We start from the raw sequence: 72,089 nt of genomic DNA, 5'->3' as shown, positions 1-72,089 counted from the left end.
AAAGTGTGTAGAGTTGTCATTCAAAAGACGGCCGACTAGATTCTCCGTTCCTGAGACTAAGTGTTGACACCGGGGCAGAATTTATGGAGTTCCACGACAGCCAAACTGCCGCCATAACTGGACCAATTCATCGACCATGGAGGGGCTAGGACCGAAGCCACATGGAGGACAATCGACTCCAATGAGAAACAGTGCTGGATTCGCCAGGTCCGTGATTGACACACAGGAGGCTGGCAAGCTGCAGCCGTATATACACACTGCACTCCCCACACATACCATCCCAGCCAACAAGATGGCACTGGTTGCGCTGGAGCACGTCCATCCCGTTGATAGATCAGCTGGGACCAGAGGGTACCGAGGGGGGTGCCCTAGGGAGACACCCATACGACCCATGGCGCTGGCCCCTAGGTGGCATGGTGGCACAGTGGTTAGCACTGTTGCTTCACGGCGCCAGGGCCCCAGTCTCGATTCCCGGCTTGGGTCATTGCCTGTGCAGAGTCTGCACATTCTCCCCATGTCTGCGTGGGTTTCCTCCGGGCGCTTAGGTTTCCTCCCACAGTCCAAAGACGTGCGGGTTAGGTGGATTGGCCACTCTAAATTCCCTTTAGTGTCCAAAAATGGTCAGGTTTGGGATACTGGGTTACGGGAATAGGGTGGAGATATGGGCTTGAGTAGGTGCTCTTTCCAAGGGCCAGTGCAGACTCAATGGACCGAATGGCCTCCTTCTGCACAGTAATTCTATGAATAGGTCCACAGCGGGCAGTCAGTGGAATGCACAGCTGCATAGCTGCCTTGCAGGCCATGGCAATGGTGCACCATGCCCGTCTAGCAGCCAACGGCGTGACTGAGAGCAAACTATGGCAATGTTGGACACTTTCAGTCCCCCCTCTCTCCCTCAGCAGCAATGACGCCTGTTTCATGAGTTTTAAAAGCACAAGTGAACTGGGAACTCGCCCCGGTGGAGGTGGGAAATCTCAGAGGCCCCGGAGAATAGGCCCCAGGCTCACTCATGACATGCCAATGGCGTTTACTGTAGTTGAGTTGTGGAACGCATTGGCGTTTCTGTCGAGGCACCAGAGAATTGCCATTTGCCATGAAACCAGCACCCGCCCCGATTTGGGTGTGTAAACCAATTCTCCATCCAATCACGTTTCCTGATTCCAGTATCAGCTGTCGGAGAAACACACTTGACATCTTTGACAATGCAGCACTCCCTCAAGGCCGCACGGAAATATTGATTTAAGTCACGTGGTAAAGTCTGGACTTGGGCTTGAACCCAAAGCTTTCTGACTGAGTCTATTCAATCAAACTGACACTCACTTAATTTCATTATGGTAAATCCAATTTGCCATTGGACACACAGTAAGTTGGATGACTGGTACAGTAAAGAATATTCCGTCCTCACTCTGCAACGTGTGAGTATCTTCCAACCCGGGGCATATTCTCTTATGGTTACATCTATAAATATTAGTCAATACATTCAATGCGACTAACTGTGGATTCAGATTCAGCTCATTAAGTTGTCGATCAATAAACAAGGATATGACCAGCAGAGATGGCTTTGTGATTTTGGTACTCAATTGTGCATTTGTTAATGAAATGATAAGAAGAAAAGACCATAAGATGTAGGAGCAGAATGAGGCCAGAATGTGTGAGCATTTTTTGATCATTCCAATTGTTTTGCTCCCTTGGTGCCTGAATATTATTTGTACAGTAAATATCTTCATGTGAAATATATTTACTTGTATGGTGTGAGGGAGTTTCTATTAAGATAATGTATGTCTATGGCTTAAAAGGTTTTGACAGTCGTATATGTGTTAAGTCAGCAATATTTACTCTACACCACTGACCTATAAGATTCTCAGTGAGGTCATATTACATTGTTGGAATTGAACAATAGAATAATTTTGGGAAGTGCAGGGAAGTTTTAGTGGCTGACGGGTCCCAGAGTGGAAGCCCTAACTGGCTGTCGGTGTCTCCCCTTCTCCAATTTCTTACAGATATAACAACATGACTGGCTATGTCGATCCCGCAGAAGTTTCCATGTGGTGCTGCTGCACAGGAGAAGTTAGCAGCAAGGTCGATGCAGGCTGGAGATAATACCCCGTGTGCAGGGGGCTGCCACACATCCTGAAGACCTGGTCGCCTGGCAGGCCGAGAAAGAATCCAGAGGGGGACGCCAGTCACAGCCCAGAGTGTGCAGGCATGATTGATCTTTCGAAGTGATGACGGACAGCATGTTCCGCAGGAGACTCAACAAAGAGACAGTGGGGCATATGTGCCACCTCCTCGCGGACGTGGCACCCCTCGGAGGAGGAGGACACCCACTCACGGTGGCCATGAAGATCACCCCAGCACTTCCGGGGACGTTGGGCGGGAGGCAGCCGCACATTGGAGGGCTCCCGTTCGGGAGGGGCAACGAAGGTGGCAAAAGCAGGGAGAAGGCACAGTGAAGGGAAATGTCGAAAATAAGTAAAAAAAAACAGCCATGAGAAAAGCGGCTGAAAGTCCGTCGGGAAGTGGAAAAGTCACCATGGGGATGGCAAGAAAAGTGGACGCTGGGGCACCAGGGGAGGCCGCATTGCCCACGGCTGAAGAAATGACTAAGGTGATGGCCGTGGAACCCGAAAGGCACTTTCACAAAACACATGGAGGCTATAAGGAAGGAGATGGGGGCGGTATTGAAAGTGCTGGTGGAGGAGGCGATTACCCCGGTGAGGGCGACGGTATTGAGCGCAGTGGCGGAGGTGTGGGAGCAAGATGAGGCGCTGAAAGAAGTGGAAGAGACATTACTGCAGCACAGTAATCAACTTACCTCAACGGGGAAGGAGCTGCGGAAGGTGATAGAGATCAACAAGGGTCTGCGAGCCAAAATGAACGACTTGGAAAAGAGATCCAGGCGACAGAATCTGAGGATTGTGGGTCTGCCCGAAGGAGTGGAAGGCCCGAGGCCGACTGAGTATTTTACCACAATGTTGGCAAAGCTATTGGGGGAGGGGGATGATCCATCCCGATATGAACTGGATCGGGCTCATCGGTCGTGGAGGCCTGTACCAAAGGAGAGTGAGTCGCCAAGAGTAGTGACTCTGTGTTTTCTTAGGTACAGTGTGAAGGAGAAGGTCCTGTGCTGGGCAAAGCAGAAGTGGGTGGTGCAGTGGGCTGGAGCTGGTATATGCATATATCAGGACTTTGCGGTGGAGCTGGTGAGGAGGCGGGCTGCCTTCAGCCGGGTGAGAAGGCACTGTACATCAGCAAGGTGCAGTGCGGCATAGTATATCCGGCTAAGTTGAGGGTGACTTACAAATCCAAGGACTTTTATTTTGGGACGGTGGAAGCAGCAGAGGAGTTTGCGAAGGCAGAAGGACTGTGGCTGAATTGAAAAATGGTCATGTATCGATGTAGCCTCATGCAACTGTATTTTTCCACTGCGTGCTGGTGTACGTGCTAATTGAGACAACATTGTATATATTTGGACAAGGGAAAGAGATGGGACTTTCACTTGCAATGATGGTTCTTTGGGGCTTGGGTGTGTATGCGGGGTTTGTGTGCTAAAGGGGATTTCTTAGTTTTCCTGGGACCGGGCAAGGGGGAAAGAGACCCGGGCTGGGGCCTCCAGGCTGGCTGGTTTAAGCCGGCCAGTGAACGGGGGTGAGGTTGGGGGATTGGCTGTGGCAGAACAGGGTCCGATGAGTCTAGCCGGGGTGGAAAGTTGGGGGGAAGGAACAGAGATTAGGGGGAGGAGTTTTATAAGAGGAAGTGGAGGGGAGGAGTTGGGGAGCGGGGTTTATAATTCATGGGTGTCATTTACAGTACTCTTTCGGGGATTGGATGGCATTGAATGTTAGGGGGGGGGGGGGGGGGGGGAGGGGGTGAACTGTATAGGTCAATGGTGACCATAGGCAATTCCTGATTCCTTTTTCTTTTTTCTTTTCCTTTGCTTTTTGCACCGTGGGAGGGTTTGTTTTATTTGATGCTTTATTGTCAGGTGTGCCGTTGTATGGGGTGGTGGGAGGATGGGATCGTTGTTGATGAGGGGATTGACTTTGTGTTTGTTACCGTTTGCTGCTTGTTGATGGGGTGTAAATCCTGAAGGAAATGTGAAAATGGAGAATAAAAGTATTTTACAAAAATAAGATCACCGCAGCCCTGAACCTCCATGCAGCTGCTGCAATCCAAGGCTTGAGTGGGGACTTGGCGGCATTTTCAAAGCTACAGCCCACAATTGCATCTGTGACGTCACAGATCAACTTTGAGCTGGACCAGGCCTACCAAGATTCCCAGGCTGCAGGATTTTCCACCACCGCCCGGATGCCCGAGGTCCAGAAGACAATGGACGGCACGCATGTTGCCTTGTGCGCACCAGGGTATCAGAGAGTGCCCTTCATTATCAGGAAGGAGTTCCACTCCCTGAATGTTTCACTCATGGGCAACCACCGCCTAAAGATCATGCAAGTGTGTGCATTTTTCCGAGGGAGTGTGCATGACAGCAACTTCCTGGACACTTGGAGATCCCCGGCACCTACGAGGACCACCCCAGGGAGACGAGATGGCTCATTGGGGTACCCTTTGAGATCCTGGCTGATCCTGGCTGAGGCAGAAACCCGATAGAATGAGGCCCATGTTCCACCCGGACTTTTATTGAGCGGTGCATCAGACTGTTCAAAATGCAGTTCCGATGCCTGGACCACTCCATTGTACTACACCAGCCAGAGGGCCTCCCGCTTTGTGGTAGTCTGCTGTGCCCTCCACAACCTGGAACAACAGCAGGGCGATGTGCTGGAGGAGGAGGAGTCACATGCAGCCTTCTCGGAGTAGGAGTAGGAGCTGGACCAGGAGGGGCTGGAGGACAAGACGGGGGAGGAGACGGAGGATGGAGGACAAGCGGCGGCAAGGGTCCGGCATGCCCTGAGGACCACGGAGGCCCTCATCCTCACACTTTGCTCATAGGACAAGACTTTGGCTTCAGGTCACTCCCCCCCTCCAACCACCCCTCCGTCAATCCCTCCAGTCCCCTCTCCAACCCTTATTCCTCCAATCCCCGCCTACCCTGGTCCACCTTCCAACAGTCTTTGCAACATCGCCCCAGGGTGATGGGCCTGTGTCGGCATAGTCGGCAGGTCAATACACAGCCCAGAGTTTTACACCAACCCCTTTAGGATTTCTCTGTCTTGACTGTTGTGAAAACTGCTCTCAGTTGTTTTAACTCGCGATCCCCAGACTGTATTGAAATTACATCAGACGTTTGATCGACCGCTGTAGTCTGCTGTTCAACTTTAAATCTAGTTACTTCAATTATCTCTTTAACTCAGAACTCTGGGCGAAATTCTCCGACCCCCACGACGGGTGGGAGAATAGCGGGAGGGCCTTCCCGACATTTTTGCCGCCCTCCCGCCATTCTCCCCCCCCCCCCCCGCCGAAGTCCCGACCCGAATCGCTGCCGCCGTTTTTTTACGGCCGGCAGCGATTCTCAGCTGTTAGATGGGCCGAAGTCCCAGCCCTTTCCGCCGTTTTTACGAACGGCAAACACACCTGGTCTTGCCGTTCGTAAACACGGCGTCACAAACTCGCTTTTTATAACCATGGCACCGATTGGCACGGCAGTACCACGGCCGTGCCAAGGGTGCCATGGGCCTGCGATCGGTGGGCACCGATCGCGGGCAGCGGGCCCGCTGCCCGCGCACTACTTGTCCTTCCGCCGCCCCGCAGTATCCATTCGCGGGGCGGCTGAGGGGCAACCCGGCCCGCGCATGCGCGGGTTTCGCGCAAAAACGCGATGACGTCACCCGCGCATGCGCGGGTTGGAGTATTCCAAACTGCGCATGCGCGGCTGACATCATATGACGCGTCAGCCGGCGCTAACTCCGGCAAGCGGGCTTAACGATTTTCGTTAAGCCCGTCTTGCCGGAGCCTACGGCGTCGGGCTGCTAGCCCCGACCGGGGACCAGAATCGGTCCCCGGTCGGGAAGGGGCGCGCTGCCATAAAACCCGCCCGGGTTTTACGGCAGATTTACGATTTCTCCCGTTTTGGGAGAATCTCGCCCTCTTTGTTTCCTCTTCCATGAGTTATTTTGAATCATACCTTAGTCTCTATTCACTTAACTCCAGAGTTATTGGACAATTCTCTCAATTTCTCTCATTTTCTTAATTAGCTGGACTTCAGATTTCCAGCAGATGTTTTCTTAACCATCACTCCAGAGTATGGTCTTTCTTCTAGCAAGGCTGAGAGCGATGTTCCCTTTTTACCCTTCTAAAACCAGTTTCTTCTCGCTGGGCTGTGAGAGCTGCCTTCTCTTTCACTACCTATCTTCAATTGCAATCAAATTAGCTAAACTAAAACTCAATCATTCTCTGCCTTACAAGGCCACAGTTGCTAAGCAACGACTGCTGGTTTATTTATTCTTTATGCCTTAACTCTCTCTGAGTACAATAGAAACACAGCTGGAACTGAACCAACCCCAAACTTTCAGATGCGTTTGTCCAACATGAATCTAACTATTCCAGGCACAGAAAAATTAAATTAAACTCATTTTAAACTATATCTTATTTATAATGCGTCCCAATACAAATATAAATCCCTTAAAACTACTTTTCTTTTCCCAACAGTGTGCTCAGCTCAGAACCTGAGCTCCAGTTCATTGACAACTACATTTCCAAAGCACATGAGAAAATGCGCCTTTCACTAAACATCTGGAAAACTGAAGTCTTCCTCCAACCGGCTGCCACAGCAAAACACCTCCCTTCCATCAGTCATGATGAACAGCAAGATCCTGTGAATCATTTTCCAGATTTTGGGAGCCTCATTTCGAGTGAGACAGTCATCGGTGACAAAACCCACCTCCGATGTGCCAGGTCAGCCTTCAGCTAACTGAGGAAAAGAGGATCAGGTGATATTCCAGGACCAAGATATCAAACTTGAGACAAGGTCATAGTTTACCAGGCAGTGGTCATCCCTATGCTCTTATATACTTCAGAGACTTGATAGATCTACAGTGGATACCCCGAAGATTTGGAGAAGTACCACCAATGGTGCTTTTATAAGTGTCTTCAAATCCAGTGGTGGAAAAGGTGGTCCAACGGGAATGTCCTCTCCCAAACCAACAAGCCTGGTGTTGAGGTGGTAATTACTCAAAACCAGCTCTGCTAGACAGGACATGTTACTCGTATGCCTGACACCAGACTTTGGAAGCAGCAGCTGTACTTGGAATACATTCACAGCATGGCAATCCCAGGAGGGTAACAGAAGCCATAGGGATGACCTCAAACTTACCCGTCGGCTGTTTGGAGACCCTGCTTGTGACAAACCAAACTGGAGATGATTTATTCAGGAAGGCATCAAACATGTCGAAGGACTTTGTGGGAAATATGCAAAGACGGGGCATCTGAGGGAGTGCACACACCTCCAAACAACCTATTTACCCAACCCTTCAACACCACCTGCCTGCATGTCACCACGTCTGCATTCACACATTGGACCGAGCAGTCATCTCAGAATCCATTGAACCACAACAAATGCAAATCATTCTCAACCTTGAGAGATTGCTTAAAAGGAAGTGAATGTGCTCGCTTCCACATACATGTCTCCAACGCTTTAACAGTCAACAGCGTGAGGATAGGTCCTTGTGTCTCTCTCTCTTCTTCTTGCTGCTTTTGTGACACCAAAAGTGTTGAACATCCAAAAGACAACGATGACAGCTCTTTGACAATGTAAAGTGAAAGACATTTTAATACAGACAATTCAAAAATGATTCACGCAATGGAGTAGTACATTCCTAGACCTGACAATTGCCTTTGTCATGAGGAATCGGTCTGTGTGGGCGGATAATAGCTGTATATCCCATTGGACACATGTTTCCGCCTTTTGGCCCAATCCAATGTGGACAAAGCCTTAAAATTCATGGCTTTATCCGAATCTATGCATGTATAATTAACTTACTTTTCTCATCACCTCAGGACTGGTATGATGCCAGATTTCTGTATTTGCCACAAAGCGAGGAACGTTGTAGGTAATATTTATTTCTTAGATTAACAGCTTCCATATAAAGAGGGGAAGGCAGTCATTTCTATAAAGCATATGTAACAGCTTATGTAAGGGCCTGGGGGAGGCTTACAGGAAACGGACGATCAAAACAGTAGTGTAGCAAAGTGTGAATATAATTAATATTTGTAAATATTATCAATTCTTTCATTAACTTTTGGAATTATGCTATACATTAAGTTATTTAACTGTATGAGTATCTGGGTTGTGGGGGAGAGGTGCTGCAGTGTGAGGGTAGTGTTATGAGGATGGTCCTGTCTGTGACAGATACTGGTTCAACATGCGTCACTCTCTGACACTGAAGACTGTAATAGTTGTGGGCTATGTAACAGTAAGGTATTATCAACTAAATAACAGCAAATTTTCTACTTGTGTACTTTCTCATTGGGAAACCAATGGCATGAACCTTGCAATTTTCCAATACATACACCCCACGTCCAAGGCCAAAAGTGGAGAATATATTACAGCTCAAACAAGCTGCTGAACTAAAATGTTCAAACACTGCAAATCAGACTTGGACTGAATGTCAGGCCTGGATTTTCACAGCGATGGTGAGCTTCCCCATCATTGCAAAATTGGCAGAAGCAGCCAAAATAAGGAGCCCCACTCTCCAACACATCACCGACCATTCTTGCAGGGATGAGAATGGAGACAGGTCCTGTGTCATAAACATATGTTTCATGAAGGCAGCTGGCCACATAAATCTACAGCTACCTCCACCATATCCAATTCTGATGAGCCAGGTGTGCTAAACGCAACATGCGTCAGTTAAACCTGGTAGGAGCTCATCTGCACTTTGTGGAGTGCAACAAGATATCATCAACCTGTTAACTGAAATACATTCCCGTTTATTTCACACTTCCTCAGGAATTTACAGATAATAGTTTCCTTATCATAGAATTGATTATCATAGAATTTACAGTGCAGAAGGAGGCCATTCGGCCCATCGAGTCTGCACTGGCTCTTGGAAAGAGCACCCTACCCAAGGTCAACACCTCCACCCTATCCCCATAACCCAGTAACCCCACCCAACACTAAGGGCAATTTAGGACACTAAGGGCAATTTATCATGGCCACTCCACCTAACCTGCACATCTTTGGACTGTGGGAGTAAACCGGAGCACCCGGAGGAAACCCACGCACACACGGGGAGGATGTGCAGACTCCGCACAGACAGTGACCCAAGCCGGAATCGAACCTGGGACCCTGGAGCTGTGAAGCAATTGTGCTAACCACTATGCTACCGTGCTGCCCTGATTTATGTTCTACAATGTGAAAACTAACATGTGACCAGACACTGGACATCCTGATATAACTTAATGGTTGTCCTGTCATGCTGCCAGAAGCAACAAGACAGTTTCCATTGATGGCAGATAATCCAGATAAGTGAATGAAAATTAATTGAATTGATGAGTGATTCTAATTCTGTTTGTATATTTTATAAGATTAACTGTCTCTTGCACGATTAAAATCCACTTTACTTTGTTTGTCTAAAATTAGATATGCAACATTCCAGCTCGCACATTTGCAGCTAAATCTCCAGGTGCTTTCCGCCATTTTTTAAATTCATATTCAAAGTCATTTTGGTTTTACAATGCAGAGAAATCCAGGGGCTGATTTAGCACACAGGAACCTGGGACCCTGGAGTTGTGACGCAACTGAGGAAAAAAATGTATGAAGCATTTCCATGATATGGAGATACAGTCCGGCGCCTGTTCGGGTACACTGAGGGAGAATTCAGAATGTCCAATTCACCAAACAAGCACGTCTTTCAGGACCGGTGGGTAGAAACCGGAGCACCCGGAGGAAACCCACACACACGCAGGGAGAACATGCAGACGCCGCACAGACAGTGAACCAAGCCGGGTATCGAATCTGGGACCCTGGTGCTGTGAGGCACTGTGCTACCATGCCTCCCATCCTGTGAGGTTCCCACCTGGAAATTTAAATTGAAACTGCTCCTTTTGAATATGGTGGCTTCTGTTGACAAGCACATGTCATGTGCTGAAAGTCAGAGCTGAATTTTTGCAATGTGCGAATGGATAGATATTCTGAAGGTCTGTTTGAGATTTGAAGATTGCAGAACTCATCCTCCGGAAACTAAACAAATGAAGTAGATTCTGCGATAAAGCATATTTGACCTTATATGTGGAGGTAGCAGGCCTGTGAAACGTAATCATTTTAAATTAATTATGCTTCTGTTTCTTTTCATGCTTCTCTGTCTTCATCCAAAGCCATTGCCAGCTGATGGGGTCAGGTTCCATTGGGTGCAATAGTCTTCTCTTGTCTAGCAAAGTGGTCATATGTATGAATCTTGAGAGTCTGCATTGGCAAACTATTTGACCTGGGGGAGGGGGGGGGGGGGGGGAGGGTGTAGGGGGGCACTGTACCTTTAGCTTGCCATCAATCCCATATGCACTTTCCATAAAGAATAACTGTTGTGCAAAGAGTGCAGAATTAGGCACCCTACCCATTATTGCCCACTGCCTATCAGACGAGAATGGTTCAGCTTGATAGACTTAGGTTTCAATAAGCCACTAAAAATAAATCCAGGATGTGCCTCTTTTGAGCTGTAAGCACAATATTTCATGCTGTTTCCAACAATCATCGCATTGAAACACTGCTGGGATTAATCTGGAGTTTAATTAAGTGTGCCTCTATTACACAGCTTTGTAATCACTTTAATTATGACCACTATTGCAAAGCCCTAAAGACCAACTTAACTGTCTCAAATAAAAATAATCTTAACCAGAATATGATCATACTAGAGTTGAAAGTAACTAAAAATTAAGACAGTATAACATTGGGCTGTTGAAAAACTAGTCTTGATATAAGAAAATTATTCTAAAGAGGTACAACAATAATTAATTTTTGTGCAATTTTTTGATTGACATCATCTCTTTACCAAAGTTGTAAGTGTCGATTCACTAAAATAATCTTTTTAAGCATGTAATACTCAGGTTCGAGGTATTCATGCCAGGTGATGTATTGCCATCAGCATAACTTACTTCTGTAGTAACAAGGATTGAATAGGTTGTTTTTAAATTAAACTATTTAAGGAATGTGCCAAGAATTAATGACAAAACTGCCTGCTGATTGCCATCCCATCCTCCTCAAATATTCACTCCCTCCACCACTGACGCACAGCAGCAGCCACGCGTACCATCTACAAGAAACACTGCAGGAATCCACTAAGGCTCTCGTTCAGCAGCACCTCCTAAACCCAAGACCGCGACCATCTAGAAGAACAAGGGCAGCAGACACATCGGAACCCACCACCTGGAGGTTCCCCTTCAGGTCACCCACCATCCTAACTTGGAAATATATCGTCGTCCCTTCACTGTCGCTGGGTCAAAATTATGAAACCTCCCTCCCTAACAGCACAGTGGGTGTACCTACATCATGTGGACTGCAGCCATTCAAGAGAGCAACTCATAACCATCTTCTTGAAGGCAATTAGGGTTGGGCGATGAACGCTGCCCTTCAATAAATAAATTAAGAATATCCAAATGAATACATCGATGATTTTGCTCCAGAAGGTGGGAAGAACTTTGGAAAGTTGTCACACAAAGTGACCAGAAGCGTTCTGAAAATTAAGTCTAATCATTGTGCTTTGTGGAAAGTAAGTCATGGGAGAAAATCAGCCAAGTCTTCACTTTTGCATTTACTTGGAAGATCAGCTCCAATAATCCTTTTCAAAAATCTTATTTAGATTTAAATTTATGTAGTCAGATTCAATTTTGGATCTCCATGTTCTCTGACTTATTTTTGGCAGAGCTGACAGGGAGCAGATTGTTGAAAAACAAGTTAAGTGCCTTCTTAATGACTCTAGATTGAAGTAAAATAATTAAAACAGATTCTGTGGCAATCAAGCTCTTCGGCAATCATTTTAAGCTTGACATTCAAAGTTAAGTCTTATTTTACTTGGTAAGATATTATAGTACATATTTAACATGCAGATAATGAGCTCTCCCCTGTTGGTTGCTATTAAGTTATTTTCTCTTCTGATGTTTTTCACAGTTTTCTCAGGATTCGCACCATACCAAACTGAGAATATAAGTCAGTGAACATACAGTTATCACTGATTGTTACGAAGTGCTTATGGCTGATCCAGCCAGTTGCTGATAGTCCAGTGTAGGGGATGCATTGTCGGTGAGAGTATTTCAGTTTAAAGCTTAATTGATGGGGTTAGTCTGTGGAAGTCTGGCAAAAAACAACCTATTCAATCCTTGTTACTACAGAAGTAAGTTATTCTGATGGCAATACGTCACCTGGCATGGATACCTCGAACCTGAGTGGGTGGCCAGCAGGAAAGGGTCATCATATGGCCGGGATTCTCCCCTACCCGGCGGGGCAGGGAGTCCCGGCGTAGCAGAGTGGCGCCAATCACTCCGGCCACGGGCCTCCCCAAAGGTGCGGAATTCTCCGCACCTTTAGGGGCTAGGCCCGCGCCGGAATGGCTCCCACTCCGCCGACTGGCGCCAGAAACGGCACCAATGGCCTTTGGCGCTACACCGCCCAGCGTCGGGGCTGGTCAAAAGGCCTTCGCCGGTTCGCGCAGGATGGTGGAGGCCGTGGCGGTGGTGGAAGAAAAAGAATGCCCCCACGGCACTGGCCTGCCCACCGATCGCGGGCCTGGCCACCGTGGGGAAACCCCCCTGGGGTCCGATCGCCCCGCCCACTTGCGCCGCCAATCCCGCCACCACCAGAGGTGGTTTAAACCACGGCGGTGGGACAGGCCTCTCAGCGGCAGAACTTCGGCCCATTGCAGTCCGGAGAATCGCCGCAGGGGGCTCACCAATCGGCATGGAGGGCACGCCGATCGGCGCGGTGCGATTCCCGCCCCCGCCAATTCCTGGGTGGCGGGGTATTCTGGCCACGGCGGGAGCGGGATTTTCGCCGGTCCCGGGCGATTTTCCGACCCTGCGGGGGTCGGAGAATTTCTCCCCTGGGCACCATTTTGGAATATGTCCCAAACATCCCGCTCCCCCCACCGTGCTTTTGACCCTTCCCTCTCACCCCCATCCCAACCTTTTGGAAGCACCCGGGAAACCCCTCACCCCTGCCTACCTGCCGAGGCAACCCCGGGTCTGACCTCTGCCAGTGCCAACCTGGCACCCGATTTTGCACCGGGCACAGCAGGGTCACTGAATCACGTCCTGAGTTAATGTTTCAAGTTCATGTGACCCTGCTACGGAAGTGGAAGTTCTCTCTCTCCATCCACCCCATCAAACCATTTCACAACTTCATTAAGGTCACCCTCCAGCCTTCTCTCTTCGAGCGTAAGAGGCACGCAGCCTGTTCACCCTTTCCATTATAGGTGTAGCCTCATGTGTTCCCTCTTAAATCAGATTCGGTGTGTCAAGATCCTTTTCATAATATGGCGGGCAACTTAACTGCTCAGAATCGATGGACCAAGATGTTCCTCTCTGAGTCCGCCCGACTGTAGCTTAACACCTGGTCGGTAAAAACATAAATTTACCGCAGCACTACAGCAGTGAAACAACACTGTTTAATATGTTTAACAGCCTTAACACATTAGTATGATGTTAATTGAACTTAATTTTCAAAGGAGTTTTACTGGCTGGATCAGCTTTGAAAATCACTCGACAGAGAAATAATAGTCTTCACAGAAACTGTAACTCTAATTGTCAAACAATGCAGCTATTTATCATATTACAGAACAAGAAATTAGATCTGCACCTTGATTTTCTTTTATAAGCGCCAACCGGTGTTAGCCATGACTCAATGGTAAGACTGTCATCTCCGTATCACAAGGTTGTGGGTTCAAATCCTACGCTGAGACTTGAACACGAGGTGGCGAGGATGTGTCCAGGGGGGCACTATCTGGCAGGTTGGGTCCGCACATGGCCGGCTTCATGTTCTGCAGCAGGACCGCTGCAGGTCGTCGACATGCTCATGCGCGGCCATGGACCCGGCCATTCCCCGGCCGTTTATTCTGTGGAGTTTTACGTGGCGCGGCTGCTTGCCCCTCACCAGTCGCAGCATCTATGAGAGGACGCCGCTGAATTTTTTTCCACATAAAACATCACGGATCCTCTGCACTTAGCCTCAGAATCAGAGAATCTGGCCTTACAACAGGACATAAAATCACATTTGTGCCACACAAGTGTCCGGCCATCTCTTACAAGAGAGGATCTAACCACCGTCTCATGACATTCAATGGCATTACCATCACCGAATCCCCCACAGTCAACATCCTGGGGATTACCATAGATCAGAAACTGAACTGGGCTAGCTATATTAATACCATGGCTATCAGGGCAGATCAAAGGCTAGGAATCCTACCGCGAGTAACTCACCTCCTGACACCCCAAAGTTTGTCCACCATCTACAAGGCACAAGTCAGGAGTGTGATGGAATACTCTCCACTTGCCTGGGTGAGTGCAGCTCCAACAACAGATTTGACTTAGGATGTGTTGGTTGGAGAAGTAGGCTGCAAGGGTTGGGCACACTGGATATGTGGAGCTTGTTCAAGGAACAGCTATTGCATGTTCTTGATAAGTACGTACCAGTCAGGCAGGGAGGAAGGGGTCGAGCGAGGGAACCGTGGTTTACCAAAGAAGTGGAATCTCTTGTTAAGAGGAAGAAGGAGGCCTATGTGAAGATGAGGCGTGAAGTTTCAGTTGGGGCGCTTGATAGTTACAAGCAAGCGAGGAAGGATCTAAAGAGAGAGCTGAGACGAGCAAGGAGGGGACATGAGAAGTCTTTGGCAGGTAGGATCAAGGAAAACCCAAAAGCTTTCTTTAGGTATGTCAGGAATAAAAGAATGACTAGGGTAAGAGTAGGGCCAGTCAAGGACAGTGGTGGGAAGTTGTGTGTGGAGGCTGAGGAGATAAGCGAGATACTAAATGAATACTTTTCGTCAGTATTCACTCAAGAAAAAGATAATATTGTGGAGGAGAATGCTGAGACCCAGGCTATTAGAATAGATGGCATTGAGGTGCGTAGGGAAGAAGTGTTGGCAATTCTGGACAAGGTGAAAATAGATAAGTCCCCGGGGCCGGATGGGATTTATCCTAGGATTCTCTGGGAAGCCAGGGAAGAGATTGCTGAGCCTTTAGCTTTGATTTTTAGGTCATCATTGGCTACAGGAATAGTGCCAGAGGACTGGAGGATAGCAAATGTGGTCCCTTTGTTCAAGAAGGGGAGTAGAGATAACCCTGGTAACTATAGGCCGGTGAGCCTAACGTCTGTGGTGGGTAAAGTCTTGGAGAGGATTAGAAAAGATACGATTTATAATCATCTAGATAGGAATAATATGATTAGGGATAGTCAGCATGGTTTTGTGAAGGGTAGGTCATGCCTCACAAACCTTATCGAGTTCTTTGAGAAGGTGACTGAACAGGTAGACGAGGGTAGAGCAGTTGATGTGGTGTATATGGATTTCAGTAAAGCGTTTGATAAGGTTCCCCACGGTCGGCTATTGCAGAAAATACGGAGGCTGGGGATTGAGGGTGATTTAGAGATGTGGATCAGAAATTGGCTAGTTGAAAGAAGACAGAGAGTGGTAGTTGATGGGAAATGTTCAGAATGGAGTTCAGTTATGAGTGGCGTACCACAAGGATCTGTTCTGGGGCCGTTGCTGTTTGTCATTTTTATAAATGACCTAGAGGAGGGCGCAGAGGGATGGGTGAGTAAATTTGCAGACGACACTAAAGTCGGTGGAGTTGTAGACAGTGCGGAAGGATGTTGCAGGTTACAGAGGGACATAGATAAGCTGCAGAGCTGGGCTGAGAGGTGGCAAATGGAGTTTAATGTGGAGAAGTGTGAGGTGATTCACTTTGGAAAGAATAACAGAAATGTGGAATATTTGGCTAATGGTAAAATTCTTGGTAGTGTGGATGAGCAGAGGGATCTCGGTGTCCATGTACATAGATCCCTGAAAGTTGCCACCCAGGTTGATAGGGTTGTGAAGAAGGCCTATGGTGTGTTGGCCTTTATTGGTAGAGGGATTGAGTTCCGGAGCCATGAGGTCATGTTGCAGTTGTACAAAACTCTAGTACGGCCGCATTTGGAGTATTGCGTACAGTTCTGGTTGCCTCATTATAGGAAGGACGTGGAAGCTTTGGAACGGGTGCAGAGGAGATTTACCAGGATGTTGCCTGGTATGGAGGGAAAACCTTATGAGGAAAGGCTGATGGACTTGAGGTTGTTTTCGTTAGAGAGAAGAAGGTTAAGAGGTGACTTAATAGAGGCATACAAAATGACCAGAGGGTTAGATAGGGTGGACAGCGAGAGCCTTCTCCCGCGGATGGAGGTGGCTAGCACGAGGGGACATAGCCTTAAATTGAGGGGTAATAGATATAGGACAGAGGTCAGAGGTGGGTTTTTTACGCAAAGAGTGGTGAGGCCGTGGAATGCCCTACCTGCAACAGTAGTGAACACGCCAACATTGAGGGCATTTAAAAATTTATTGGATAAGCATATGGATGATAAGGGCATAGTGTAGGTTAGATGGCCTTTAGATTTTTTCCATGTCGGTGCAACATCGAGGGCCGAAGGGCCTGTACTGCGCTGTATCGTTCTATGTTCTATGTTTAAGCTCGACACCATCCACGACAAAGCAGCCCACTCAATTATTCCCCTTTCCACAAGCATTCAAACCCTCCACCACCGATGTACAGTGGCAGCTGTGTGTACCATCTACAAGTTGCATTGCAGTAACTCACCAAGGTCCCTCTGACAGCATCTTCCAAACCCACGACCACTACCATCTAGAAGGACAGGAGCAGCAGATACCTGGGAACCCCAACCTCTGGAGTTTCCCCTCCAAGTCACTCACCGCCCCGACTTAGAAATATATCGCCATTCCTTTACTGTCGCTGGGGCAACATCCTGGAACATCCCGCCTTAACAGCACTGTGGATGTACCGACACTTCAAGGACTGCAGTAGTTCAAGAATGTAATCTGAAGGGCAACTAGGGATGGGCAATAAATGCAACAGCATTCACAATGTGGGGGGCGGCCTGGTGGGGGGAGAAGGGGATCCGACCCCGGGGGAAGGGCCTCCACAGTGGCCTGGCCCGCGATCGGTGCCAACCGATCGGCGGGCAGGCTTATCCCGGTGGGGGCCTATGTTCTTCCACGCCGGGCCCTTGTGGGTCTTCGCCATATTGCATCGGGGCCGGTGCGGAGACGGCAACCCATGCGCATGCGCAAACCTGCGCCAGCCGTGGCCTGCATGCACGGACCCGCAGCGTGTGCTGACACCCATATGAACGGCTAGAGTAGCATGAGGTCCTCCTGGGGCTAACTCTTGACGCTATCGTAAACGCTGCGGCGCTTACAACAGCATCAACAGTTAGCCCCAGGATCAAAGAATCCCACCCCCTGTTTCTGAATTATGTTCTGTGACTACCAGATACTGTAATGACTATTTGAACTGATGTGTTAATTCAAAGCCCAGAATTGATTTGTTGTTTTTATTTCTGTCCACTCCTCTGCTGAAGATAATTATTCTTTGCAAGGATTTGGTCCAGTCATTATCTCATCCTTGCGACCAGTGTTCAGATCTGACAAGAGGATAGTTGGCCAAATGAGGCATCACAGGGATACTGGTCCTATTAACATCCATTGTTAAATCTGCACCCGCATCCAGCAAACCTTTTCTGGATCGTGCTCAACATCAGAAACTCTCCAATCCAGCCACACTGATAACTCCACCACCTGTCTAGCCACAGTCCGACAATTCACCACAGGCCAAAGATTGGACTTGAGGGTATGCATATTTATGTCCGTGTGACTCATTGATTAATTCTCCACACCATCGGGAGAACTTGCCACAGAATATTGTAAAACCTCAGTCCAACAAACAGTACAGGTTTCAGCACAATGACATGGGATTCTTTCTACAATACAGTGAAGCATATGCAAGTTTGCCTTTAAAGCACAATTCTGCAAAAAGGTTTATTTTTAAAAGTTTTAATTACAAAACAATGCAAATATTAAAGTGGGAATGCACAATAGTTAAAGAGATACAATTTTCCAAATCCAAGAAGCTGCATTTTAAAACTCAATAATGTCTCCCCCAATTCTTGCTCCCACATATACTATTTAGAACATTTCATACAACTGAGGCAAATGTAATTGCCCAAGGTACTGGGTGAGGCTTCCTCTGTCTTTATTTTGTGAATTGATAAAAAAATGTCAACAGAGCAGTTCTTAAATAATCATCTCTATTATTGTCACATGTAGGCTTACATTAACACTGATGTGGAGATGCCGGCGTTGGACTGGGGTGAGCACAGTAAGAAGTCTTACAACACCAGGTTAAAGTCCAACAGGTTTGTTTCAAACACGAGCTTTCGGAGCACGGCTCCTTCTTCAGGTGAATGGAAAGGCTTGTTCCAGAAATGTTTATATAGACACAGTCAGAGATGCCCCGGAATGCGAGCACCTGCAGGCAATCAAATCATCAAAGATGCAGAGAGAGAGGTAACTCCAGGTTAAAGAGGTGTGAATTGTCCCAAGCCAGTTCAGTCGGTAGGCCTCTGCAAGTCCAGGCTTGTTGGTGGGGGCCGAATGTAATGCGACATGAATCCCAGATCCCGGTTGAGTCCGCATTCATGCGTGCGGAACTTAGCTATAAGTTTTTGCTCAGCAATTTTGCGTTGTCGCGTCTCCTGAAGGCCTCCTTGTAGAATGCTGACCCGGAGATCAGAGGCTGAATGTCCTTGACTGCTGAAGTGTTCCCCAACTGGAAGGGAACAGTCCTGCCTGTTGATAGTCGCACGATGCCGGTTTATTCGTTGTCGCAGTGTCTGCATGGTCTCGCCAATATACCACACTTCGGGACATCCTTTCCTGCAGCGTATGAGGTAGACTACATTGGTCGAGTCGCACGAGTATGCGCCGCGTACCTGGTGGGTGGTGTTTCCACGTGTAATGGTGGTGTCCATGTCGATGATCTGGCATGTCTTGCAGAGATTACCCTGGCAGGGTTTTGTGGTGTTGTGGTTGCTGTTCTGAAGGCTGGGTAATTTGCTGCAAACAATGGTTTGTTTGAGGTTCTCCGGTTTGAAGCCCTCCGTATACACAGGATCTGCTCAGACAAGGAGGAGCGCAACAGACACCTACAGATGCTGAAAGATGCCCTCGTACGAACGGGATATGGCGCTCGACTCATTGATCGACAGTTCCACCGCGCCACAGCAAAAAACCGCACCGACCTCCTCAGAAGACAAACACGGGACACCACTGACAGAGTACCCTTCGTCGTCCAGTACTTTCCTGGGGCGGAGAAACTACGACATCTTCTTCGCAGCCTCCAACACATCATCAGCGAGGATGGACATCTTGCCAAGGTCATCCCCACACCCCCACTACTGGCCTTCAAACAACCGCGCAACCTCAACAACCATTGTTTGCAGCAAATTACCCAGCCTTCAGAACAGCAACCACAACACCACAAAACCCTGCCAGGGTAATCTCTGCAAGACATGCCAGATCATCGACATGGACACCACCATTACACGTGGAAACACCACCCACCAGGTACGCGGCGCATACTCGTGCGACTCGACCAATGTAGTCTACCTCATACGCTGCAGGAAAGGATGTCCCGAAGCGTGGTACATTGGCGAGACCATGCAGACACTGCGACAACGAATAAACGGGCATCGTGCGACTATCAACAGGCAGGACTGTTCCCTTCCAGTTGGGGAACACTTCAGCAGTCAAGGACATTCAGCCTCTGATCTCCGGGTCAGCATTCTACAAGGAGGCCTTCAGGAGACGCGACAACGCAAAATTGCTGAGCAAAAACTTATAGCTAAGTTCCGCACGCATGAATGCGGACTCAACCGGGATCTGGGATTCATGTCGCATTACATTCGGCCCCCACCAACAAGCCTGGACTTGCAGAGGCCTACCGACTGAACTGGCTTGGGACAATTCACACCTCTTTAACCTGGAGTTACCTCTCTCTCTGCATCTTTGATGATTTGATTGCCTGCAGGTGCTCGCATTCCGGGGCATCTCTGACTGTGTCTATATAAACATTTCTGGAACAAGCCTTTCCATTCACCTGAAGAAGGAGCCGTGCTCCGAAAGCTCGTGTTTGAAACAAACCTGTTGGACTTTAACCTGGTGTTGTAAGACTTCTTACTGTACATTAACACTGTAATGATGTTACTGTGAAAATCCCCTAGTCACCACATTCCGGCGCCTGTTCGGGTACACTGAGGGAGAATTCAGAATGTCCAATTCACCTAACACGCACGTCTTTCGGGACTTGTGGGAGGAAACCGGAGCACCCGGAGGAAACCCACACAGACACGGGGAGAATGGGCAGACTCCGCACAGACAGTGACGCAAGCGAGAATCGAACCCGGGACCCTGGCGCTGTGCAGCAACAGTGCTAACCACTGTGCTACCTTGTAATGACATTTGGCTTTTATCCAAATGCTGTCCAAAGGATTCTAACATCTATGTTACCGATACTTCTCTGTTCTCAACTTGCAGCCCAAATAAGATGTAGGAAAAGGCCGCTTCGATATTTTAAACTCATCACCTTCACTATTCCTAAGCCGATGCTGCTCCATACCCAATTGAGATTTTTTAAAGAGTGCTGACATTGAGGGCAGCACGGTGGCTCAGTGGTTAGTACTGCAGCCTCACGGCGCCGAGGTCCCAGGTTCGATCCCTGCTCTGGGTTACTGTCCCTGTGGAGTTTGCACATTCTCCCCGTGTTTCACCCCCACAATCCAAAAGGTGTGCAAGGTAGGTGGATTGAACATGCTAAATTGCCCCTTAATTGGAAAAAATGAATTGGGTACTCTAAATAATAAAAAAATTAAGATTTAAAAAAAGAGTGCTGACATTGCAGAGCTGAATTTTGAGATTATGTAACACTTTTTTCAAGAACATTGCAGACAGACGCAAGGGATTAACTTAAAAACTGTACGATCCGCAGCGACTTGGTATGTAGAACACTTTGCACCTCTTAGGGAAACAGAACAAAATACCAATTACACGTGGTGCCTCTCACATTCACATGCTTTATATTGCTCCCAGCAACGTAATTATATTATGCATCTAGGTGTCTAATAAATCAGATTTGTGGAAATAATTTTAAAAACATGCACCTTTAGGGGATAGAATATGTTTGATGTATCCACATTGTAATAAAAAAGGATGACATTCATTTTGCATATTCCATGAACGCTGAGAATAAGAATTTATTTCAAAACAATGTGATCCCGCTTATTCCTTTAACATTTGGTCTCAGTTTCTTGGAACCTATTGTGTTTTTGCAGGAGAGAAATGTGCATGTTTTGAAAATTGAACACTCAAAATTCATTCTGACCGATTTAGCAGCACGAAGGAAAATGAGTGACAGAAACACACGAGGGTAAGAACACAAAATCTTCGGATTTTAGTCATAAAAACGTACATAAATCTCCGTAAAATTGCTTTCTCCCATTAAGAGTTAAAACATTTTTTTTGATGCGTTTTAATGGATGCTATTTCAGAGCTCAATCTCAGTTATCCAGCAACCCTGGTTTTCTACTCAATGGCATGATGGGAACTTGACAGGGGGACGAACAGCAAGGGTTGGAAGGAAGTCACTGATGAGCAGTGACAACTATGCCTCAATACCCAGCCTCTGTTATATTGGAAATGTGTTCATTCTGTTGGAGGCACGCCAATGCAAGGCCAACATTTGAATGCTGCTTTTCCGCATGGAAATTCCCAAGTCCAGCACTTGAATGAATGGTCAAATATAATGGATTGTTAAACTTGACCCTGGACTATATATTCAACTGAATGTTTAAGACGTTGAAGTAGAGATTGAGACAGTTCCAATTTAGCCACTTGGATTACTGAATTAGGCACACCAACATGAACTTCATTGAAAAAAACATTATAACATGTAAGGCGCATAGGAGGGGTACCCTGATGGCCCCACCCCCTCCGGTTGCAAACTTTTGCTTGTAAAGGAATTTTAAAGATCATGGGCGGGATTCTCCCAGCCCCGAGCCGTGCCGGAGAATCCCTGCAGCCGGGCCACGCTGCCTCGACGCCTGCACGCGATCGGCACCATTGGCGCCGGCGCCTTTGGCACAGCGCCGGTCACGGGCCGCTCTCTGCAGCCAGGTCGCCGATTCTCCGGCCCAAATGGGCCGAGCGGCTGCTCTAAAAAGGCAGAGTCCCACCGGCGCTGTCCACACCTTTTCCCAGCCGGAGGGAACTGTGCGTGCAGGGTCGGGGGGGGGGAGGGGCGGCCTGTGGGGGGGGGGGGGGGGGGGGTGGGGGAGGGAGGGGGGGGGGGCTCTGACCCCCGGGGCTGCCTCCGATGGGGCCTGGCTCGCGACCAGAGCCCACCGATCGGCGGGCGGCCTCTCGCTCCCCGGGCCTATTTTCTTACGCGCAGGCCCCTGAACCCCTGCGCATGTTGCGTCGGGGCCGGCACGTTGAGGGAGGCCACCGCGCATGCGCGGGTTGGCGTGGCGCACAGTTCATACTGGAATGGGAGGCTGGAGCGGCGTGAACCACTCCAGCGCCGTGCTGGCCCCCTGTAGGGACCAGAATTGGTACTCCCAGCGGCCCGTTCACGCCGTCGTGAAACGCGACGGCATGGACACTCTGCCGCCGAATGAGATACCTGCCTATTAGATGGGTGGCACGGTAGCACAGTGGTTAGCACTGTTGCTTCACCACTCCAAGGTCTCAGGTTTGATTCCCGGCTTGGGTCACTGTCTGTGCGGAGTCTGCACGTTCGCCCCGTGTCTGCGTGGGTTTCCTCCCACAAGTTCCGAAAGACGTGCTGTTAGGTCATTTGGACATCCTGAATTCTCCCTTCGTGTACCCGAACAGTCGCTGGAGTGTGGCGACGAGGGGCTTTTCGCAGTAACTTCATTGCGGTGATAATGTAAGCCTACTTGTGACAATAACGATTATTATTATTGTAAAACTCACACATTTCATGGGAAAATGTAAAAGTGCTAATTCAAAATTATCACTATAAAAATGTCAGCTTGGCATAAAATTAGCTGCTAACTTGAACTGCTGCCAATATGTAGAGAGCAAATAATTTGTAATTTGGGAAGTAGTCAGGAGAGCCTCCTGCCTTAACAGAGTCTGAGACATTCTGAATGGAAACCCTATGAATCGAGGGCACCCTCAAATAAGGTTGACTTTTTTTTTTTAGAAATTCAATGCATAATACACAATCAAAGTTGTTTTAAAATTCAACAGAAATTTCTATTAAAAACATACGTGGCAGAGGACACATTTTTTTGTCAAGAGTCAGCCATTGTTGGACATAAGGTTTTGAGTTCCTTTTTAAAATTTCTCTTCCTTGGGCTTTGAGACATAGGGACTACAAAATCTTATGGAGCCGTTTTTGGATTTGTGAGAATAATTTTCTCTTAATATTTGTTTGAAAATCTGTGATTTGCTGATAAGGTCAATTTAAAAATGTCATGTATTTTTAAATTATTAACATATAATTATTAGGTTTAGTTACAATCTATAACTTCATGTATAAGCTGCAAGCTATAAATGGCTTCAATAAAATGCATCTAGGAATGAACTATACAAGGGGTTGTGAAAGAAACTAGCTATTTCTTTTAGTTAAAAGAGGGTTAATTAATAAATTGAATTAATAATTGACTTAAAAAGCTCAATCTGAAACCATTTAAAATGGATTCCATCATGACTGTGCCTTTGCAAAATGGACATTGTTTGCTTCTGCAAAATGGATATCTGTTTGCAAGGAACAGCTTGCAACGAGCGAAACAAATGCAACATTTCTAATGAAGGTCAGGTTGACATTAGAGTTCAAATGAGCTGTCCATTCCATTGTCCGAAAGGAGGAATCATAAGATAAAGCACATACCAGTCAATGATAAGAACAGATTTTGCATGCCAATGCTCACCAATGAATTCACAGAAGCAACATGGCTGATAATTCCAAGTTAATGTTGCATATTGAAGATTGCCAACCCAATCATCGAACCAAATGTATTGACGACCCATTCAAACCAATCAGCATGTTACAGGGGCAGGAATAGATTGACTTCGACTGATAACAAATTCCGTAAAGGTAATAGTTTTAGGCTATTATTTCCATTCTAGAATCATCCCATACTTTCTGCTTAGAAGCTATCTTCTGTCTAATATCTGGCAGTCTATATTCTACAATCTATTTTAACCTATGCAGCTGTCTTGCTTCATGCAAAGAAACCATGACTGCTATTGTATTTTCAATTAAAGTCGTCTGTAAATTACAAAGGATAATCTGATTCTCGAAACAAATCTTTTGCAGGCAAGGGCTGAACTGAGAACCTTGTAAATTCTGCAACAAGAATTTCTGTTACAATCGATCAATAGATACCAAATAAAATTACTTTGCACCGAAAAGTATAGTCAAAGATTCTGCATTGTTAGTTGCATGGTGTGGGGTCACAAAATATATGCAATAACAGAAATGGGAGATCTGTCAGGTTGTAAACTTAAGTATGTAATCTCGATAAGCCACATATTCCCATGACTCCTGAGGATTTGTGCTGGTAAACTTTAAAAGATGATTGGTCCACTATGACATGCCTCAATCTATATCCTGTCCGAAGATACCTTTGTTAACTTGGAGACTCCTCGGGAAGAGGACTTTATTTAAGGACCCAGTCTAAGAAGCTGTTCCTTTAAAACTTGGAAATTTCTTTTCAAGAATAAAGATACAGCACAGTAACAGGCCATTTGGCCCTCCATGTCTATACCGACCATGTGTCCTATCTAAACCAACCGCCTGTACCAATCTATACCCCGTGTGTTCATGTGCCTATCCAGATTAGTCTGAAAGGTCGCTAACATATCTGCCTCAACCACCTCACTTGGCAGTGCATTCCAGGCCACCACCACCCTCTGTGTAAAAAACTTCCCCCGCACATCTCCACTGAACCTTTCCCCTCACCTTGAACCTGTGCCCCCTTGTAATTGTCATTTCCACCCTGGGAAAAAGCCTCCAACTGTTCACCCTATCTGTACCCCTAATAACTTTATAAACTTCTATCAGGTTACCCCTCAGCCTCCGTCTCTCTCGGGAGAACAATCCCAGTTTATTCAATCTCTCCTCGTAGCTAATACCTTCCATACCAGGCAACATCCTGATGAACCTTTTCTGTACTATTTCCAAAGCCTCCATGAATTCTGGTAGTGCGGTGACCACAATTGGACACAGTATTCCAAATGTGACCCAACTAATGTTCTATATAACTGTAACATAGTTTTCGAGCTTTTATACTCGATACCTCGTCCCATCAAGGCAAGCATGTCATATGCTTTCTTTACCATCATTTCCACCTGTGCTGCCATTTTTAAGGATCTGTGGACCTGCACACCCAGATCTCTCTGTGTGTGTCTATGGTCCTGATCATTCTACCATTTGTTTTATAGCTCCCATCTGAATTGGACCTACCAAAATGCATCATCTCGCAGTTGTCTGGGTTCAAAACCATCTGCCATTTTTCTGTCCAATTTTGCAGCCTATCTGTATCCTGTTCTATTCTCTGACAATCTTCATCACTATCCGCAACTACTGCAATCTTAGTATCGTCCGCACATTTGCTAATCAGACCTGCTACGTTTTCTTCCAAGTCATTTATATCTATTACAAAGAGAAGAGGTCCCAGTACTAGAACACCACTAGTTACAGACCTCCGTTCGGAAAAACACCCTTCCACTGTCTCCTATGGCCAAGCCAGTTCTGGATCCATCCAGCGAATTCACCCCGACCCCACGTGATCTAATCTTTTGCACCAGCTTGCCATGAGGGATCTTATCAAATGCTTTACTAAAGTCCATGTAGACAACATCCACAGCCCTTCCCTCATCAATGATTTTTGTCACCTCCTCAAAAAATTAAATTAAATTAGAGAGAAATGACTTCCCTCGTACAAAACCATGCTGCCTGTCGCTACTGAGACCATTCACTTTCAAATGTGCACAGATCCTATCACTGAGAATCTTTTGCAACAATTTCATTATCACTGACTTCAATATAATATAATTACCCGGATTATCCTTGCAAACCTTCTTAAATAACGGTACAACATTGGCTATCCCCCAATCCTCTGGGATCTCATCTGTGGCCAATGAGGACACAAAGATTTCTGTCAGAGGCCCAGCGATTTCATCTCTTGCCTCACTCAGTAATCTGGGATAGGTGCCATCTGGCCCTGGGTATTTGTCTACCTTAATGCTTTTTAACACACCTAACACTTCCTCCCTTGTAATAACGACCTGTTCTAAAGTGTTTACACATCCCTCTGAGACACCACGTGTCTCTCTCCTTTGTGAATACCGATGCAAAATACTCATTAAGTATCTCACCTACATCCTCTGGTTCTACATATAATTTCCATCTTTTGCCCTTGAGTGGACCAACTCTTTCTCGAGCCACCCTCTTGTTCCTAATATATGTATAAAGTGCTTAGGGATTATCCTTAATCCTGTCTACCAAGGACATTTCGTGACTACGTTTTGCCCTCCTAACTCCCTGCTTGAGCTCTTTTCTTCTTTCTTTGTATTCCTCAAAACTTGGAATAAATTCAAGGCATATCTTGCTGGAGAGTAAAGGTAGAGGCCGGGTTTCTCCCGGAATTGGTGGGGCAGCCCGCACCGGCGCCAAGAGCGGCGTGAACCACTCTGGCATTGGGCCGCATTTCCGGGGGCTAGGCCGGTGCTGGAGGGGTTGGCGCCGTGCCAACTGGTGCCTCACGGTAGCATGGTGGTTAGCATCAATGCTTCACAGCGCCAGGGTCCCAGGTTCGATTCCCGGCTGGGTCACTGTCTGTGTGGAGTCTGCACGTCCTCCCCCTGTGTGCGTGGGTTTCCTCCGGGTGCTCCGGTTTCCTCCCACAGTCCAAAGATGTGCGGGTTAGGTGGATTGGCCATGCTAAATTGCCCGTAGTGTAAGGTTAATGGGGGGATTGTTGGGTTACGGGTATACAGGTCACGTAGGTTTAAGTAGGGTGATCATTGCTCGGCACAACATCGAGGGCCGAAGGGCCTGTTCTGTGCTGTACTGTTCTATGTTCTATGTTCTATGGTGCCGAAGGGCCGTCGCTGGCCGGCACGGGTTGCGCATGCACGGGACAGCCAGCATGTTCTGCCGCATGTGCAGAACCGCCGGCGTGTTTCCTGCGCTTACGCAGGGGGCTTCTTCTCCGCGCCGGCCATCGCGGAGCCTTACAGAGGCCGGCGCGGAGGGAAAGAGTGCCCCCGTGGCACAGAGCTGCCTGCAGATCGGTGGACCCTGATCACAGGCCAGGCCACCGTGCCCCCCCCCCCTCCAACCGCCCAGGGCTGGATCCCCTCGCGCCCCCAAGGACCCCGCTAGACAGCCGACAAGTCATGTCCCACCGGTATGGACCATGTCCATTTCACGCCGGCGGAACTGGGCAGGAACGCGCGGCCGCTCGGCCCATCGGGGCCCAGAGAATTGCCGGGGGGGGGGGGGGGGTGCTGCCAACGTCCCCCTCCGGCGCGACGTGATCCCCGACCCCGCCCAAAAACCGGCGCTGGAGAATTCAGCAGCCGGCGTCGGAGTAGCGGGGCAGGACTCATGGCATCCCCCGGCGATTCTCCGACCTGGCAGAGGGTCAGAGAATCCCGCCCAGAATGTTTAACAAGAATGCATGTCAGGCATTTGCTGTGCAAGAAGACAGGGTGGCAGGATTTCCAATCCATTAACCAGGTTGTGTCTGCCAATCTCCACTCGAGAATTTTGAATGTCCATTTCCACCAGGTGAAGATCCTTTTTGGAATTGCAAATAGCTACCATGTAACCTGGAGATGTGATGATTGTTGTATGTACATGTAATGGACATTTCCTGGATTTGCCCCAGCTGATCCCAATTCCCATATACAGGTTGGCAATCATCTTAACAGGTTGAAAAGATGTATCCCTGATAAAGGGATTACAGCCGGGAGACATCTGGAAAAGTCCCATCACGTCTATTCCAGCTCATAAAGAATTAACTCATTTTTCTCCCATTTGTATATCCAACATTTGTAATGCGATTCCAGGGCTTTGACCTTCCAGAAAGCCATTAATCTCCATAATGAGTAGAGGGAAACTTCCAGAAACCTGTTCTAAATGCTTTAACCTTGGCTTCCTAAACCGTTCCAATTTAGCTCACTTTGAGCTGGAGGAATAGTACCTTACGGTACTACTAGGCATATAGCCCTCCATAGACTCAACATTGAGCTGTACAATTTTAGTTTTTAATCACCATTCCTATTTTCTCTTTTACATTACAAAGATTTACGTCCGTCCGGGGACTTTTCGTTGTTTTCGATACTTGCCCCATTGCCTTGCACCATCATCACTTTTGTAATGTCACACGCTTACCCCTCACTCATCACAGGCCCTCACTTTTTGTTCTTTCTGGTTGAGCTGTTTTTGTCACCTGCCTCCATGAAGATAAGAATTGGATGGGTCCTTGGTGGGTGTAGTGTTCCTGATCCAGGTTATTTGCATTCAGCCTCCACCCCAACAGCAACTCGGCACATTTCTGGCAGTGAATGTTCAGCCTGTTAACTAATTCTCTCTCAACAGATGCCGCCTGACCCGTAGAGTGCTTCCTGCACATTTTGTTTATCCTGCAGATTGCCAACATTTACAGATTTTGTCTGCCCTCTGTTTGATTTGAAAGTTGTGTCATTGTGTGTTGCTGCCATGGTTTGATTTGAAGTAGAATTCATGATTTATCTTTGCCATATTGTCCACGATATTACACACCTTCGTGACATCCTCCTCAGTCATCTGCGTTCAAGGTTGACCTGAATGAAGCAAGTAAAGATTCACACTCAAAATATTGTTGGTAAACTCTGATGATGCGCACACTCCCAACCAGGAAGTCAGCATATTCACTATTTCAAAGAAGAATTGGGAGGTTTTGAGTTGGGGGAATTATTTTTCTTCTTACTTTCTACGCTTCATGCTGACAAATCCTTCCAACCATACCCTGCTAACAAGTCTATCAGAGAAGAGTAGGCTATAATGTAGATGAAAGGTTACAGCAGAGTTAAGTTATTAAAAGATTGGGCTCGGCAGTGTAAAAAATGCTTCTGGAAATAATTACTATTTAAATTTTCCACATTAGGAATCAATAATATATAGACTCAATTTCCATTTGGTACATCAACCATAAAATGATGTTTTTAAAAAATTGCTGCAAGTATGAGATTGCATTTCAGAGATGCTACACAGTCGTTATCATTTAAGGCCAATGAAATCACCATAAGCTTCAATACATTGGAAAAACCTATGACTCCTCACTGAAGAGTCACTAATAAAATATGACTTGATTGATGAGAAAATCTTTGGGCTTTGTTACATTGCTGCTGACCTTTGCTCCATCTAGCTCAGCTAAAGAAATTAATATGAACCCAAAGCAATGGATCATCTAATGCCTTTGTGACAACTATTTTTAAAATGATAGACTTTCATCAGAATGCAGCAGGGTTCCAATTTTAACATGAATGAATTCTTCCAAACTTTGGCAGAAGTAATTGAATCATAACATCACCGCTTGGACACCGCAAATTCATTTATTATCTTAATAGTTGTTCCCCTATCACAAACCTTTCAAAGATGGGCTTATTCTGGAGTTGTTTAATGTTTAGCCACTGAGTTGCACAGATTAAACAGCCCATTCAGCCCAACCAGCCCCTGCTAGCCTTTTTATGCTCCACTTGAGCCTCTTCCCATCTTTCCTCATCTGAGACTATCAACGTCACCCCCCATTCCATAGCTTATCTGGTTTCTCCCATCAAAATCTCAACTATTCCTTCTGCTAATGGGCTCCACATTCTCACCTTTCTCAGGATTAAGACTTTTCTCCCGAATTGGCTCAATTATTGTTTTGGTGATGATCTTATATTCATGGTTTTCTACTTACCTTCTTCCACAGGTGAAAACCTCTCTCTGTGCCTTCTGTATCGAAACCTTTCAGAATTTTAAAGATAGCTATTGGGTTACCCCTTAGCCTTCTGTTTACAAAATAAATAACAAAAGGGCTGACATGGTGGCACTGTGGGTAGCGCTGCTGCCTCACAGCGCTAGGGACCTGGGCTCAATTCCAGCCTCGGATGACTGTCTGTGTGGCGTTTGTACGTTCTCTCTGTGTCTACGTGGGTTTCCTCTGGGTGCTCCGGTTTTCTCCCACAGTCCAAAGTGGCGCGGGTTAGGAGGATTGGCCATGCTAAATTGCTGCTTAGTGTCTAGGGATGTGCAGGTTAGGTTATGGGATTACGGGGGAAGGGCAAGGTGGACGCCTGTCATTCGGCAGAGTGCTCATTTGAAGGGTCGATGCAGAGTCAATTGGCCGAATGGCCTCCTTCTGCACTGCAGGGATTCTATGATTGTATAAACATAACTCAGCTTGCTCATTCTTCCCCAATTGGTACAATCTCACAATTCTGCAATTGTCCTCATAAAACATTTTTGCACCTTCTCCAGGGTCTCGATATCCTTTCTCATAATATGGTGACCAGAACTGAGCAGAGGAATCTTGCATTTCTTTGATGTTTTTATCACTTCCAGAGAGCTCCTTGGATTTGGCGAAGCGTCTGGTGTTGCTCTGGCAACATTAATCGCACACTAATTTGTCCTGCAGAGGATAACAATGGAAGAATCAATTGTGCAACCTGGATTGAATGAAGACAAAGGAGTTCAAAGCCATGCAAGTTGATGATTAATAAGTCTGTTACAAATTGTATTGTGATCGTTACCATCACAATGTGCATTTTGTCACAAAATCCAATGAAAATTATTTCCTTTAAAGGTGAAGTACTTGTTAATTACTGAGAACCATATTAATGGGTATGCTCTTTTAAGTTGAACAGTTGATCATGTAGTACTATAATGTCGGAAGCAGAGAGGAGTATAGAAAATACAGGGCTGAAGTTAAAGAGGAAATTAGGAAAGCAAAGTGAGGATAAAATAAAAAAATTGGCATGTGAGATCAAAGAAATCCCATTCCTCACCAATAACCATACTCGTGTCCTCACATAGCGCGTGTGTCGTCCCCCCCCCCCCCCCCCCCCCCACCTCCTCACTGGTCTGGTTACAGGACCCCCACTTGACTCGGTGCCAGGACAATATCCATGATGATGCTTCAGGTCAGGAGCAGTCCCATCAGTGGCCATCACCCCCCGGTGGCACTCCTGGACCTGAGGAGCTGTTGACCTTCCAATTGGTCAACAGCTCTTGGGAGGCGGTATCTCTGCCCATCTAGCGATGGTGGCCCCCAGCACCAGTCAGTCAATTGTTTGATGGGCATAGAATCGGATCAGGGCTCCTGAAAATGTCTGAGTTAATGCTGCCCCTGGCTTTCCATCCCACTGCCAGGAAGACTGCCGCCCTGAACAAAATCCCACCCCCCGTCAGAAACTCAGACTGTGTAAGATGATGGAATCCTGTAAACATTAAAATAAAGCAAAGAAGCTGGAAGACAAAACTAAGACTATTCCTCCAAACTTCCAAGCTTGAGAAGTCAATTCCTGTAATAACTTGATAGTTGAAGATCTGAAGGTGAACATTTTTTTGGACATTCTCATATGTAAGTGAAACATGATGGAGGTTGAAGTTGCAGCAGCACCTCCAGTGAAATGTAATTTTTGCGAGCCTGAGGTATGAAAGTCGTGTTGGGAACATTTTGGTAGTCCATCATGACAAGCAGATAGAGTGGAAGGTAGAGAAGTAAGGGAATTGATTGATTTGCTGCATGGATGATGAAGCAGAGGCTATTACTGCACACCATGTAGCCGAAAAAATAATGAAAGTAAAAAGTACGATGATGGAAACATTGAACGCCCCTTTCATGACCAAAGAAATATGATTCTTGAATGCATAGCAACAGTAGACATTGACATTGCTCAAAGCAGGTGATCCACGCAAAGCAAATGAAGCCACAAAACTCATAAATTGGGTCAAGCAGATGGACAGGAAAAAAATGTAATCAGTCTGTAAAGTGTAACAGACGCTGAAAATTGCCGTACAACCCAGAGAATGGCTCAGACATAAAGATAAAATTCTATATGTGCAGGAAAGTAGACATTTTGCAGATCTTCAAATGATGATTATGCACAACAAATGAGAATGGGCAGAATCTTGCAGAGGCATCAAGGGTCTTGCCTGCCAGCTGGAGAGCTGGCAAGATGTCCATGCGAACTCTATTCCGGAAGCCTGCCAAACCATAAGCTAATCTGGAAGCGTTGAGGATGCCCGTCGGCATTCCTTACCCGAGGACCGGACCTCAGGGTGCGAAACAAGCCTACTGAGAAACACCTGCCAATCAGAGACCAGCAGCTCCTATGTCCAGCAGCATCACTGGGGAGGAAGTGGCCTCTGCAGGAAGGGCAGACACTGGAGTCCCAAGATCCCAGAAGGAAGAAAACAGTAAAACAGGGAAAGAAAATACCGGACCGGACTCTTTTTTTCCTTCTGGGATTGCAGAGTGACCCAGTTCACAGCTAGGAGGAGGGCAGGATTTTCTGGGTGAAGAGACGCGCGGGGTGGGAGTGGGGGGGGGGGGGGGGGGGGGGGGGGGGGGGGGGGTGCGGGGTGGTTGTCAGCAAATGATAATGGACAGGAAAATTGGAGGAGTTCCCAGATAGAGGGAAACTCTCAAAAAAGGTCCATAAGCAATAAAGACCTCAAAGAAGAGATGATGGAAGACCCCAGAAGGAGGGCAACAAAAGAGACACCCGGGTGGACAGCAGAGTAAAACTCCACAAGATGGGCAATGAGAGGGTTGCAGAATGGGGAACTCTTGCTCGAAGACAGACCTGATCAAAAGTGAAGCCAAAAGGATTTGGTTGAAATTAAGACAAATGGAAATGAAGGATCCACTTGTGAAATGTATGCGTCTAATAAGAATATGATGGATTCCCCTCAGAAGAAACGCAGAAATAAAAGACTTCGAAAGAAACTAGGAACTATTCAACACAAAGAGGAATGGGCAAAATGAAGTTCTAGGGAAGACATTAAAATGACAAGATCATATTACTGACAGAAAACTTGAAAAAAAAGTTGCAAATATTTAAAAAGTGAAGTTGAGAAGGAGTAGTTAATGAGACAGTGTAGATTAAACTGAACTCCATGAAATAGCAACTAGAAAATAAGAACAAGTCCAGTGAAGAATTGAATTGGAAGAATAAGAGCTTGAAGGAGGGAAGTTTGGCAATGAGGAATTAACTGAAGAGGTAAAAACATTGACAAGGAAGAAGAGTCAGTCATTCAGACAGAGAAAGAAACTGATTACGTGCCAGAACAAGATTTCCGAAATGGTCACGTGAATGGAAAAGGAGCAACTTTGGGTGTAAGAGATCCAGGCAGGACGATATTTGGAACTATAGATATTTAAATCCGACCAATCAAAGTGCTTCTGTTTAAACACACAAGCCTCAAGATCTCAGGAGTTTTGGAACGGCCTCATCGCGCCCGACTCGGTGACGTGATGAGGCTGTTAAATCTCGCAAGAGGCCTCTCATGAGCTATATGATGCTTGAAACGCCTTCCGTGATCTCATGGGATCTCACAGGATCTCACGGGGATCTCCTGATCTGACATTTGGCTCATTTAAATACGGCAACACCATATTCTCCTGGGGCCTGGGAATTAACGCCCTCCCAAGCGAGGGCAAGATCCAGAGCACGACGTCATGTGAGATCCGTTAGATCTCGCAATGTGCCGACCATCACAGATCTCACGAGAGGCCTCCCGTGAGATTTAACCACCTCATCGCGTCACTCGGACGCGATGAGGCCATTGCAAAACTCCCGAGATCGTGAAGCTTGTATGTTTAAACATAAACACTTCTTTTGGCACGATTTAACTAAGTACAGTTCCAAATATTGTCTTGCCTGGAACTCTTCCACACAAACGTGCACCATGTGTAATGGCACCTGGGATGGGGTTGTCTCGCAGCCCATTGGAGCTCCCGGATGAATGGCCGCTGCCGCTCCTGCTGCCATCCAAGCATATTGGCATTGCCAGCCTGGCACCTTGGTAGTGCCATCTGGGTGCCTTTGCAGTGCCACCCAGGCACCTTGCCACTGCCGGGGTGTCAGTCTGGCAATGCAAGGTTGCCCGTGCCAAGGGTAGGGCCCAGGGCTGCCCTGCCCTTACTAGGTGAGTTCCGGAGGTTGCGGTGGGGTGGCTGAGGAATCAAGAGATCAGGGTAGCATTTCAAGATGTCTTCATGCACTGATGAGCGTGTGGGGTGAGGGTGCCCTCGGTGTGGTGTTCCCGTTTGATAGCGCGGTCGTTCTTGGTGCTGCCATCGCCGAAAAACACACCGCTATTCACAACAAAAACGGACTCTTTTTATGACATTTTTCGTGATTCACAAGATTCACGTTTCCGACATCGGCAAGCGGAGAATCCTTTCCGTAACGATACACAGGATGCCTACTTTCAATTCTCTCATATTTAGTGCCTTTCCCACCGGCATCATCACTCCACCTTCGGCCATCCATCACTGATCCTCCTATCCGTGCATTGTCTTTTCTTTACATATCAATTTAGAGTACCCAATTTTTATTATTTTTATTTGCTTTTTAAATTTAGAGTACCCAATTAATTTTTTTCCAATTAAGGGGCAATTTAGTGTGGCCAATCGACCTACCCTGCTCATCTTTTGGGTTGTGGGGGAGAAACCCACGCAAACACGGGGAGAATGTGCAAACTCCACACAGACAGTGACCCAGAGCCGGGATCGAACCTGGAACCTCGGCGCTGTGAGGCAGCAATGCTAACCCACTGCGCCGCTGTGCTGCCCATAATTTAGAGCACCCAATTATGTTTTTCCAATGAAGGGGCAATTTAGCATGTCAATTCATCTACCCTGCACAATTTTCGGTTGTGGGGGGGGGTGAGACCCATGCAGACACGGGGGAGAATGTGCAAACTCCGAACGGACAGTGACCGGGGCTGGATTCAAACCCGGCTCCTCGGTGCCATGAGGCAGTAGCACTAACCACTGCGCCACCCTTCTATCCGTGCGATCCACTGCCCTTCTATCCGTGCGATGTAATCTCTAGACTTTACCAATAATTTCTAAAGCTTTCCCCCTTCTTCTGTTTCAATAAACGTGAAACCATTCAAAACTCTGTTATGCTATCCTGCAGGAATTATTATTTGAAAGGGAAAATGCTGGAAAATCTCAGAGCCATCGGACTCGAAACGTTAGCTCTTTTCTCTCCCTACAGATGCTGCCAGACTTGCTGAGATTTTCCAGCATTTTCTCTTTCATTTTAGATTCCAGCATCCGCAGTAATTTGCTTTTATTAATTATTATTTGACCTCCTTGCTGACCTGTTGTGGCTGCGGGTTTCTTGAATTTAAGTCCATGGTCTGTACCCTCCTTGTCTCTCAAGCCTCTCCAGTAATACAACTATTGAATTAATGACTCATCCACTGCTCCAAACCAACCCCATCCCCCAGTCATTCTGTTCCTAGCTCTGGCAGCTGGAGCACCCCATTCCCATTGGGATCGATGCCTTCAACCACCTAATTTCCACATCCTGGAATTCCAATCCTGGGCACTGCTCCCATTTTCCTCTCAGGATCCTTGGTGCGACGTGAGAAACGTTGCATGGTTCAGTCCGGAGGAAAGGCAGGCGCGGTGGCTGAAACTGATTTAGAAAATCTAGAACCAGACCACAAAAGGGCTGGAGTGCTTCAAAACATGAAGCCTCCGTAAAGGAAAGCAGAGATGGAGGAGATCAAGATAATGTTGAACTATCTAATAGTAGAACTGTTAGTTAATTTCCTGCAAACATGATCTAACTTTCCATGGCTTATCAACCTTGATAAATCTTCTAAATTAATTAATCAAAATATTACTGATGCCAATATTCCCGTATTTTTAAAAATAAATTTAGTGTACCCAATTATTTTTTCCAATTAAGGAGTAATTTAGCATTGCCAACCACCTACCCTGCACATCTTTGGATTGTGGGGGTGAGACCCACGCAGACACGGGAAGAATGTGCAAACTCCACATGGACAGTGACCCAGGGCCCGGATTCGAACTCGCGTCCTCAGCGCTGTAGACAGCAATGCTAATCACTGTGCCGCCGTGCTGCCCTCATATTTCTGTATTTGGGCAGCGCAGATATATACAGTTCCACACGACTTCAAACAGCCACGTCTCAGGTGGACAGTCACATATTTCAGTCTGGAAATGGTAACTGTTATCGAATCTCATGAATATTAATTTTAAATTTGGCTATGATAGTATCTGTTTAACATGGGACAGGAGTAGTTGTGTTTCCTCATTAATTCACACCTCATTAAGGTTCACCAAATGCAAACACAAGTAAGTAGTTAATTAATAAACACCTTGTTAATGCTCAATTACCTCTTGAGTACTTAAACATTTACAATTCAATAAAGTTGCAGTTCAGAGTGGAGATGAAAAGAATTGAAAATAAGGTACATTCTAGCTAATTTAAGGGACTGTGTTAGAACTTCCCCATTATGCAGGTCATTCGGTAAGGTGAGAAAATCTTGATTGCGTGAAAACCCCCACTGTAAAGGATAGGAAGTGTGTGTCATTGTGTTTGTGTGTGTGAGAGAGTGTGTGTTTGTGGGATTGTACGGGTATGTGTGGTTGTGTGTGTAAGAATTTGTATGTGTGAGTGTGTTTATTTGTGTGTTTGTTTGGGTGTGTGTTTGTGTATATGAGAGTGTGTTTGTGTGTATGAGAGTGTGTGTTGTATTATATGAGTGTGTGTTTATTTATATGAGAGTGTGTGTTAGTGTATATGAATGAAATGAAATATGAAAATCGCTTATTGTCACGAGTAGGCTTCAAATGAAGTTACTGTGAAAAGCCCCTAGTCGCCACATTCCGGCGCCTGTCCGGGGAGGCTGGTACGGGAATTCCAGGATGTGGAAATTAGGTGGTTGAAGGCATCGATCCCAATGGGAATGGGGTGCTCCAGCTGCCAGAGCTAGGAACAGAATGACTGGGGGATGGGGTTGGTTTGGTGCAGTGGATGAGTCATTAATTCAATAGTTGTATTACTGGAGAGGGTGTGTTTGTGTATATGCATTTGTGTATATGAGAGTGTGTGTTTGTGTATATGGGAGTGTGTGTGTTTGTGTATATGAGAGTGTGTCTTTGTGAGTGTGTGTGTGTATTTGAGTGTATGAGAGTGTGTCTTTGTGAGTGTGTGTGTTTGTGTTTATGAGAGTCTGTCTTTGTGAGAGTGTGTGTTTGTGTATGTGAGAGTGTGTGTTTGTGTATATGAGAGTGTGTCTTTGTGTATGTGAGAGTGTGTCTTTGTGAGAGTGTGTGTTTGTGTATGTGGGAGTGTGTCTTTGTGAGTGTGTGTGTATATGAGAGTGTGTTTGTGTATGTGAGAGTGTGTGTTTGTGTATATGAGAGTGTGTCTTAGTGAGTGTGTGTGTTTGTGTATATGAGAGTGTGTGTTTGTGTGTGTGTGTATTTGAGTATATGAGAGTGTATGTATATGAGAGTCTGTTTTTGAATATATGAGAGTGTGTGTATATGAGAGTGTGTGTTTGAGTATATGAGAGTGTGTGTATATGAGAGTGTGTATTTGAGTATATGAGAGTGTGTGTATATGAGAGTGTATGTATATGAGAGTGTGTATTTGAGTATATGAGAGTGTGTGTATATGAGAGTGTGTGTTTGAGTATATGAGAGTGTGTGTATATGAGAGTCTGCATTTGAGTATATGAGAGTATATGTATATGAGAGTGTGTGTTTGAGTATATGAGAGTGTGTGTATATGAGAGTCTGCATTTGAGTATATGAGAGTGTATATATATGAGAGTGTGTATTTGAGTATATCAGTGTGTCTGTATATGAGAGTGTGTGTTTGAGTATATGAGAGTGTGTACATGAGAGTGTGTATTTGAGTATATGAGAGTGTATGTATATGAGAGTGTATGTTTGAGTATGTGGGAGTGTGTGTATATGAGAGTGTGTATTTGAGTATATGAGAGTGTGTCTTTGTGAGTGTGTGTGTTTGTGTTTATGAGAGTCTGTCTTTGTGAGAGTGTGTGTTTGTGTATGTGAGAGTGTGTGTTTGTGTATATGAGAGTGTGTCTTTGTGTATGTGAGAGTGTGTCTTTGTGAGAGTGTGTGTTTGTGTATGTGGGAGTGTGTCTTTGTGAGTGTGTGTGTATATGAGAGTGTGTTTGTGTATGTGAGAGTGTGTGTTTGTGTATATGAGAGTGTGTCTTAGTGAGTGTGTGTGTTTGTGTATATGAGAGTGTGTGTTTGTGTGTGTGTGTATTTGAGTATATGAGAGTGTATGTATATGAGAGTCTGTTTTTGAATATATGAGAGTGTGTGTATATGAGAGTGTGTGTTTGAGTATATGAGAGTGTGTGTATATGAGAGTGTGTATTTGAGTATATGAGAGTGTGTGTATATGAGAGTGTATGTATATGAGAGTGTGTATTTGAGTATATGAGAGTGTGTGTATATGAGAGTGTGTGTTTGAGTATATGAGAGTGTGTGTATATGAGAGTCTGCATTTGAGTATATGAGAGTGTATGTATATGAGAGTGTGTGTTTGAGTATATGAGAGTGTGTGTATATGAGAGTCTGCATTTGAGTATATGAGAGTGTATGTATATGAGAGTGTGTATTTGAGTATATCAGTGTGTCTGTATATGAGAGTGTGTGTTTGAGTATATGAGAGTGTGTACATGAGAGTGTGTATTTGAGTATATGAGAGTGTATGTATATGAGAGTGTATGTTTGAGTATGTGGGAGTGTGTGTATATGAGAGTGTGTATTTGAGTATATGAGTGTGTGTATATGAGAGTCTGTATTTGAGTATATGAGAGTGTGTGTACATGAGAGTCTGTATTTGAGTATATGAGAGTGTGTGTATATGAGAGTGTGTATTTGAGTATATGAGAGTGTGTGTATATGAGAGTGTGTGTTTGAGTATATGAGAGTGTGTGTTTGAGTATATGAGAGTGTGAGTATATGAGAGTGTGTATTTGAGTATATGAGAGTGTGTGTTTGAGTATATGAGAATGTGAGTATATGAGAGTGTGTGTTTGAGTATATGAGAGTGTGTATATGAGAGTGTGTGTTTGAGTATATGAGAGTGTGTGTATATGAGAGTGTGTGTAAATGAGAGTGTGTGTATATGAGAGTGTGTGTATATGAGAGTGTGTGTTTGAGTATATGAGAGTGTGTGTATATGAGAGTGTGTGTATATGAGAGTGTGTGTATATGAGAGTGTGTGTTTGAGTATATGAGAGTGTGTGTATATGAGAGTGTGTGTTTGAGTATATGAGAGTGTGTGTATATGAGAGTGTGTGTTTGAGTATATGAGAGTGTGTGTATATGAGAGTGTGTGTTTGAGTATATGAGAGTGTGGGCAGGATTCTTCAATTCCCAACATTGTAATGGCGTTCGGCGATTGACTGGAGAATCCATTTTTAAGCCAAAATTGGAGGCGGTGCCGTTTATCAGACGCTCCGCCCACTTAAAAATGGCATCATCGCTGAGTACACCGCACGCCGTATGGACGGCATCAGAACAATACCTGAGGCCCTCCCCCGATGCTCCGCCCCTGATGGGCTGACTTCCCGACAGTGTGGGTCGCGTATACTCACAGTTTTCAGGGACCACGGGCAGGATTTTGTGATCCTGAGGTGAAGTGTTGATGCCGTCGGAAACATTGTCGCGTTTCTCGACGGCGTCACCACGGCCTCAGGATCAGCAATTCTGGCCACTACAGGGGGGCAGCACAGCACTGGAGTCAGCCACGCCGCTCCAGCTGCTGATCCCGGCGACAACTGGACGCTGTGGGATCCGCACAAGCGCAGTGGCTCCCTTCAACGCACCGGCCCCGACACAACATGGCGCAGGGCTACAGGGGCCGGTGCAAAAGAAAAGAGGCCCCAACTAGAGAGGCCGGCCCGCCGATAGGTGGGCCCCCCCCGAACGCGGGCGGCCGCTCGGCCCATCCTGGGCCTAGAATCGGCGGGGGCGCGTAGAGCGGCCCCCAACCGGCGTTGCACCAAACATGACAATAGAGAATCATGTGCCAGTGCGGGGAGGCGTGGCGTGATTCTCAGGGATTCTCCGGCCTTGCCCCGGGCTGAGAGAATCCCGCCCTTCGTGTGGCTGCACAGTTCGATTCCCGTAACAGCCTCCCCGAACAGGCGCCGGAATGTGGCGACTAGGGGCTTTTCACAGTAACTTCATTGAAGCCTACTCGTGACAATAAGCGATTTTCATTTCATTTCATTTTTCAAAAGATGTTTCTTACCCCAGTCTAGCTGTTTTTCTTTAGGTCTTCAGTCATTCTGGTCATTCTTTGGTTTTCTGATTTCCCCTTTTTGCCGAACTATGCCAGTTGTAGAGATCTACCATGTGGATCTAGTGGCACTTGCGAACACTAAAACTCAGTAGAAATTTGAGTTAACACTTCTCGGGTGCAAATAAGAATCATTTTATTTGCCTCTATTGATTACAATTGACAATCACTTAAATCTTATTCTCTAATAAGTCCAGCTAGCAAAAGGACTCAAAGAGAAGCAATTTGTAGACAATATAACTTTCAAATAATACAGACATGATTTTCTTCCTTACGGCAAAACAGCGTGCATTTAATTCAGGAGTCAAAGTTGGAAAGTGAAAGTATGAAAGATAGAGACAGCGAAGTATCGATTGATTCCGGAATGGAAAATGGCCGCACAATCTATCATGGTTATACTAAATCATATCAGTCTTTAGCCATCTATCTACACCCCCTATGTAATACTAATTGGTTTGGGTTAGAATCAAATAAGCTTGATTTGACAGTTAGCTGTCTGTCTTGAATATGCAAAATTAACTTGGAATGTTTCATAAATGAATTCTTATATGTGTTATGGATTGCGATTCTGTGCCGTTATTGCAAGCAGCTTGCATTGGTTTCTTGCTGACTTGACTGGCCGGACCATAGCTCCTTTCGGTAACTGTGCCTTTGCTATGGTGTTGTCATGGAGCCTGCCCTGTCCTTGGACTGCATAGTGTCACATTATCTTGCAAATGCATTTGTTAGCTGAAGAAGAATGTCGTTTTAATCTATAATGGATTATGCTGTTTCTGCGTTCTGTTGAAGTGATGTTTTAAAATGACCTGAGGTTATGAGAGTGCTGAAATCCTTCATTTAAAATGGGTAAAAACTGGGATTTAATATTTATGCTATTACCTATCAGGTGTATTAGAAAATAGTTGCTTTCTACAGTCAGCCCAAATGTGAATATCATTCAGGTCTTGCTGCATATGGGCGCAGGCCCCTTCGGTATCTGAGGAGCTGTGAATGGTGCTGAACATTGTGAAATCACATCCCCACATCTGACATTAATATAGAGGGAAGGTCATTGATGAAGCAGCTGAAGGTGATTGAGCCTAGGACACTACCCTGAGGAACACCTGACTTCCAGAAATCCATTGTTACTGGAAAAGTATCAACACCAAGATCTTCAGTTATCAAAACCAATGATAACGCATCAAACAGCCATGGCAAAAGGTTCCTCTCCAAATCTGATTGAAGGATTAAGGAATGAAGTACACATTATCCCAAGGACTCACGTCCCATAGACACTGACCAAAACACTAAGGGGTTACAGTTAAGTGGAGGAAATAGTGACAATGGTAAATGTCATCTGTTTACTTGGACAGAGGGTCAAAGTGATCAGAAATCACTTCAGCTCATCACAGAAAATGTTTCAGAACTTGAAAAAATGGACGCCTGTCTAAAGCCACATTCGCAATATCAAGGAGCAGTAACATTTTCAACATATACTCGCTATAGAAAATTATATTGAGCTCAACTGTGAAAACATCATTATCTTGCAGAAAATATACGCAGAGCATCTCCGTATTGGCAGTATGTAAGGGAAAGGCCAGAGATTCAACAGCTAGACAGGGACATAGATATTCAGGAGGTTGTCGTGTCGTTGGTGGAACACCAGGAAAAGCAGAAACACTGCTGTGATCAAACAGATGAAGCTCTAAAGCATTTGAACAGAGGTGACACTATGGATTGTTGAAACTGCAGTCATTACTGGGAGAGTAAACTCTTAGTTCAAGAACTGATTACGGAGCCGCACATCATTGTAAACAGAAGCCTTCCTGCAAAGATATACTGTAAACGTTAAACGATTGAAGAATGCTTGTTGAAATCTTCAGCGAATGTGACTTAACTGGAAATCCGAACCCCAGAAGGGATTCAGAAATTGCACAAATGACAGCTGGCAGAGTGCAACATCGAACCATGAAATTGAGGACACACCAACTGGAGTTCAAAACTCTCAAATCCGGCAAAGATTTCTTGGCCAAACTTTGAAAGGTCAGACAGCGTGAGATATCCTAAATATGGACCTGTATCAAAAACCCAAATGCTGAGATGAAACATTTTTTTTCACATTATATTCAAAGATATATATATTTTGACGGGTTTGGTACGTTTTGGCGTAGCCCATTTGGTGTGGCCCATTCGGCGCCAGGGAAATAATTGGCTGATTCGGCCTGGCCGTTTAAGCGTCAGGACATTTCGGCGTCACTTTTAAAAATATTTTAAAAACCTTGTTAAAAACCCTTCATTAAAACGCCGAATTGGCCACGCCGAAACGTCCCATTCCCCTCTCGAGAGCAAAGGTGAAATGGTTCCAAGGTTTTGAATAAACCTTTTAAACCTTCACCTTCCGCTTCACCTCGCCGGCTGCTGTCCCCCTGAACTGGGCCGCCTGTCCGCTTATTTTCAGAATGTCTCAAAAGCAGCACGATTAATGTTGAATTGCAAGACCGATATTAAATGTCTTTCTAACCTGTCTTTCTGAAGCCTGTCCCTCTGCCGAAAAATTCCTCTGCCGAAAAATTCCTCCGCCGAATGGGCCACACGGAATGGGCCACGGTGAATGGGCCACGCCGAATGGGCCACGCCGAATGGGCCACGCCGAATGGGCCACGCCGAATGGGCCACACCGAATGGGCCACGCTGAATGGGCCACACCGAATGGGCCACGCTGAATGGGCCACGCTGAATGGGCCACGCCGAATGGGCCACGCTGAATGGGCCACACTGAATGGGCCACACCGAATGGGCCACGCCGAATGGGCCACGCCGAATGGGCCACGCCGAATGGGCCACGCCGAATGGGCCACACCGAATGGGCCACGCCGAATGGGCCACGCCGAATGGGCCACGCCGAATGGGCCACGCCGAATGGGCCACACCGAATGGGCCACACCGAATGGGCCACGCCGAATGGGCCACACCGAATGGGCCACGCCGAATGGGCCACGCCGAATGGGCCACGCCGAATGGGCCACACCGAATGGGCCACCCTGAATGGGCCACGCTGAATGGGCCACGCTGAATGGGCCACGCTGAATGGGCCACGCTGAATGGGCCACGGTGAATGGGCCACGCTGAATGGGCCACGCTGAATGGGCCACGCCGAATGGGCCACCCTGAATGGGCCACGCTGAATGGGCCACGCTGAATGGGCCACGCCGAATGGGCCACGCCGAATGGGCCACGCCGAATGGGCCACGCCGAATGGGCCACCCTGAATGGGCCACGCTGAATGGGCCACGCTGAATGGGCCACGCTGAATGGGCCACGCCGAATGGGCCACGCTGAATGGGCCACACCGAAATGTCCCATCCCCTATTTTGACATGGTGAGAAATGTTGAATGTATTTACAGTTGTTGTGGACTTTGGGTCTTGCGTCTGCAGTTGTTCCTAGTTAGTGTTTGTTTAACAGGCAGAGCGGTAGTTGAAAGACATACATAGGGGCAAGCATTTCATTTTAGATGTTATTGTTCCATTCAAACATGAGGAGGACGTTGTAATGAATTGACCTGCTGTTCTCCATGATCCAGTGGTTTATTTTCTCTCTCTGAGCAATAATTTACCCTGTAATTAAAATTTAGCATTTCCTGCGGTGCCGCCAAGTGCAATGAGCCTTTGTTTGGACGTGATTTGCTTAAAAGTGTAAACCTTACAATTAAAATGCTCTTCCGCTTCACGGACACGTTTTAAAACAGATGGGTGAGCCTGTCCAGATGTAGATCACGATCACCTTTTGCCTTGAAATGTGCAGCACGGTTGGTAGCACTATGGCTTCACAGCTGCAGGGTCCCAGGTTCGATTCCCGGCTTGGGTGACTGTCTGTGCGGAGTCTTGCGTTCTCCCCGTGTCTGCATGGGTTTCCTCCGGGTGCTCCGCTTTCCTCCCACAGTCCAAAGACGTGCAGGTTAGATGAATTGGACATTCTGAATTCTCCCTCTGTGTACCTGAAGAGGTGCCGGAATGTGGCGACTAGGGGATTTTCACAGTAACTCAGTAACTCATTGCAGTGTTAATGTCAGCCTACTTGTGACAATAAAGATTAGATTAAAAATAAACACTGTGGAAAAACATTACCCACAAGTAAAGTTTGGGGATTTTGTTGATTCACAGTCTAAGGCTCACAATATTTGGAAATCATCATTCGTTCCACCCACCCCATTCCAAATTCTTCAATGTGTATCTATTCTGGCTATTGGGCTGGTTTAGCTCACTGGGCTAAATCGCTGGCTTTTAAAGCAGATCAAGCAGGCCAGCAGCACGGTTCGATTCCCGTACCAGCCTCCCCGGACAGGCGCCGGAATGTGGCGACTAGGGGCTTTTCACAGTAACTTAATTGAAGCCTACTCGTGACAATAAAGCGATTTTCATTCTATCCTCATGCCCTGTTTTCCATGACTGTTAGCTCATGGAATTGTGGTCTATTTTGCTAGTTACATTCTCTCCTTGAAAGGATCCAAACAATATACCAAAGTTGACTGACCGTCAGTATGGAGGCTCGATTCCGGTGTGATCTGATTGGTGTGGACATTCCTCTGCCCCCAGATCATGTCATTGACTTTATACGTTTTCAGATGTTTATTCTCGCAGATGTTTACTGGCAGTGAGATTCTCTGTTCCCACCGGCAGCGGACCCCTTCCCCGTGGATTTCCCAGTGACGTGGGATGGTTTCAATGGGAATTCTCATTGATAAGCGGGGAGAACAGAGAATCCCGCCATCAGCGAACGGCGCGCCGCCTCCTGTCAGCAAAAAACACGGCAGCTGGGAGGCCGGACAATCCCACCCGTTGAATATGCTCAACAACTGAGAATCCGCAGTCCTCCGGGGCGGAGCATTCCAAAGGTTTTCAACCTTCTGGGTGAAGAAATTTCTCTTCAGCTCAAGTCCGAAATAGCTGACAGCCAATCCCGAGGTGGTGACCCATGGTGTAGGCTTTCCAGTCACGGGAAGCGGCCCCTCAGCATTGACCCTTCAAGGCCTTTCAGGATTTTATCTGTCTCAATAAGAACACATCTTTTTCTTCTGAGCTCCAGAGAATATGGACTCTTTCTGCTCCATCTTTCCAGATCGAACAACCCTCTCATCCCAGAAACAAAGCCGATGTTGCAGAACATTAGTCAGATGAGTTAAAAATCTCACTCTGGAAAACCGAGCACTGAATCCACGTCAACACTCCAGTGGAATACCGTGGGAATGTTGCTCCATCTGTGCTCTCAGTTAGATGTAATAGCTCCTTTGGAATTATCCAACTAAGATCTTGAAGTTCTCCTGATGTCTTGACCAATTTCAACTAACTGCACTGAAACTGATGACCTTTTGAAACAATATCGTTTGCGTGTGCGGATTGGCGCCGATGCTTCCTAGAGCAAACAGCACTGTATTGATCATAGACGATGACTGTGGTCATGATGGTTGCGACATACACAAGCCCCTTCTTTGCTTCTCTGTCTTCAGGGGAAAAACTGAAGCTACAAACATTAATCAGAAGTGTCCTTGTTGTGCGAATGTTTGAGTGCTGCTGTAAATGGGCAATGCAACGGGAAAGGTGGTGTCAGAGGACAGGGACAAAGGAACATTAGTAGGCCTTCAGCCCCCTAAAGCCTATTCTGCCATACAATGAGGTTATGGCTCTTCAGAGTCTTAACTCTGGGGGTGATTTTCGGGCTGCGTTGCACCCATGTACAAATCTGGCTATGTTGGGAAAATACTGGGAGAGCCCAGAAACAGGATTTGCGCTGGGTACCAAGCAGTGGGCGATGTTCCTGAGCCCTCCCAGCGGACATAATTTGGTTCAGGTCAACAATGGGCGTGAATCAAGTGAATCTTAAAATTCCAATTTAAATATTCAGAATTGGCTTTAAACCAAATTCTCCCGGATCCTGCACTTCTCCCACCCTTTGGCTCAATGTGAAAACTGCCCGAATCACCCCTGGTCTTCCCAAAAGGAGACCGGACGTGATGAACAGTATCAGTTTGGCGGCAGTACCAAGGCATAGCGGCAGGAGGCAGTGCCGAGGGCTGGGGCAGGAAGGGATGGAGCATGAAGGCACAGAATTGCCACGGACGGGACAGGGACCATTTAAAGCTCTGTTGACCTTGGGCGTGAATTTCCGGTCTCACGGTGTGTGCAGATTTGTCAAAAAGGGATCCCACCCACAATGGGAGGGATTCACATTGCGATGTCCCGTGAGGCGTAGCGAATCAGGTAGATCCCCGAGGCGGAGTCTCCCGGCATCGACCAGCCATGTTGCACTGCGCCGCACTGCACTGACTCTCAGGCACAACGTGGCCGGTAAATCGTACCCATGGTCAATTATCGGAAAATTCCACCCTCTATCTATCCACCTTGATTCTGTAACCCTTCATAGAGTTGACCAACAAAAATCGATCTGCTTTACAATTTACTATTGGCTGCCCCAGCGAACCCGCCACACCACCATTCCCACACACGGAGAGAGAGTGCCATGGGCGGGATTCCCTAATCCCGCGGCAGAGTGTCCACACCGTCGTAAACGCCGCCGCGTTTTACAACGGCATCAACGGGCTGACCCCACGACTAATTCTGGCCCCTACAGGGGGCCAGCACGGCACTGCCGGTTAACACCACTCCAGCTGCTGATCCCGGTGCGAACTGGGCACCCCGGGATGCACGCATGCGCATTGGCTTCCTTCAACGCGTCGGCTCCAATGCAACAGGGCACGGGCCCCCAGCCAGAGAGGCCGGCCCGCCGATCAGTGGGCCCCGATCGCGGGCCACGCCACATCGGAGACCCCATTCACCCAGGGGTCGGACCCCCCCTACGCCACCACAGGCGCCCCCCGACCCTTCCACGCCGAGGTTGCGCCGGCTGAGAGCATGTGTGGACGGCGCCGGCGGGACTCGCCATTTTCACGACGGCCGCTGGGCCCAACCCGGGCCAAGAATCGGCGGGCCGGCCGCGTAGAGTAGCCCCCGACTGGCGCCACGCCAACCACTCTGGCGCCAATGGCGCCGATTCTCCGCTTTGCGGAGAATTGCGTGCCCGCGATTCACGCCAGTCACGGGGATTTCCCGGTCCCGGGCTGAGAGAATCCCACTCCATATGTCTCGTGCCCTAGGTGTGGAGAAATGCTTCCAGATATCGTTCCTGAATGGCCTATCTTTCATTTGAAGGTTATGCCTTCTTGCTGTAGACTCCCACGCCAGGGAAACGTTACTTCTACCTGTCCTGTCAGATATGGTTATCTTTCTAAGTGCCTCAGTTAGGTGGTCACCACTTATATGCAAAGCTCCACAGAATGGAACCTTCAGCCACAATAACGCATCTTTTATAAACCAGTAGTTCGCAGCTACACGGTGCTTGGGTTTGTTCGTCAGGTTTTATTGATATCAGGTAATGCTCCCCACTCGTCAGAAAATTGCAGCTACACCTTCGAATATCATCTGCTGATTCAGTCTGCAGCCCTAATTGCTCAGAGGGGTTGAAGCCTTATCGGGAGTGGCTCAGACTTTGCTTCAAGTGTTGCATAAAAAAGAAACAAATTGCAGATAAGTAACGGGAGACCTCCGAGCTGTTTAGGTAATTGAGAGCAGAGACAAAAGTTGGAGCTGAGGCGGTTTGTCAAACCCAGGAAACTCAGGTCTGAATTAATTGGAGCTCTTGTAAAATTTATAAGAGAGGCATTCTCCGGAGCATGCTAAATAGGCGATTAAAGTGCCGCACGTCATTGTTAGCCTTATAATCAGGGGAACAAAGAAAATATGATGCCCAGTGATTTAAATCCGCTTAGATAAAGAAAACCAGTCTAGCACGACCTGCATTAATTAGCTGATTAAAATGTTCAGGTGGTTCTAATTTACGATTCTATGAGGTGGTCAGAAGCATCATGATTGCACATTGGGGGTGAATAAAAATCACAGTTGAAAGGATGGGCAATCTTTAACAGGATTTTATTACTTGACCTGTTGTAATATTACTTCAGAGCAGGTGACGTAGGGATGGATCCTTTGGTGTCCGAGTCGAGGTTCTATGACGTTCTGTTTCCACGTTGCATAACTTTAATGGATGTGGTGTTCTTTGTGTTGCTTATTTAAGGATGGTTGGCGTAGTGTTTACAAAGATCACAGAATAGCATTTAATTTAAACAAAGCTATGATTTTATTTACACTACTAAACTGGGATTCAACATTTCAACCTTAAGAATACGCAACTGATCAATAACATCTAACTATACTCATCTACTGTTAATCTCACTGCTGGTATAAACTATAATCTAACCTTACTCACACTATCTCACTCTTCTCTGGCTATCTCCTGCATACACACCTCCCCTAAGGTCTAGCATCACTGCCTTAAATATTTGTATCTATAGCTCCTTCTAGTGGCTACTCTCGACACTACATTTTTTTTTTTAATTTAGATTACCCAATTATTTTTTCCAATTAAGGGGCAATTTAGCGTGGCCAATCCACCTACTCTGCACATTTTTGGGTTGTGGGGGCGAAACCCACGCAGACACGGGGAGAATGTGCAAACTCCACACAGACAGTGACCCAGAGCCGGGATCGAACCTGGGACCTCAGCGCCGTGAGGCGGTTATGCTAACCACTTGGCCACCGTGCTGCCCTCTCGACACTACATTAACCCTTGCAATGCTGATAGTTATGATAAAACCACAATGCACAGGTGCATTTTTCTCTCTATTGCAATGTCACAGGTACAATCAAATTGTCCAAAGAGAATGTGTTGCCTCTCGCAACTGATGCCAGAGAGTGGCAAAGTTACAAATTATATCTGTCACTTTTTTTTGTTTGTGTTTTCTGCTGTTCATTTGCGAATAATTGATATTCTTCAGTCCGAGGGTACACCTAAGACAAACTTCTCTTGGTTTCTCAACATTTGTGGTCGTGTTGAGCGAGGTGCCGATGCGCGAATGGAGATCAAAAGTTTTGACCTTGGCGCTGAGGCTCAGGGATGAAATGGTGTCTGTCAGTCTCAGTACGTTGCCTGGAGCACTGTTTCACAAGCATGTGTAAAAGCTGAAGGTGATGAATGCCTAATGTGCACAGCACATCACATAGAATCATAGATCATAGAATCAAATAATTTACAGTGCAGAAGGCCATTTGGCTTTTGAGTCTACATCGGTCCCTGAACGGGCACCCTACCTAAGCCCACACCTCCACCCTGTCCCCTTAACCCAACAACCCCACCTAATTTATGGACACTACGGAGCAATTTAGCGTGACCAATCCACCTAACACGCGCATCTTTGGACTGTGGGAGGAAACCGGAGCACCCGCAGGAAACCCACTCAGACACGTGGAGAAATTGCAAACTCCACACAGTCACCTGAGGCCGGAATTGAACCCGGGTCCCTGGCGGTGTGAGGCAGCAGTGCTAACCACAGTGCTTACAAATGTGAGGTTGTCCATTTTGGTTGGAATAACAGCAAACGGGATTATTATTTAAATGATAAAATATTAAAGCATGCTGCTGTGCAGAGAGACCTGGGTGTGCTAGTGCATGAGTCACAAAAAGTTGGTTTACAGGTGCAACAGGTGATTAAGAAGGTGAATGGAATTTTGTCCTTCATTGCTAGAGGGATGGAGTTTAAGACTAGGGAGGTTATGCTGCAATTGTATAAGGTGTTAGTGAGGCCACACGTGGAGCATTGTGTTCAGTTTTGGTCTCCTTATTTGCGAAAGGACGTACTGGCACTGGATGGTGTGCAGAGGAGATTCACTAGGTTAATCCCAGAGCTGAAGAGGTTGGATTACGAGGAGAGGTTGAGTAGACTGGGACTGTACTCGTTGGAATTTAGAAGGATGAGGGGTGATCTTATAGAAACATATAAAATTATGAAGGTAATAGACAGGATAGATGCGGGCAGGTTGTTTCCACTGGTGGGTGAAAGCAGAACTAGGGGACATAGCCTCAAAATGAGGGGAAGTAGATTTAGGACTGAGTTTAGGAGGAACTTCTTCACCCAAAGGTGAATTTATGGAATTCCTTGCCCAGTGAAGCAGTTGAGGCTCCTTCATTAAATGTTTTAAGATAAAGATAGATAGTTTTTTGAAGAATAAAGGGATTAAGGGTTATGGTGTTCGGGCCGGAAAGTGGAGCAGAGTCCACAAAATATCAGCAATGATCTCATTCAATGGCGGAGCAGGCTCGAGGGGCCAGATGGCCTACTCCTGCTCCTAGTTCTTATGTTATTATGTTGTCACCCTATCCCTCCATCATAAAGTCAGAAGTGGGGACTTTTGCTGATGGCTGCATAATGTCTGGTTCCTTTCACAACTCTTTAGATACTGAAGCAGACTTTGTCGGCTTGCAGCAAGAGCTGGACAAGATGGCGGTGTGAGCTGCTTAGCGGCAAGTAACATTCACGTCAAACATGTGCCAGGCAATGACTTTGCTAATAAGAGGGAACCTAAACATCTACCCTTGATATTCAATGGCATTGCCATTGGTGAGTCCCCCACTATCAACCAGTTTGGGAGTCACCATTGACCGTGGCTACAAGAGCAGTCCAGAGGCTGGGAATTCTGCAGTGACTGCCAAAAGCCTGTCCGCCATCCACAAGGCGCATGTTGGGAGTATGAGGGAATAATCTTGACTGCCCTGGATGAGTGTGGCTCCAACAACACAAGAAGCTCAGCATCAACCAAGGCAAATTGGCCCCGCTTGATCGATCGATACTGCATCCACCACCATAAAATTCACCCACTGCAGCACTGACGCACAGCGACGGCAGCGTGTACTAAATACAAAAGGCACTGCAGTAAATCACCGAGGCGCCTCGGGTAGCACCTTCCAAACCCATGACCTCCATCACCTAGGAGGAGGACACCTCATCCAGACTGACTGCAGCAGCTCAAGAAGGAATCTCAGCCACCAACATTTTAAGGGTGACTAGGGTTGGGCGATAAATTCCGGCCTTTGCCAGTGAGTCTCACAGCCCATGTGTTATTCCTTTAATTTCAGTCTGCACTCTTCATGTTTGATGAATAATTCCACTAAAAATGTGAACTTACCTTCCTCCATTCAACACTGGAAATTTGATCTATTGTGTGTCTATAATTTGATAAGTATACAGGTTGCAGAGAATGCCTACAGTCCGAGTTGGTGGGCCACTTTCCTCAAGGTGCAGCACTTCCCATCAGCAGCAGAATAAAAACTAAATGGTGTCTCCTTTTGCCCATTATAGGAGAATATTGGAGGCAATTATTGTACAGTCAGCAACCTCAACTTCTCTGTGTGACTGAAGATAATTCTGGAAATCAACAGCGGGTCCCCGAAGAGAAACAGATAAATATTTTTGTCGGAGACTGCGGGGGGTGTAGTTGATTCAATGAGAAGGAACAAAAAGAGGCAGGCAGGGTAGCAGAATAACAGGTAGGGATTGCAAATCAGCAATTGCAGCTCCTGTTATAATGAGGAAAAGAAAATCTGTGAGACTGAAAACTGCCCGGTGATGTGGAAAGATGAACTCAGGCAGCCGCAACAAGAATAGAATGGAATGGAAGCAGCCAAGGTACTGGAAAGTGATGAAAAAGCCATCCACAAAATCTAAAAGAGTGTCAGAGGATCTACAGTATCTACATTGTCTAATCGGTGGTCACACAAGAATAATGGACATCGCAAGGTAAACCCACCAGGCTGTTCACATCAAAGTCCTGACAAAAAGATAAATTATTCACCCCCCCCCCCCCCCCGTGACTGCGTGGGTTTGCTCCGGGTGCTCCGGTTTCCTCCGACAGTCCAATGATGTGGAGGTTAGGCGGATTGGCCATGATCAAATTGTCCCTTAGATTCCAGGGGTGTGCAGGTCAGGTACGGTTACGAGATAGGGCGGGGGAGTGGGACTAGGTAGGGTGCTCTTTCAGAGAGTCGGTGCTGACTCGATGGGCCGAATGGGCCTCTTTCTGCACTGCAGAGATTCTGTGATGAATATCATGTGCACAATCCAATTCATAAATTTCCCAAACTAATTCTAAAGCAGCATCAACGTCTTGTGAAACTGACACGTTTTGTTTTTTTAAACTTTTCAGAAATGCACACTTGGAACGCAGGCATTGCTAGTTGCAATCCAGGTAACCTGCCACCATCGTGGCAGTCACATGATATAACAGCGCTGGAGTTGCCGACGAATCATAGCAATTGAAATCTGTGATTGAGTCCACAACATTTTGGGAGGAAGAATGAGAGAGGCAATGTTAGCTAAATGGTACAATTTTAAACCTGGCACAGGACTGGAGGGAGCTTGGGGGGGGGGGGGGGGGGGGGGGGGCTGGTGAATGTCCACAAACATTTAAAGGTGGCAAGCGCATTGAGTATGCTGTTCACGGAAAAGGCAAATGGCATTGTTGGCTTTATTAAGAAAGAAATAGAGTAAAAGAACAAGGAAGTTATGCTGGACCTTTGTAACAACCCTGGTTCACTCTCAATGGGAGTGTTGCGTTCAGTACTGAGCAGCACTTTAGGTAGTGTTATGGGAGCGGTGTTTTCAGAACCCCAAAATGTATCATGGAGTTCAACCAAGCTCTCCCTTTAATGGATTGTTGCTTTTGAAGCACACGGCTTGGTCTCCAGGTGTGGTATCACAATTATGGACACGTGGGTTTTTAAACACAAAACAATGTTTGTTCCATGAATTCAACTTAACCTTTTTAAATAAACATTGGATCACTCAACACCCCTTACTTCAAAGATAACCCTGTAAATAATACAACACTAAATAATCCCTCAAACCTCCAAAAGACTTAACACCTCTAAACAGAAACACATCAGGTTAAAGACTATTATGAGTTTAAATCACCCAAATTATTCAGAGATAGTCTTTCCTGGCAGACATCACCGCAGATCCAGCTCACTGCAAACACAGACACCCCCAACCTCTTTTCCTCAAAACTGGCTTTTCCTTTCAAACAGCTCACAGCAAACCAGCCAGGCACTTTGCAGCTGCTCTCTCTCAAAACTGAAACGAAACACTGCAAAATGGCTGAGCTAAAACCCCAGCTCCACCCACACTCTGACATCACTTCAGTAATATGAGCTGTTTCATTTCTTAAAGGTACATTGCTTAAACATCCATTTCTTAAAGGTACTCTCACATGATAGTAGGATGTCAAAGTGTTGGAGTGAGAGCGTAAAAGGGTTTGCCTAGAATGGCAGCAGGGGAGAGTGACCATGGCGAGTGACCGGTTTTCATCCTTACGGCAGAGTGGATGAGATTGAGTTTGTTTGGGGTTTTAAAACCATGAACCGTTTGGATAGAGTAAATATACAAAGGTTATTTATTTTGGGGCAAGGGTCAATAACCGAAGCACCCAGATCATAGATTATATAATTTACAGTGCAGAAGGAGGCCATTCAGCCCATCGAGTCTGCACTTTGCCCTTGGATAGAGCACCCCACTTAAGCCCACACCTTGACCCTGTCCTCATAACCCAACCTTTTGGACACTAAGGGGCAATTTATCAGGGCCAATCGACCTAACCTGCACATCTTTGGACTGTGGGAGGAAACCGGAGCACCCGGAGGAAACCCACGCAGACACGGGGAGAAAGTGCAGACTCCGCACAGACAGTGACCCAAGCCGGAATTGAACCTGAAGCCCTGGAGCTGTAGCGCGACAGTGCTAACCACTGTGCTACCATGATTTAAAATGACTGGCAGCAGATCATGAGGCGGCAGGAGAAACATGGCTGCACAGTTATTGTGACCTGAAGTTGCAACTTTCAGAAGGAAATTAGAGGAATATTTGAAGGAGGGAGAAGATGTACATTGGGCAATAGTGGGACTAATTGGTTACTTCTGGAGCTGGGGTAGGTTTAATGGGCTGAAGGGCCTGTTGCTGTGTTGGGTCATTCTTTGATGCTTTAAATCGGCCCGGAAATGAGATGAGGAAAAATCCCATAGCTGGAAAGCTTTGGGAGACATAAATCTAAAGTTCCTCCCAAATAGATACCACTCACCGCATGTCATATCTCAAATTACTTCTGTTGCAAAATGTCATTATCCAAAATGAATCTGTCCAATTTGTCTTTCAGTGAATCAATACCAACTCCAGCGTGGAATGATGTAACCTGAAAAAGAAAATCCTCATCTCCATCATTTCATTATTTAGGAACGGTTAAAATTTTATTATTCCTGCCCATTGCAAATCAGATTTCGAAATAACCTGGAAAGAAATTGCTTTTTTAAAAAGATTTTGGTCGCTATTGGCTGGGTTTCGACTGTAAACCAATCCACCAGGTAATAATAATAATCTTTATTAGTATCACAAGCAGGCTTACATTGACACTGCAATGAAGTTACTGTGAAAAGCCCCTTATCGCCACACTCCGGCGCCTGTTCGGGTACACAGAGGGAGAATTCAGAATGTCCAATTTACATAACAAGCACATCTTTTGGGACTTGTGGGAGGAATCTGGAGCACCCGGAGGAATCCCACGCAGACAGCGATCCAAGCTGGGAATCGAACCCAGGTCCCTGGCGCTGTGAAGCAACAGTGCTAGCCACTGTGCTACAGTGCCGCCCATATTTATTGGTACCGAGTCCAAACTGTAACCCCCCCGGCCCCAGGTCCAGTGAAAATCTAACTCTGATTTGTGTTTGCGTACCTTTTTCTCCTGTCCATTCGTGACACTCTGCACTGGTCAAGAAGGACCATCTACAGTACAAGAGCCTGACGACTGCAGCATCAGACTGTCGGCCACTCACCATTGAGAAAGATGACACAATTCTTTCAGGGTTTAATCAGAGCTTCGTCTGGAAGGGAGCTTGCAGTTCCACGTTGACAAATGATGCATCTCCACTGCCTGGAAATAAATGACATCACTAAACATGAGCAACCAAATCACATCCTGGCTGATATTCGCTTTAAACACCCCCCATCCTCCCCGCGTGTGAATCCCTTTCACAGCTCCGTGGGCTACCCCTCAGGAGTCTTGCTCATCTAAATCCCCAGGAGGCTGGGTTGTACTTTGACTGTCAATTTGTTGTTAATCACTTCCTCCAGCACCTTCTCCCCAAAGTGCTTTATTTGGTTGTGTATCCTATTTGTTTGTTAGTTATCAAAACTAGGAGAAATCACATTGAATTAACTACTCAACTGTGCAGTCCCCGTTGAATTTACAGACAGGAAAGAAAAAATGTTCTTCTACTAATGTATTGAGAGAACAGTTCAATTATTGCTCAGGATTTGCCAGAACCATTTCATTCCAGTTCATCTGATAGATTGAAGGGGTGTACAGTGTTAATGAAGAGCTCCACCTTGTGGGGATGTGCAAGTATTGCAGTAGAAAAATATGATGCTCTCCGGATTGGGCATTTTCGGGGCTTCATGACTGGTATAAATCCCATGCCGAATTCTGGAGCGATCCATAATCTGCAGCTTTTATGCCCAGGCTATGCTGAGCCCAACACTCAGATTTATTCTGCCTCCGGCAGGTGCTCACTCTAGGCTGGATTCTCCGCACCCCGATGACGAAATCGAGGCCGGCGTCGATCCTGCGATTCTCCGGGCACCGAAAAGCGGCATCACCGGAAAGTCCACTGCGCTGCTGGGGGCCATTGTCAGAGGCCCTCTCAGGCATTCTCCGCCCCCAATCGGCCGGGATCCCGACGGCATGGAGCTTACCTGGTCCAACCGGTCGGGATACTCATGTGGCGGCTGCGGACTCAGTCCGCGGCCCCCCTGGTCGGGGGCAGGATGATCAGAGGACGGGGGTGGGGTGGGGGGCCTTAAAGGCGTCCAGGAATGCTTCTGCGGGGCCTGAGGGTCGGGTGCGCGGCCAGTTGGGTGGTCTCTTTTTCGTGTCCAGCTCCGTGGTCCGAGTCTACCATGGAGCACGGCGCGGCCGCTGGGGGCCGCTGGAGGCCGCTGGGGGCCGCTGGGGCCGCTGGGGCCGCTGGAGGCCGCTGGAGGCCGCTGGGGGCCGCTGGAGGCCGCTGGGGGCCGCTGGGGCCGCTGGGGGCTGCTGCTGTGCGCATGCACAGCCTCTGACCCGGAAGTGCGGGGGCCCCTATCTGCAGCAAAAGCTGCGAGATTCACAGGGGGTCCCTACTAGCCCCCTGCAGGGCTGAGAACTTGTGTCCACTTAATCCAGGAATTTCAGGAGTAAAACTCCACCATTTTCACGCCGGTGTAGGGACATTGCCCCAATAATGGAGAATCCAGTCCCATTTCTTTAAATTGCAGGATGTGCAATTGTTCAGCAGAGTCTGTGAGAGCCTGCCTCAGACCCTGACTAGAAAAGCTAACTGAGCACTGTGGGGCCTGCTGTATATTTACCAGAGCTCTGGACTGTATTCCCTTCTACTTCATCAGACTTTCCTCCAGTCTTCACTTCCACCCAGAGACTGATGGAAATTAACCGGAAAAGTTGTGTGTTTGAGTTCGCCATTGCTTCATGAAGGGCCACTCACAAATAGTTCAGAGAACACAAGGAATAGGAGCAGGGATAGGGGCAGGGATAGATCAAACAGCCCCTCGCACCTGCCCTGCCTTCCAGTACGATGATAGCTGTTTGGGTGACAGTCAAGCATCATCCAATTAGATAATGAGTCAATTTGCTTTCCAATATTTGTCCAGGAAGGTCGTACATCACAAGGATGGATGTGTTGGCCAATGAATGGTTAGAACGTAGGGGCATGTATTGATGAAACCTCCAAGAATAGACTTAATCTCAGTTGGCAACCTTATTAACTCCACTTTCCCGCCTGAATTGGCTGATGTTTCCACAGGGTGGGTGAATGTCTGAGTCCCTTCCCACAGACTCAAACAGACACTCTCAGACCCACTGGTGCTATAATACTTTGCTGTTTGAGATCTCGCACTTATATCAGCAGACGCCTCCCAGCACAGGCTTGGTGGAGTCTGTATCCAGAATAATAACAATAATATATTGTCACAAGTAAGCTTACATTCACACTGCAATGAAGTTACTGTGAAAAGACCCCAGTTGTCACATTCCGGCACCTGTTTGGGTACACTGAGGGAGAATTCAGAATGCCAAATTCACCTAACAACACGTGTTTCAGGATTTGTGGGAGGAAACTGGAGCACCCGGAGGAAACCCACGCAGACCCTGGCGCTGTGAAGCAACACTGCTAACCACTGTGCTACTGTAGCTTTTGCATTAAAGGCCCTCACTGACACTGAGACTCATTACGTACAGATCAAAAAGGATCTCCTCACTCTGATCTCCACCTGTCAGAAATTCCATGACTTCATCTATGGTCATCCTGTAATTGTTGAAACTGATCATCAGCCGCTCATAATTATCCTAAAAAAGCCTCTTCACACTCCGTCTGCACAGCTGCAACACATGATGCTGAAACTGCAACAGTACAATCTATCTACAAATGTGGTAAGGAGCTGTCCTTGGCTGATGTCCTCCCCAGAGCTTTCCAACCCACTACAGACCAGGCGAATCGTGAGGAAGACAAGGACATATGCAGGCATGAAGAGGGAAGTTTCCAGATGTGCACCATGCAGTGCACTCAATGCCCATCAAACAGAAGAACCACTGCAACAATATGGGGTCCCGGACCTCCCAAGATTATTCATCACAGCTGATTGGCGGGGTTCTCCATTGGCTGTCAACAAAATCGGGAAACGCGATTGAGCAGAGAATAGGTTCCGACGCCAAAATAGCGGCTAGCGACGATTTGACGCCAAATCACCATTATCCATCACCTCAACAGCGGCGTCAGTGCATTTCAGAATGCACGGACAGTAAACACCGTTGGCATATCGTTAGCGGGCCCGACCCGGTATTCTCTGGGGCCTCCGCGATTCTCCACCTGCGCTGAGCTGAATTCCCGATGGTGAAGTTCACTTGTGGTTATTGAGGGAGAGAGAGGAGGCACAGAAAGTGTCCAACATCGCCATAGTTTGCTGACAATTTTGCCTCTGGCTGGGGCTTCTGCCAAAGCCGGGGGAAGTAATGGAGGGTGGCCAGGAGGTGGGCTGTGTGGTCGGGGTGGATGGGCACGGAGCACCATTGCCGCAGCCGGCAAAGCGGCAATACAGCTGTGCATGCCGCTGATAGCCCACTGTGAACTTAGGGCCATGGGTCACATAGGTGTCCCCCAGGCCACCCTCCGAGGTGCCCTCTGGCCCCGCCAGACCCTTCGACGGGTAGGCGCACTCCAGCACAACCAGTGCCATCACGTTGGCTGGGATGAGTGTGAGTGGGGAGTGTAATGTGTATGTGCGGCTGCAGCTTGTCAGCCTCCCGAGTGTCAATCACGGACCCGGCGAATCCCGCACCATTTCTCATGGGAATCGAGTGTTCCATGTCGCACCGGTGCTAGCCCCTCCACAGACGCTGGATCGATCCAGGTTTGGCGCCAGTTTTGCCTTTGTGAAAGTCCACGAATCCTGCCCCGGCGTCAACACTTAGTCTCAGAAACAGAGAATCCAGCCCCCATTAACTCGAATAGAATGGTAAACAACGTTTGATCTTATCTGATTCGTGTTCCAGGTGGTTTGCACTTGACAGTCTGCCAAACATGGCGAGTAACACAGTCATCAAGCTCACGGGACACTTTGCCACACATGGCATCAACATCGCTCGCCAATCTGTCTCCACTGAATTTGGAAACTTTGTGCACAAGAGGGAAGTGAGTATATCGCGAGCCGCCCCCGATATCCACAGTCTAACGGCTTGGCAGACCGGTCGGCACGCTCAGCTAAGCATGTCTGAGAGCAGTGTGCCTGGGATCACACAGATTACTAAACTGTGCTCCTCAGTATGCGCTCCATGAGGTCCGCCTGGGTACTCCGGTATTCCACAGTATGACCCTCTTATGGACTGACCTGATTAACACTACACGCCTGTCTGCTTCACCCGATGCCAGTGCGTACGTAGTTACATTGTGTACCTTGTGTTGCCCTATTATGTATTTTCTTTTATTTCCTTTTAATTTCATGTACTTAATGATCTGTTGAGCTGCTCGCAGAAAAATGCTTTTCCCTGTACCTCGGTACACGTGACAATAAACAAATCCAATCCAATCCAATCCCGTCTGTGAAACATGACACGACAGGGTCTGTCCTCGTCATCACAACGACCATTCTTCAGGCGCACCAGGGCCATAATGTCTGCTGTCAGGGCTCTTTCACAGCCCAAAGTGTAGCAAAACCAATGATAGTGGGGCCCTCATGGAACAAACTGTTAGTGGTGCTGAATCGTCTAATCTCATGTGTATATTTCATAGAATTTACAGTGCAGAAGGAGGCCATTCGGCCCATCGAGTCTGCACTGGCTCTTGGATTGCTGTAGCTTACCAAGGACGTTTCAGTTGAGGAGGTCTTTGTACCCTATCGTGGCCTGATGGACCTTTGGACCAGGTTAGATGAGCCTCAGAGCGAAGCTGTTCCGAAGATCTAACAATGGCCTTACGTTCTGTTTAACTATGTGAAACCTGAAGCTGCCGCATGTGCAGTGGAGAGTGGCCACACCTTCAGTGGGGATAGTTGACCCACCATTGGCCACAAGGTCCACCTGGGAACTCCGGTCCAGAGCTGTATGTGCATCTAGTTCCCGTAACATTCTGCTGGGCAATATGTTACACTTTGCTTCAGTGTCAATCTTCACCTTCAAGCACACGTTGCTGCAAATCATGGCGAGGGGGGTGAAGATCTCACCCTGTTCTGTCCCAGTGTCAACATTCTGACTGTCGAGTGTTGCTGGAGCCTCAGCGACGTGGCTGCTCCGGCTGAGCTCCAAACCCTGGAGAGCTGACCGGCTGCAACATGGCTGGTGGCAGAGGAAGGTTGCAGTAAGGTCAGTCAGCAACACTTTGCGTAATGATTCCAATTGCCGCATTTATTGCAGCATTTACCATATGCCTGACGTGCTGTCTGTTCTGAGGGTGTTGGCTACCACAGTTGGGGCAGGACGCACCCAGTCCCATGTAAACTTCAGGTTCTTACCTACTCTCCCTGTTGCTTTTTTCTGACTGTTCATTTGACCTGCAAATGCTAATGGCTGTTCAAGGCATTAAATCTTTCTCCAGCAGCAGTTGCTTGCAGATGAGATTGCTGTGGACCCCGCAGACTATTCAATCGCTGGCTAATTCATCAGCAAGGGTGCCAAATGCACATTTGTTCGATTGGATTTTCAATGTGCCACATGGGATTGATCAGGTTTGATTAATCAGATCTTTGGATTGTGGAGTTAATTGCGTTCATGTCAAATATTATATTCTTCACTGGCAGGCAGATGTTTTCAAACTTTTTAAGTCCTATTTCTCCTCCTCTATTTGAAACACAAGCAATTTAAACTTCTCGACCATCTCAGGGCCCATTAGATTAAGTAAGGTGCAAGCTTGTACCTTCTTTGATTTGTTAGATATTCGGCACTGCAATAGATGCACCACTCCTTTTCAAACTTGCCCCAGTTGTCCACAATGATTTTGTGGAATATGAGCGGGTCATGCGGCAAAGTCCTTGTGCCATACTGCCAACTCCTGACACCGTGTAAGAGAGCTGGCTTCCAATGACTGCCAACCAAGGATGTTTCTTCGCTCGTCTGAACAGCTCTTAAAAGCTTGTGCTCTGCATGTGCTCTGGGGAAAACTCCTGCACTTCCGACATGTGACCCTTTAAGTAACTGCGTTATCACATCATCACATGATCACCCTGTCTTCAGAACGGGAACAGGAATTTAGTTGGGAAACTGCATTCAGGCCACGATGTGAATTATATAGAGGAAGGACCAGAGTGTGAAAAGAAAAAATAAATAAACAATTCAGCTTGCATGACTTATGACCAATAAAGTACTTTTCAGTGAAGTTTTAGTTTGGCCAGTATTTATCGTTTAAAAAAATCCAATTATAGATCTGCCCAATGAAGAAAACAAGAGTGCATTAGGTAACTCAGATATATTTTAGAGAAATGCCACAATAAACCTAAATTAATTTGGTGTCAATATTTTATTAGGTATGCAATGCAGTATTTATATGTCCAACACATTGTAAATATTCACTTACGCTTTGAAGGAAATGCAAAAGTGAAATCAATGTGTTGTGGTGATCATAAATTGCAGCAATACCTTCAAAGAATGCATTTCTGAGTCAAATGTCACAGAATCTCTAAAGGGTGTTTTACTCTTTCTCAGGATGTTGGTATCGCTGGTTAAGGTAATTTTTGTTGCCTGTCCCTCCTGATCCATTGGAAGCTGGTGGTTAGCTGTCTTCATGAACCGCTGCAGTCCGTTTGGCGTGCGTTCACCCACAGTGCTGTGAGGAAGGGAAAGACCGCTATTTCCTACAATTAAAGACTCAGTGTTAACACCTTCCTCTAGTGTAGTCGCCCAACCTTTTAAAGCATTAGAGGGTTTATCTTTCAATTATTTCTGTTACAACCATAACATTCCTAACACAATTTTGTCTTTTCCCACTGTGTTCTAACGTGGGCAGAGTTGTTATAAACAAAACAACGAAAGCAGAATTCTCTATCCCCTCATTACGTGACCGTCCTATATTGTTTGAGCGTCAGTGGTCACACCTCAGCTGGGCAACTCTCTCGCAGATGAGTATTTCATTGAGGAGGTAACTGCAGCAACACAACCAATCATCACAGCCAAAGAACAATGAGCATAAATACATCTGACTCTAGATTATCAATGTTTTGTGCAAGATGGGCATGTCAGGGGCTTTGATTGTTGTTTGGCTAATCTTATTCTGTGGTTCATTGGCTGATAGTTGTTGATATTTCATTGACCACATTGGTTTATAATTAGACCTGTTTGTTCATAACTAAACCTGTTGGTTTTTAATTAAACCTGTTGGTTTAGAATTAGACATAGAATCATGGAATTTACAGTGCAGAAGGAGGCCATTCAGCCCATCAAGTCTGCACCGGCTCTTTTGAAAGAGCACCCTACCCAAGCCCACACCTCCACCCTATTCCCATAACCCAGTAACCCCACCCAACACTAACAGAAATTTTGAACGCTAAGGGCAATTTAGCATGGCCAATCCACCTAACCTCCACATCTTTGGACTGTGGGAGGAAACCGGAGCACCCGGACACACGGGGAGAATGTGCAGACTCCGCACAGACAGTGACCCAAGCCGGGAATCGAACCTAGGATCCTGGAGCTGTGAAGCAATTGTGCTAACCACCATGCTACCGTGCTGCCTTATAACTAAACCTGTTGGTTTTTAATTAAACCTGTTGGTTTAGAATTAGACATATTGGTTTATAACCAAATCTGTTGGTTTAGAATTAGATATATTGGTTCATAATTAAACCTGTTGGTTTTTAATTAAATCTGTTGGTTTAGAATTAGACATATTGGTTTAGAATTAGACATATTGGTTTAGAATTAAACGTGTTGGTTTATTGTGACTGAAGAAGATAAGTGATTTATTTTTAATGGGCAGGATTACTGAATATTCTAAGACTTGAAGAGAGTGTCTGGGCTGAATTCTCTCACTTGATTCACTGCTGTGTGGAATGTACAAGGCAGTGACCTGGCCTATGATTAGTCGTTCTAGTTAGTGCCAGGGATACATTACCTGCTGTTACCAGTCACAGGAACAGTCTGCAACATAGAACATAGAACAGTACAGCACAGAACAGGCCCTTCGGCCCTCGATGTTGTGCCGAGCAATGATCACCCTACTCAAACCCACGTATCCACCCTATACCCGTAACCAAACAAACCCCCCCCCCCTTAACCTTACTTTTATTAGGACACTACGGGCAATTTAGCATGGCCAATCCACCTAACCTGCACATCTTTGGACTGTGGGAGGAAACCGGAGCACCCGGAGGAAACCCACGCACACAGGGGGAGGACGTGCAGACTCCACACAGACAATGACCCAGCCGGGAATCGAACCTGAGACCCTGGAGCTGTGAAGCATTTATGCTAACCACCATGCTACCCTGCTGCCCCATGGTCTACAAAACATGGTCTACAAAACAGCCAGTGTTCGAAGCAGAGGGTTTTTTTCAATGTGTTAGCCTGAGTAATGGGTGAGGACAAATAAATTTTGCCTCCTATTGGTGGCAGCTTCTTCACTGATTGCAGGAAATGAACACAGTTACAACTCAGATCTATTAAAGCAGCTTATTTCAAAACACATTTTGGAATCTGGAGACTTCCCGTAACAACAAACAGGGTTTATTAACAGTTGGCAAAGGCAACTATATACAGGCACATGGCAATGCTGGGCAGGTCTTAACTCTTCAGCCCCGGGGTCCACACTGCCCGGACCCCTGCCCCCAGGGCCCCGGACTGGTCTTTGACTGCCCAATAATTACAGTCACCAGGTCTGTAAATTTAAACACAATTAATTATTATTACTAACAATGGCCGGAATTCTCTTTTCCCGCTGGCAGCGCACCCCCACCTGCGTGTTTCCAGGTAGCGTGGGGTGGTCACAATGGGAAATCTCATTGACAAGCGGCGGGAAGATAGAATCCTATAGTCAGCGATCAGCGCACGGGTAACATGCAACTGGCGGGCCGGAGAGTCAACCCAATAACTATGAGTAAATAGGCAGCAAATACAAATGGTTAACTATTATATCATTCACCATTCAAACACAGAGGGGAAAGGGGGTGTGAAGAAAAAGAAAAATGATAAAAGTGTATGTTTCCAGTACACCTTTCTTCAGTCTGGACCTGCAGTTGGAGGTTTCTGCTTCTAGTCTGTAATTGTTTTCACTGGAGATTCATCCAGGTCTCAAGAACCTTTCTCAGGTTCAGAAAACAGCAGCGAGGCAGCATTTCTGGCTGAAAGAAATAAAGAGAGAGAGACAGACAGACAGACAGCAATTCACAGCTTCTCCTCTCAATGACCAGGATCCAATTGTCCATTCCTGGGTTCTCTGAAAACCATCCAACACAGGTAGGGCCCAATCACTGCCTGTCATGGGCAAAATGCAGCCTTTGGCCAATTCATTGCCCATCAGCTAACCAATTGAACGGAATCCCTCGGGCGCCAGACAGTCTGAGTTCTGCTGTTCAAAAGATAAATCTACTATCACACAGTGTACTATCAATGTACCATTTTACAATTTTTGAGTTCCTTACTTCTGCTGTTCAATTTAAAGGTATATGTCTATTCAACATCCGATTATCAAAATTATGACAACAAAATAAAATAAATGAGAAATAAGGCAATCAACAGGAAGGGCCCTGGCACATAGGATTAGAAAAAAGGAGTTTTGATTAAGATGCCCCTACAAGCTACCCCTAAAATGGTGTCACCTGATATATTTAAAAAAAAAATAAATTTAGATTACCCAATTATTTTTTCCAATTAAGGGGCAATTTAGCGTGGCCAATCCACCTACTCTGCATATTTTTGGGTTGTGGGGGCGAAACCCACGCAGACACGGGGAGAACATGCAAACTCCACACGGACAGTGACCCAGAGCCGGGATCGAACCTGGGACCTCAGCGCCGTGAGGCGGTTGTGCTAACCACTAGGCCACCGTGCTGCCCTATGTCTCCTGATATTAATGTGACAGTGCCAGTTGGAAAAATGGGGTTTCATTAGCATTAAAAAAAAAGGATGGGAACATTTTGTAAGCACCTGTCTGCTCAGAACCCAAAGCATCCACCAGCAACGGCTCACCTATCACCAGGAAAAAAACAGCCGTCCTTCCATTCATTTCTTGGACGAAGGGGCAGTTCATGCAGTGGATCCAACACAAATCCAAACAACAAACAGGTGTAATCAAGGTCCCAGCTCAGTCTGCGGGACAGTGCAGAGGACGTTCACCCACATATTGTGATATAAAAAGGGGTATTTCATCCTCTAAAGAGTAAATCTCCTTGTGTGTTTTTTTAAATAATGGAACCTCTGTAAAGAACTTGGAAATGTATAAATTATGCTGTGCGAATATTTTATTTGTTGCAGTGTACAGTGTATGTGTTATATTTGTGCAGAATCTAACTTGGTATTTTGTTCCTCATTAATAACTGGATGGAAGATTTATAATAATCTTTATTGGTGTCACAAGTCGGCTTACATTAACACTGCAATGAAGTTACTGCAATAACACTGCAATGAAAATCCCCTCGTCGCCACACTCTGGCGCCTGTTCGGGAACACAGAGGGAGAATTCAGAATGTCCAATTCACTTAACAAGCGCGTCTTTCAGTACTTTGTGGGAAGAAACCGGAGCACCCGGAGGAAACTCACGCAGACACGGGGAGGGCGTGCAGACTCCACACAGACAGTGACCCAAGCGAGAATCGAACCTGGGACCCTGGCCCTGTGAAGCAACAGTGCTAACCACTGTGCTACTGTGACGTCCCCACCATTATGAGTGAAACAGGAGTTGAATGAGGCACCAACTTTATCTACCCAACAGTCAATAGGTTTTCAAGGTCATGCCCCAACATCACGAAATAGACAGGTTACAATTTTTGATCACAGACAACTCACTGACAACAAGTGCAGACTTTCTGACTGAGGCAAATCAGGAGCTAATAATAATATCTCAAAAGAGAGGGCTGACCGCACCCGGCAGGGGTATCAACATCGGAGAAATCTAAGAAGTACATATTGAAGAGTGGGGATTGAAATTGCGAGACGGCAACGCTCGAAGATGAGAGGAAAACTGAGCAGCAGTTTTAACTTGCCCAATAAGTGGTCACTTCAATTAGAAATGGAAATATTTGGAACACCGGTGATTATTCATCCACCAATTGAAATGGCAATGTTGATCGACGTTGGAATTATGTGGGGGCCTGAACTGTATCATTTGAGCCCAATTTACACTCATTGGGTCATTGTTGCCTTCCAATGAGACCTTTGCATCCCAATCAGGACTTAATTGCCCAATTTATTGTTCTACTCTATTCAAAACAAAGGGTGACCACATGAAGGGCGCGATTCTCCGCCCCCCACGACGGGTCAGAGACTAGCGGGAGGGCCTTCCCGACATTTTTCCCGACCTCCCGCTATTCTCCCCCCTCACGGCTGCCCCACAACAAGAATCGCTGCTCGCCGTTTTTTTACGGTGAGCAGCGATTCTCCCCTATCCGATGGGCTGAGTTCCCAGGCCTTTACGGCCGTTTTCACGAACTCCAACACACCTGCTCTCACAGTTCGTCAAAACGGCCGCAAAGTGCCGTTCTCGAGAACCATGGCACCGATTGGCACGGCCGCACCACGGCCGTGCCAAGGGTGGCATGGGCCCGCGATCAGTGGGCACCGATCGTGGGCAGCGGGTCCGAACCCCGCACATTCTTTGTTCCTCCGCCGCCCCGCTGGATCAGTCTCCGGGGCAGCTGAGGGGCATAACGGCCCGCGCATGCGCGGGTTTCACGCATATGCATGGTGACGTCAACCGCGCATGCGCGGGTTGGAGCCGTCCAATCTGTGCATGCATGACTGACGTCATCGTGCGCGTCAGCCGCTGTTCCCCTTGGCGCACGGGCTTAGCGAAGTTCGCTAAGCCTGCGATGCCGAGGTTCATGGCTGCTAGCCCCGACCAGGGAGCAGAATCGGGTCCCGGGAGGGGGCGCGGAGTCTGCCGTGAAACACGGCCAGTTTCACGGCAGCCTTCACGACTCTCCGCATTTGCGGAGAATCGCACCCAAAGTGTTTCGAGGATTAATTCTCTGGGGTTAATTCTCTGAGATTGTATTTCTGACTAGGAGTACCTCCACACTGGCAATGCGCATTGGAAAACTCAATATGTCAATTATAATTTTTGAATTCTTTTGTTTTAATAGTAGAAAACTTCTGGGAAATGAATCCATAATTTTGTGTTATGCAGGGCAGGTGGGGGCGACTCCTCACATTGTCGAATAAACTCAGAAAATTACCCCCAACGTCCCAATCACAGTCACCAATTTTCTTTACTCGATGGGAAAATGGACAGGTTCCTTTACCAGCCTGCGGCCTTGCCCGCTTCCTTTTCCATCAACCCATTTCCCCGGCAATCCAATGGACCCAATGCTTAGGCACAGGAAACTGTATTTCATTTTGGGTTCCAAATGAGGAGCATTTCCATGAACAAGACAAAATTAATTTTGGGCGTTCATCGATAATCCTTGTTTTAAGATACGTGTTTCACAATTGGTTGAGGCCCTTGAGAAGTCTGGAGCGTTTCAATATCCACATTGAATTTGATGTGCTCCCCCGAAGCTCATGGTGGGGATTCTCCGAGCCCACGGCGGGTCGAAGAATCGGCGGGGGGCGCAGGAATCCCGCCACGCTGCTCCAACACCGGCAGCGACCAGAGAATCAGCGGCAATCGCGCCTGCACAGTCGCCGCAGCGCCAGCGAGGCTGCGGGGGCCATTTTTGGGAGGGGGGGTGGACTGACTCCACGGTGGCCAGGCCTGTGATCGGGGGCAACCGATCGGCGGGTGCGGTCATTCCATGGGGGGCCTATGTTCCTCTGCGACGGGCCCATTTAGGGCTCCACCATGTTGCCAAGGGGCCGGCGCGGAGGCGGCCATGGCGCGCATGCGCGGACTCGCGCCTGCCTTGTAGGGCCGGCTTTCGGCGCCGGAGCATCGCATAGCTCTCCGGTGCTGTTCTAGCCCCCGAAGAAGAGGAAAATTACTGGACCTGGAGGCCCATTGATGCCGGCGTCGCTCGCGCCGGTTTTGATGTCGGCGTCAACACTTGGCCGCGATATTGGTGAATCCCGGCCCATAGCTCATTGCACGCTCATAGTTTGGAAAAAAACGTAGATATCGAAAGGATCGTAGGAAGATCGGAAAAAGAAGATCCCATTCTGTCTCTCAAGCCTATTTAGCTATTCATCCTTCACTTAGATGGCAGATCTGGATCTTACGTTCAATGATCTATTGGTCTCCATATCCCCTAACATTCCCATGCAGCAAACATCTAGCAAACTCAGAATTAAACTGATGAATTGAGGTCGCATTCATTTTATTTAGCACAAGGTGAGTATCTCTCCTGAATGGCCTGGATCCAAGATATCCCCTTGACCCAGGCTCACCTATTAGTCGAAAAAGTTTATTTTTGCCTACTCTACTTGGGATGATATGCCTACGAATAATATTGTATGCACTCAGCAATGTGACCTCCCACCAGCAGATGGCGTCAAACACCAATCATGTGACATCCGATTCTCGCCAGAAAGTTGTAAGGTATGTGCCAGGGCAGCTGCACATGATGGCAGTTCCAGGAGAGTCTATATAACTTAATCAGTAACTTAGTCTGTATAACATTCTGTTTGTTACCTTACCACGTGTACATCAATAATGCATCATTCTGGTTAGTTCTGTATGAAACATTGCAATGACAGGGCTACAGAACACAACACTACTAACTCCTTCCAAAAACCTAAAAGTCTCAATCAGATTAATCCTGAACTTTCTATCTTTCAGGGGGGTAACATCTATTCAATGAAATCTCTCCTCATAATCTAACCCTTGCAACCCTGGTAAACCGACAGGTACCATTTGGAATCAATTTATAAAGGTAACAGAGGCAGGTGAAACCAGCACTCGAAATAACTTCATACTTCAGCGAACCAGAAGCATAGGAGCTGTAAATAAACTTTCTTCTTGCATGCTGATAGCGTGGGCAGCACCGGTTTGAGTGGCAGCATAGTAATTGAACTGTGTTTCCACCATTATGTAGTTCAGACGTAATTTTTCATACTACAAGCTGTGTTGTCTCACCTCATTATTGCGCTTTCGGCTGGGATTCTATTAAGAAGCTTATGTTACTGAAGCTGGTCTTGCTGCTCATGAGAATAACATTCCGATTCAGGACTCTTGAGTTTGCGGACTCAGCCTTAATCGTTGGTGAACCAAATCTTCTGGGCAGGCTTTAGTTTAGTTAAATTGTGGGATTTAGCAATAATAGCAGTCGGACTTCTCAACTTTCAGCTTAATACTTAATATGATAAAAAGGAGGGGAATGACGAATATATCCATGCCTTATGGAAATCAAGGGGTGATTTGTTCAAACTATATCAGAATTAAAGAGAGTGGTAGTAAATTCTAGGAGGAATAGAATAGACATAACATATTGATGCTTTCCCCAGTGAGATTCTTCTTAACAATAGCTCGGCCCTTTTGGTTTTGAATCAATGATTCTGATTGTTTCAATGTGAAGCAAAAGATTAATTTAGTTCCAATTCGAGAATGCTCTATTTATCCCTGTTCAATTTATTCAATTTCTGATGCCCTGCTTATTAATCTAGAAAAGAATAAATGCCGCAAATAATGAAACCCGCCTGCTCAGAGTGATTTGCAAGCATGGATCATTGGTTAATACTGAAGGGCAAGTGTTTTAACTGGAGGATGCAGAAAATTAATTTCCAATTGAATCTAATTGTCTGAGAAGTTTCAGATCTTCACTTCACCCTTCACGGCATGTCTCTCGGCAATTTTTAAAATATCTTCATCTTCCTGTATCCTCCTCTGTCTATGGATTGTGCCTTTAATTGATTGTTCTATTTTTACAAAGGTTTTGAACGGAATTCTCCAGCCGCCGGGATTCTCTATTGCCGCCGGCAGAGCACTCCCGCCCACAGGTTTCCAGGCGGGGTGGGGTGGTTACAATGGGAAATCCCATTGACGAGCGGCAGGAAGAGAGAATTCCGCCCCAGCAAGCAGCGCGGAGCCGAGGAATGGGAGGCAACTTAGCATTTGGAATGTAGAACCTGATGGGATAGTAGGAACAGCTTGAATTGAGCTTTCAAAAGGACTTGAAAGAGCAAGAAATTGGAGGGGTATGGGAAAAGAGGGGGGTGCTGAGAATAACTGGATTGTTCTTGAAAATGTTGATGCCGACACGATTGGCTCAATGGTGCACCCCCCCCCCCCCCCCCCCCCCGCCACCCTCCCCTCCCTCCTCCCCCGTCTGTGCTACACTTTACATTGAATAAGATCCTATGGCCAGGATAATATTGGGCTGAGGATTGACTCACACACTGTGTGGACGATCCACCGGGAATCCACTTCATTCAGTGGGGGGAATTGAGTGCCCTTCAGACACTTGATTGACCGTTCTTAGACCTTCCCCATGATCGAGGTCCCTGTTGAAGCTCCACCTGCCGAGAGTTGCTAACCAATCAGAGTCAGCTCGCCATTGCCGCCACATCTCGACAATTCCATGCAAAGAAGTCTCTCTTGCTCTTTGATCTAACTGGCTAAATATTCAATGTGACCGTCTCTTTCTCAACTACACAGTTACTTCGATCTAATTTATTCCATTCATTTGTTATTTTGAACATTGATTTGACTTTACTATTTTACAATAGTACAGCCCCATTATCTACATCGTTCCAACAGTAATTGCCCAAAGTCTTTCTTCACATTACTATTTCCTCCTGCTCAGCAATATCTGATATTTGCATTGCCTTAAAGACTCAGCCATGTTTCTTACAATGTGGAAGCCAAACAACTGCATAATATTCTAACTGAAGTCTTATTAAGGTTTTGAATTGTTTTATATTTTATACTTTGTTTATACGTTGTAAACCTAAACTTCCATTAGCTTTTTTGACAGCTTCATCAACCTTACTGAAATAATGAGCTAGGAATTCTGTGAGGTTATGAATAAATCAAAGTGTCAGTCAATTAACAGCTGGAATTTACAGAGGTAGATTGAACCACAGAAGATAGTGAATCATTCATCGACCAACTTTACAGAATGATAGAGCACAGATGGAAGCCATTCAGCGCACCGTGCCTGTGGTGTAACATAGAATAGAGAATCTAATAGAAGGTTGCACAAAATAACACCACATATCCAGGAAAGGGCATTTTGGTCTTGAAATGTTTTAAGAAGCTGGTGAGCACCAGGATATGCCATGTCTCTGCTCCTAAGATATTAGTGGGATGTCCCAGAGTGTGAGTGGGACATCAAAGTACTGTCACTGTTATGAAAGGAGACTGAATTTCAGCAGCTCCTAATGTCACAATAAGTGGATATTGTAAGCAACATAAAGGGTTAATGTAATGTCACTATTCTAACCACTAGATGGTGCTATAGAGAGCAACGATATAAATATCACGTGCCTCCTTGAGAGAGTGGTTGTGAGCCAGACTGAGTACATAGGCACATACGTGGATACATACAAGATAGGAGCAGGAGGAGGCCGTTTGTCCCTATGAGCCTTCTCCGCCATTCATCATGATCATGGCTGATCATCCAACTCAATAGTGTCATCTGAGAGTACCTTTAAGAAATGTGTGGCTATAAATGAGTATGTATATAAATATCTGTAGTGAGAGTACCTTTAAGAAATGTGTGTTTATTACTGCAGTGATGTCAGAGAGTGGGTGGACTTGGGCTGTCTGTCAGCTTTTTACTTTTGTTTTAGGCTGTTTGCTGCTGGGTGTGTTTTAGTTTCGTTTTCAGTGTTGGAGCTGAAGCCAGACAGAGCAGGTGTACTGTTGATCTCTCTGCCATGAAACAACTTTCTCTTGATCATTTGGTGAATTCAGAATTATAACTGATCTCAGTAGTGAAGGTAAACCTAAAGTAATTCTGTTAAAAGGTGTTTCTTCTGTCTTCTGGATATTGTTTGGGAAGTTATTAAGGATTACTTAGTGTTGTATTCTTTGGAGGTTGTATTTGAATTGATGGTTACTAAGATGTTCACTGTATGTTTCTTAAAGTTTAACTTGAGTTCATAGAATAGATATTGTTTTGCTTTAAAAAATACTTTTCCATTTCTGTTATACCACACCTCTA

At 46.6% G+C, this 72,089-nt stretch overlaps 1 long non-coding RNA gene across 1 annotated transcript; it reads right to left on the bottom strand.

The window, feature by feature from the left end:
- Positions 1-27,553: 27,553 nt before the first annotated feature.
- Positions 27,554-55,233, bottom strand: LOC119965590. Its single transcript, XR_005460555.1, has 5 exons — positions 55,136-55,233; positions 54,388-54,498; positions 40,347-40,475; positions 30,520-30,679; positions 27,554-28,847 (listed from the first exon to the last, which is right to left on the bottom strand). It is a non-coding gene; the product is annotated as an uncharacterized LOC119965590 (long non-coding RNA).
- Positions 55,234-72,089: the final 16,856 nt, after the last annotated feature.

This window comes from Scyliorhinus canicula, chromosome 5, assembly GCF_902713615.1.
Source record: "Scyliorhinus canicula chromosome 5, sScyCan1.1, whole genome shotgun sequence".
Taxonomy (NCBI): Eukaryota; Metazoa; Chordata; class Chondrichthyes; order Carcharhiniformes; family Scyliorhinidae; genus Scyliorhinus; species Scyliorhinus canicula.
Note: the sequence above shows the minus strand (reverse complement) of the source record. Positions and strands in the feature narration are given on the sequence as shown.